Raw genomic sequence first — 72089 nt, forward strand, 5'->3', positions numbered from 1 at the left:
TATGAAAAAATGCTTATCATCTTTAATCATGAGAGAAATGCAAATCAAAACTACTTTGAGATATCATCTAACTCCAGTAAGATTAGCCCATATCACAAAATCCCAACACCAGAGATGTTAGCGTGGATGTGGAGAAAAGGGAACACTTATACACTGATGGTAGGAATGCAAATTAATGCATTCCTTTTGGAAAGATGTTTGGAGAACACTTAGAGATCTAAAAATAGACCTGTCATTCAATCCTATAATTCCTCTACTAGGCATATACCCAGAAGATCAAAAATCACATCATAACAAAGATATTTGTACCAGAATGTCTATTGCAGCCCAATTCATAATTGCTAAATCATGGAAAAAGCCCTAGTGCCCATTGATCCACAAATGGATTAATAAATTGTGGTATATGTACACCATGGAATATTAGGCAGCCTTAAAGAAAGATGGAGACTTTACCTCTTTCATGTTTACATGGATGGAGCTGGAACATATTCTTCTTAGTAAAGTATCTCAAGAATGGAAGAAAAAGTATCCAATGTACTCAGCCCTACTATGAAACTAACTATGGCTTTCACATGAAAGCTATAACCCAGTTATAACCTAAGAATAGGAGGAAGGGGGTAAGGAAGGGGATGGAGGGGAGAGGTGGGCGGAGGGAGGGTGATTGGTGGGATTACACCTGTGGTGCATCTTACAAGGGTATATGTGAAACTTAGTAAATGTAGAATGTAAATGTCTTAACACAATAACTAAGAAAGTGCCAGGAAAGCTATGTTAACTAGTGTGATGAAAATGTGTCAAACGGTCTATAAAACCGTTTGTTTTATAGTGTATGGTGCCTCATGATTGCATTAATGTACACAGCTATGATTTAATACAAAAAACAAAAAACAAAAAAAAAAACAAATGGCATTTGGCAAAGAGTAGGCACATGATAAGTATCTATTGGATAAATGAATTACAGTTAGTAGCATTTTCAGGTTTAACCACGTGCCTGCTTCAACTGGCAAATACAACTTAGTGAAGCACCCATAGAAAGCCTAGTTTGGAGAAAGGCTAACTTTGGTTTGTACCACGCACTATTCTAATAAGATTACTCATCATATGGATTTACTTATGCATTAGTACGAGGCTGGTCCTATGATCTAAATGCATTCCTCAAAATTTATATGTTGAAATTCAGTCACTAATAACTGCCTGAAGGGCCGGGACCTTCAGAAAGTGATTAAGTCGTGTGAGTAGTGACCTCATGAATAGGATTAGGCACCTTTATGAAAGAGCTCGATGGGGGAGAGTTTGCCCTCCTACACGTCCATCTGTAGGGGAGGATGTAGTCCTCCCCAGAGAATGCAGAAACAGGTGCCATCTCAAAGGCAGAGAGTGGTCCCCACCAGACACTGACTCTGCCTTGATCTTGGACTTCCCAGGCTCTAGAACTTTGATAAATAAATCTCTGTTCTTCATAAATTATCCAGTCTCAAGTGTGTTGTTACAGGAGTGCACATAGCACCTCTGAAGGATCATTATCTGTGTTTCCAAACACGTGATCTATTATGAGGGCCACTGTCCAAGGCTCCACATGCAGGCAACACCATTCACATCAGAGATTCTGTAATTTTGAAAATATTGTATATTTTATCATCACTTGCACTCTAAAGATGGACAAGTTATTACAACATAGGAGTGAGCTAAGTTCACTGTTGGTCAAACCCCTGGGACAGGTGCCTGCTGCTGTTTGTCAGGGGCCTGTAGCACTCTTCCCAGAGGTAAGGGGCCACTGTCTAGGTAGACTCCTTCTCCTTCAAAGTGAATCAAACTGCATCATCTTTGGGTAGAAGTGTCATGCTGCATACATCTAGTTTACTCCCTTGAGCACTATCAAAATATTATAAGACATAAAGGTGTGGGAGGCTTCAAGATGACCCCTCACAGGGCAGCACCTATAGCTCAGTGGGTAGGGTACCAGCCACACACACTGAGGCTGGCAGGTTCAAACCTGAGCCAGCTAAAACAGCGAGAACTGCAACAACAAAAAAATAGCCAGGTGTTGTGGTGGGTACCTGTAGTCCCAGCTACTTGGGAGGTTGAGGCAAGAGAATTGCTTGGGCCCAGGAGTTTGAGGTTGCTGTGAGCTGTGACACCACACAGAACTCTACCAAGGGTGACATAGTGAGACTCTGTCTCAAAAAAAAAAAAAATGACCCCTCACATTGTCCTCTAACACATCCTCTGACTGTGTGGTGTCATGCTTCTTCTGTGTGAGTATCAGTGACCAGCAGCCATGGTAGACTGTTGCCCAGACCCAAAGCCAGCCCTAGCAACAGAACCAAGGCACAAGGACCCGTGTCCTTGTAGTGTCTCCACACAAACCATAGTGATGGTTTATGCTGGAGCAGCTGTGTGTGAAGCACAATAAATTTTTAAAGATTATTCATCTAACTATGAAAAGAATCCGGGATACTATTTAAACAAATCTGTCCTAGGCAAGGTAGAAAATCTGGAAGCCATTTGAGAAAACAAATATCTGTTTCCTTTGAAGTTTTTCTGTAGGAAAAAAATCACTGTAAACATAATAAAACAAATAGACCTCTGACCCAGAAGTCTCACCTTGGAATCATGTCCTGTGGAAATAAAAACAGCGTACACTTGGACATGAGTACAAGGCGGGATATTGCAATATTGATTCTAGTGGCAAAAATGAACAGATGTTTAGCTTCACCAATAACAAGGATAATAAAGTGATACATTATTCACCTTCCACTTTACCTAAAATAAATACAAGCACAAAGATATATTGAGGCCAGAGTGTGGGGAAGTGGGACATGCACAGCTGATGGAAATGGAGACTGATGAAACCTTTTGGGAAGTAACCCAGCAATACTTCTTCAAATGAAAAAAATATACGTACCCTTTTACCCAATTATTCCTCTTTTGGAAATCTCTTCTACAGGAATAAAAGCAATAGAGTATTGATATATAAAATAATCTCTAGGCAGAGTTGGAGTTTTTGTTGTTTTGTTTCCTTTAACATAATGTATATTTATTTTTAACATTTAAACTATGAACAATTAAATAAAAATGGGAAATTTTATACAAAATACAACTCTCCCAGAAATAAAAACTATTAATATTTGATGAAATAACAGCCATATTTCTATGTAAGTAAATGCAGACAAGGTAGATTAATGTGTAGCTGCATAAATGCATAAAAAGAGAAAAATGCTTTTATAAAAGTGAGACCATACCATAGACACTTTTTTTTTTTTTTGTAGTTTTTGGCCTGAGCTAGTTTTGAACCCTCCACCTCCAGCATATGGGGCTGGCGCCCTACTCCTTTGAGCCACAGGCGCTGCCCGCATAGGCACTACTTTTAACATCAGAAGTAAATTTTATTTTAGTTTAATAAATACAAAACCAAAGTGAAAATGAAGAAAATTTTGAACTTCTAATAAATGATTTGAGATAACAATGATTTTTTTTCTGAAAGATTCCTCTAAAAGATATTCTGAACCATACTAAGAAGTCAGAGCGCTTATGCTTTCAAAAACTTTAATAGTGTGTATATTTGTTATATGGTGTATGACTGGGGCACCACAACCAGGAACAAGAGCCAAACACTTGTGTGGGTTAAAATTGTCCTTTATTAATTACCAAAGTGCAGAATCCTGCCTTGCTTTGAGAGAGCTTCACAGAGTTCTTACACCCTTCCCCAAGTTACTGTCTCCTGCTGAACATCAGCTACCCTCTGATCTCCTGCTGGAGGACTTGGTATTTGTTACTTTCCCCAGTTGCACATCTGGTGTTTTTTTCTCTTCAGCCCACGGTCATGACCACCTTTCCCAGCTTCAGAATCAGGGGAGGACTGGCTGATGTGACTGACTGATAACTAGTTAGATCATTAAGTAACTTTTATAGCAAAAGGGAGTTGAGGCTGTTTCTCTTCTTACAAGTATATTACATTTGTATATTGTAACGTATATTGACATTTACTATGAAAGATGCTATTAGAACTCACATCTCTAGCTATCTTCCTCCATCTACCCCTCATTTTTCTATTTATGTTGTTATTTTTATGTTATTTACATTGTTATTTTATATTTTTATATTATGTTATTTTCCAAGTCTATAAATTCTATATTCTGTTCTATAACTAAAACTAACATGGTCTTTAAATATTAGTTTTATGCTTGAATGTATTTAATATCATGCAGCATCACTTATGGTGGGCAAAATGCAAACTAACAAAAACAAATGTGTACAACTATTATGTACCCAAAATAATTAAAAATAAAATGCAAAAGTAAGTAAATAAAATTAAAAAACTGGAAACAACCACAATGGACCTCTTTAGGAAAATGAGTATAGTGTGTCACACCTGAAAGGAACAGGTGGACTCTATATCTACTGATCTCAAAGGAAAAGCCCATGAGATGTCTGGTGAGGAAATAAGACAACAAAGAGCTGCATGCACAGGATGGGCCTGTGTCCTATAGCCAAGCAGCACTTGTGCTGAGGTTGCCAGGGGTGTGTGGCTGACTCAGTGCTGGTTGGTGACCCTGGTGACCAGAAAGAGGAGGCTGGAGGAAGTGGGAGGGATCATTATTTTCTTCTTTTTGCATTGCTTCCCCAGTTGAAATGAGGATATGTTACTTTTGAAGCTTAAGAAAACAAACTTTAATTTTAAATAACAGAAAAATTGGTAATTATTTCTCATATAAAACATTGGCTTGAATATTCTGACATCAAATGTGTTTAACTGATACATAATTTGGGGAAACGTGTCCAGTAAGTTAATGTGTTTGTTTTGAGGGGAGACTAAAGAATTGACTATTTTGGAAAAAAAAAAAAAAAAAAAAAGAATTGACTATTTTGATCATTGCCTATGTCAATTGACATAGGCACAGAAGACAAATATTCCACTAGAAAACTGGACAAATAGACAGCTCAAAAATAAATATAAAAATCTAATAAACCTAAAATATTAATTTTTTGATAACCATATTTGGTTATCAAATTTAACGCAAATTGAAATGTCGAGGCAGCCAATTGTGTGTTAATAAGCAGGAAACTGCCCTGCTGAAGACCTGCTTCCCAGGGCTGGGGTAGGGGATGAGCCAGGAAGGTGACAGTGAGCAAGAGGGCCTGAGAAATGCACCCACTTGTCCAAAGGGAAAAGTAAACAGCTGGACACTTCCCAGGAGTCCAAAGTGAAGTGGACACCAGCCTATGGCCCTGAACTCCCTGGACACCATCTAAACACAGGGAATGACAAAGGCCAAATACAGCTGCCACATGTGATATAACCATGCTGTGGCAGGAAGGGCTGAGAAAGTGAAAGGAGTTATCAGGGATGGCCTGAGCTGGGGTATAACCAGGAGCACAGTCAGGCCACTGAACTCAAGGAGGCTACAGGATAGTAGGCAGGGTCCAGGCCAGGTGGGGTAATGGAGGTCTTTACAAGGACTATAAGTTTTGCCCTCAGTGCCTGCGAATTCTCTGGAGGCCTTCAGCAGGTGAAGGGCATGTGTGCCTTCTGTCTTGAGATGGGCTCTGAGGGTGTGCTGAATGTGGGCACTGCATTGAGGAGGGGCTAGGAGGATATCCTGGAGGTGTAACGAGCCAGGGAGGGAGAAGGAGATGCCCCAGGTGAGGCTCAGATTTCCTCCATTTCATAACCTGAAGAAGATCAGGGTTTGCCGGGGAGGGTAGCTGTCAGATATCCAGACCTTCTGGCCATTCTGTGTCTGCCGGAGCAGGAGTCAGTCTGTAGCCACCAAGAGATACCCAAATTCTTTTTTTGGTTCCCTTTTCCATCTTAGTGAAGAGCCTAAGTGATGACTAGATATTAGGAGTGAAAAATGAAGGGAAAAGTATGGACTTTGTTGGTGACTGTTTGTGGTCAGTGTTAATTTCAGGATGCCACAAAAAAAATCACATTTTTAAATATTGGTTAGATATAGTTCTCCTTTATTTTGTGATTTTTCTATAATAATTGATGGGAAAATCAATTATCTTACAGGACATAGTCCTATTGGCACTTCATTGCAGTACTGGGTTTCTGCCAGGGATCAATAATGACTGATGTTCCGTAGCCCTCCCAAAACAGTGGCTCGGTTTAATCTCCCTGCTTTTCTCCCGGCTGCTTGTGGGACTTTATCGCTGTTAGCTTCTGTGTGGCGAAGAGGAGACAAACTTGGGGATTTGCCCCTTCCTGGCTCACCTCCTGTTCTCATCACTAGAGATGTGAACCCAGGGACACACCTGCCTGCCCTACAGCAAGACCCCCTGCTGCGGGCAGGTTGCACAGGTGCTTTAGAGACATCCCAGCTAATGCCGGGTGGACTGGGTGCTGAGGTACAAGAGCACTAAGGCTTAACAGAGGCTTGTGGTGGTTTGAGGTGAAAGCATCTCTTCAGCTGTGATACAATATTTCACATTTAAGTTTTGTGATTCTCTATTTAAAAGGAGAATTGAAGGATGTCCTTCCCAAAATGCCTAAATTCTTAGCTAATCATGAAGCCTCAAGTCATTCAAGAATCTCTCACATAGGGGACTTTCCCATCTTTGATCAGGGCTGACATGCAGCTGCCATATTTGCTCTGATGAGCAGCGTGTCCACACAGTGGTCACTAATTTGTTGACTCACCTTGTGAACAAAATCTGTTGTATTTATTTAATAAATTTGGATCATTTCAACAGAAACAGCCCCTGCAGTAGACAAGGAAAGAAGGGGTGGGCATGCTGATGCACTCTTGCTGTGCCTTCTCTTAGGTTCATCTTGTGTTTCATGGAGTACCACCATATACAGGGTAGAGTGTGGATATTTTCTGAGTCCTCATATGCACAAAAGTATCTTAATTTTCCCCTCATGCCTAGTGAGTGGTGAGTATAGGGTTAGGTTAGAGTTAGGGTTCTGAAATATTTGCATCATAATGAAGATGACATGAAATGGTAATGGTGACTTTTAGAGCAATGAAAAATGTATATCAGGAAGAAAATGATTGATTTGGAATATCAAACTTAATTCCATACTTGTGGGATTATGCACAGGATGTGAGGGCCAGCATATAATGTGGATGTACTGGCCATGTGACCTGGGACAAGCTTCTGGGCTCTTTCAGCTTGTGAAAGCTTAGGGCCCACCTGTAGTGCTTAATGTGGATCTCTGGAGCCTTTGATAAAACTAATATAGTTTTCTTGTCACAACTTTAAGAAAATCTACACTGTCCTGGGTCAGAAAGTTTTGTTCACCAAAAAGCAGGGTGTGGTTATGGCAAAGCAGCTGTGGATTTACATCTGGCTCTACAAATGGATGTCCTCTACCATGTTATCCAGAGCCTCTGAATTATAGTTTCTTCCTTTTCAATTTTAAGAGGGACTTCACCTAACATATGCAAGCAGTGTAACCTGGTTCTTTGCACCTTCAATGATTCCCCAACAATAATAATTAAAAAATGCAAATACCTAGCCTAGAGGGCTATAGAGAGCATTTTATGCCCAGTCACATGTACAAGTTCCTAGAGAGTTGCCTGGTGCTTACTGACCATGTTTCTCTCCACTTCTCACACATTCAGAATGACGGTCAGTGGGGACACGTGGGATCATTGTCTGAAGTAAGAACTCTCTGCATCCTTGTTCTGGAAGGGGCTGTGTGAGAGAACATCTGCAATCCCTACACTCACAGTTCCATTAATCATGGGGAAGGTTGTGGCATAAACAGAATTGCCCCACAGTGTCCTCTCAGCACGTCAGTTGTTCAGTCCAAACCCCACTCACTGAAGCTTCAGAACACAGCATAACTGATAGAAGCAAAGCTTTTTCCTTGGTATTTTGTAGGATTAGGCAAGTTTCTGCAACCCTTTAGCCTTGTTTAGTATGACATTTCAGGAACTCTATATGACACATACGGGAGGCCACTTTCTTAATGAAGGTAAAGTTCATGAAGAAGTTGACATGGTGGGCCAAGACAAAAGGCCTTACATGAGTCACAGGGCTCAGACACCCCACACAAATGCCACAGGTCAGCAAGGTCCAGAGATATGTTAATGCCACCCCTCCAGTCTGCCTCATGCTGTAATCCGGGACACAAAGTTCAAACAGTGCTTCATACCCAAGGTCAGTCGTAGCCTCCTTTCATTTTTCTTATTATGACAATCAAGTGCCAGGTTTTTAAATTTTAAATAAGGTTTCCATTAGCTCTATTGGCAGGCTCTCTGTATATACAGATTTCACAAAGATGCTGTCTTCCTAAGAGGCAGGTAGTAATTACGGTTATAAAATTTTTATGTGCTAGGAAAGAGTGAAGGAAAAAATGTAGTTACAGTTTTTATTTTTGTTTTTTAACAATTTATATTATGATTTCCTTTTTAGCCAGTAGTTAATAAATATCTACAAGGAATACTGAGATAGAACTAAAGAAAAAGTAATAGGAATATTTAAAAGGTATATAAATATATAAAAGGTAAAACTAAAGTTTAGTAAAGGAACAATTAAATTCAAAAGGTTAGAAAAACATAGGAAAGCAAACTTCAAGACAACGTAAGTGAAGTCAGAATACAAAGCAGAAACTAATGATACAAAAAGCAAAGAAGATACAGATATTGGGGGAAAACTAAGAAAATTGCAAACCTATACAGGTAGCCCTCTAGACTAATAAAGAAGAGTGAGAAAAAAATAGGTCCAATATTAAATTTTTTTAAAAAAGCAATTCTTATAGATATTAGAACATATTTAAAGTTTAGTAACATAAGATATATAAAGGAAAACTATACAGACAGCAAGAAGATAATGGAGAGGAGATGTAAACTGTAGAAGTCTTCTTTTTTGATTTAGAAACAAATATGATATTTAACGATAAAAAAGACTTATGGCCTTAAATTAATCTGTTGAAAAGAAAACACAGGGCGGCGCCTGTGGCTCAGTCGGTAGGACGCCAGCCTAGGGTCCTATACCGAGGGTGGCGGGTTCAAACCCGGCCCCGGCCAAACTGCAACCAAAAAATAGCCGGGCGTTGTGGCGGGCGCATGTGGTCCCGGCTACTCGGGAGGCTGAGGCAAGAGAATCGCTTAGGCCCAGGAGTTGGAGGTTGCTGTGAGCTGTGTGATGCCACGGCACTCTACCGAGGGCCATAAAGTGAGACTCTGTCTCTACCAAAAAAAAAAAAAAAAAGAAAAGAAAACACAGATTTGATAATCACTAGCAGTGAAATAGAAAATGTAGTGTAAAGACCACCCATTTAAAATGGACACAAAAATAATAAGAGAAAAACCCTAGGAATTAATCTAGCAAAAACTATACATTTATTAAGAAAATTTGCAAACTACTGAAGAACACAAAAGATGACCTAATGCAGTGTGGAGATTTAATATGACAGTAGTAGGGAAGAATCAACTCTGAGGTGGTACCTCCTCCAATATTAATCTATAAATTTATTGCAGTTCAGTGTTGTCAATGTAACTTGAAGATAGCTCTTTTGAATTAACCCCATCAGTGAAAAATAAAGAACAAAGAATCCAAAGGAAAGAACAAATCCTATGAGTAATTATGTAAAAAAGTCAAATATAAGAGCCATAGGCATCCCTGAGAGTGAAGAAGAAAAAGAAAAAGGGCTAGAAAAACCATTTAAGGTAATAATTGGGAAAAACTTCCCTGGTCTTGCTAGAGATAAAGACATCAAGATACAAGAAGCTCAACAAACACCTGGGAAAATCATTACAAAGAAAAATCACTAAAACATACAGTTATCAGACTGGCCAAAGTCAACAAGAAGGAGGAATTCCTACAAACTGTGAGTTAAAAACATTATGTAACTTACAAAGGAAAACCCATCAGGCTAACCAAAGACATCTCAGCAGAGACCTTGCAAGTCAGAATGGATTAGGCACCATCTTTGGTCTTAAACGGAACAACTACTGGCCCAGAATTTTGTATCCTACAAAATTAATTTTCATATATGAACAAGCAAATAGTAAGAGAATTTGTCCAAAGCAGACCTGCCCTGCAGGAAATACTCATACATGGATTAGCACAAAGACACCTACTAGTATAAAATCACTCAAAAGCTAAAGCTATCAGATCTCATAAAATAATATCACAAGAGGAAAAAGAAATAAGGTACTACTGAACAGGATGAACAGTAGATTGTTCAACATATCAATTCTATCACTCAACATGAACTGTCTCAATGTCCCACTCAAAAAAAAAAAAAAAAGCGCCTGTGGCTCAAAAGAGAAGGGCGCTGGCCCCATATGGTGGAGGTGACAGGTTCAAACCCAGCCCCGGCCAAAAACTGCAAAAAAAATAAAAAATAAAAAATAAAGATACATAAGATTTTTGATAAAAGGCAAACCAAATATCTGCTATTTCCAGGAAACACTCCAACCCACAAAGACTGATATGGACTCAAGGTGAAGGGATGGAAAATAAAATATTCTACATAAATGAAGCTCAAAAGACAGCAGTTGTAAATTAGTCTCATATCGGATAAAATTTAACTTTCAATTAACGATAGTAAAGAAAGACAGAGATAGATGGTCATCACATAATGGCAAAGGGAACAATTCAACAAGACACCAAATCCTAAATATATATGCACCTAACACAGGAGCACCTAGATTAATAAAGCAAAGAGATATAAAATTCCACTAGCAAAAGAACAATTGTTTTCCTTTGTAAGGTTTCCAAACCTTTCCAAAGGTTTTCCTTTGTAAGTTACTTAATGTTTTTACCTCAGTTTGTAGGAATTCCTCCTTCTTGTTGACTTTGGCCAGTCTGATAACTATATGTTTTAGTGATTGTTCTTTGCAATATAAAATTCCACTAGCGAAGAGATAAATAGCATCAAATTGCCAGCGACTTCAATGCATCACTGAGGGAAATGGACAGATCATTGAACCAGAAAATAAATAAACACTGGACTTAAACCAGACTCTAGAACAAATGGGACTAAGAGACATTTACAGAGTATTCTACCCAACAAATACTGAATATACATTCTTCTCATCAGCATGTAAAACATTCTCTAAGGTTGATCATATCTTAGGCCATAAAACATGTCTCAACAAATTTTAAAAAATCAAAATCATTCAATTTATCTTCTCAGAACAAGAAATCAATTGCAACAGAAACTCAAACATACAGTCATGGAAATTGGACAACGTGCTGCTGAACAATTATTTGGTCAGTAATAAAATCAAGATGGAAAAAAAATTCTTCAAGTTGAGCAACAAAGGGACACAAGCTATCAAAATATATGTGACGTGGCAAAGGCAGTCCTAAGGGGAAAATTCATAGCTTTAAATTCTTACATTAAGAAGACAGGAAGATCACAAAGTATGAATATAATGACACATATCTCAAGGAACTAAAAAAGGAAGAACAAACAAACCCAAACATGGCAGAAAAAAAGAAATAACTAAAGTTAGAGCAGGACTAAATAAAATTGAAAACAAACAACTACAACAACAACAAAAACCAATAAAAAGGAAAAAAAAAGTTGGTTCTTTGAAAAGGTAAACAAAATTGATAGGCCTCTCGTTATATTATGCAGGAATAGAAGAGAAAGGACCCAAATAAGCTCAATCAGATATGAAAAAGGAGATGTTACAACTGGTATCACAGAAATATAAAATATCATCCATGAATACTACAAAAATCTCTACACATATAAACCAGAAAATGTAGAGGAAATGAACACATTCCTGGAAACACACAACCTCCCAAGACTCAATCAGAAAGACACAGAGCAATGACGAGCAGCAAGGTCAAAGCAATAATAAAACATCTTCCACTGAAGAAAAGACTCCAGACCAGATGGATTCACAGCCAAATTCTACCACACCTACAAAATAATAGCAGGTACCCAAACTGCAGAAATTATTCCATAACATCAAGCAGGAGGGAGGCTCACTTGAGGCCAGCAAGAGCAATATGATAAGACTTCGTCTATTCTTAGAACATAGCATGGCATCAAGTCTTCCTGTCCTTTAAGCTGTTGCTTGGCTAGATTTGGTGTGTGGTGGGGATCTAACTTTACCTCCTTCTAAATGTAGATCTGAAATATATCTGAAATTTCTGGGACCTCAAACAGTATCTTTGTGGAGTCCTAAACTGTCTTGAAAGTATGAATATATGTAATTTTTGACAATATATATTGGTGTATTCTGGGGTCAAGTTTGCAGTTCCAGCAGCTATGTTGTTCTGGGATATGCCATGACAGTTTTGTGAAGTATATGTAAAGTCATGGCATTTGTGTGCAACCCAGGCATTTTAGTCTGCTTGGGTTGCCATAATAATATATCATAGATCAGGTGGCTTAAGAAACATAAATTTATTACTTCTGACAGTACTGGATGCTGAGAAGTCCAAGATTAGGACACTGGCTGATTTGGTCCTGGGACGGTGTTCTCCTGTCTTACACATGGATGCCTATCGCTGTGTCTTCACATTGCCTCTCATTAGTGTGTACATGGAGGGAGAGTGAGAGAGTATGTTTCCTCTGTTTTTAAGCCTACTAATCCCATTTTGAGGACCCCACACTCCTATCCTAATTCAAACCTAATTACTTTTTCAAAGCTTCCAGTGCAAAATGCCATCACAATGGGAATTAGCATCACAACATGAATTCTGGAGGGACACAAAAATTCAGCACATAACGTTCTGCACCTTGCCTCCCAAAATTCCTAGCCTTCTTACTTGGAAAATATTCCTTCCATCCCAACAGCTCCAAATGGTTTAACTCATTCAGGCACCAACTCTAAAGTTTAAAGCCCAGACTTTATCTAAATAGATGTGGGTGAATGATGAGGTGTAATTCATCCTGAAGCAAAACTCCTTTTCAGCTATGAAACTGAAACTAAAATTATAGGCTTCCAAGATTCAATGTGGGACAGGCATAGGATAGACATTCTTATTTCAAAGGGAAGAAAGAGGCATGAATCAAAGAGTGACAGGTCCCAAGCAAGCCCAAAACCTAGAAAAGTGAGTTTCATCAGATCTTAAAGCTTGAGCACTGTCCCTTCATGGTTCTAGGTATAGGTTGGGTCTCCAAGGATCTGACCACCACATCCTTATAGCTCCTCAGGGCAATGCTAGCCCCAAGACTTGATCAGACGCCATATGGCTTGTTGGAACTGAAACAACGGCCCCAATGATCACTGAATCGCCTTCAGGGTCCTTCTCTTTTCTTGAAGAACAGCACGCACTCCAGACTGAATAGCTCCATGGTCTAGTCCTACTAGATTAAGAAGTCTGGCAGGATTCCTTTACTTCATCTTGTCTCTGTTTCCTTTAGTTCAAACTAGTAGTGTCTCTGCTCTTATAATTTCATAAGTGCTTTATCTATCAAGTGATAGTCCAACCATATCACTGTTCTTTTCTAAACATGCTTTATTTTTTTTTGCTATGGATAGGCTGAAAAATTTTCAAATCTTTTAAGTTCTGGTTCTTTTTTGCTTAACAATTTCTCCTTCAATTTATTTCTTATTTTTCATTTTACCTATAAGCAACAGGGGGAACCACGCTGATCCTTCAACACTTGGCTTAGAAATTTCTCTGGTTAAATATTCTACCTTCCACAAAGCACTAGAACACAGTTCAGCCAAGTTCCTTTAAAACGAGGATCACTGAGTCGGCACCCATAGCTCAGTGGTTAGGGCACCAGGGCTGAAGGGTTTAAACCCAGCCTGGGCCTGCTAAACAACAACGACAACTACAACATAAAATAGCTGGGCATTGTGGCGGGTGCCTGTAGTCCCAGCTACTTAGGAGGCTGAGGCAAGAGGATTGGCTGAACCCAAGAGTTTGAGGTTGCTGTGAACTAAGTAAGGTGCCACAGCACTCTATCAAGGGTGACAAAATGACGCTCTGTCTCAAAAACAAAACAAGGATCACATGTATTCCAGTTTCCTAGGACAAGCTCATTTCCACCTGAGACTATACCAGAATTGCCTTTAACATTCATATTTCTAGCATGTCTTAAACTCTCCCAAGCCTCTATTTAATACCAAATTCCAAAGCTATTTCCACATGTTTAGGTACTGTTACAGCAGTGCCCCACTCCCAGTAACACAATCTTAGTCTGCTCAGGATGCAGTAGCAAAATATCATAGAACAGCTGGATTAAACAGCAGAAGTTTATTTCTCATAGTTCTGGAAGTTGAAAAGTCCAAAATCAATGTGCTGGCCAATTTGATGCCTGGAAAGGGTTTTCTTCCTGGCTTGCAGATGGTCCTTCCCTGGTTCTTTCAAGTGATGTGTGGGTGGAGATCATCTTTTTCTTATAATCTCACTGATCTCACCATAAGGCCCACCCTCATGACCTGATCTAATCATAATCACCTCCCAAAGATCCTATCTTCAAATACTACCACAATAGTAGTTAGGGTGTCAACATATGGATTTGAGGTGGACACACAAGGGAAGGAAGTGGTTATATGGTCATAGTCAAAAACTCAGGACAAGATTTCATAGTGGAAAGCTGGAGTAAGGGAATAGGACTGACAGGTAAGCTATCTTCAAGGGGTTGAGAAAGGAGGCAGTTGCCTCCTGGGGAATGCAATAATCTCTATCAATTTTTAGAAAGGCACAGAGAATGGTAAGCTTTCCCAGATTTCTCTTCAGGCCTCAAAGCATAAGGTGAGGTTGTGGCAAAGAGCCAAGCATATACCAGGATCATGACCCACTTGTGTAATTTGTGTTTTAGTCTGTTTAGTATTGCTGTAAAGGAATACTTGAGGGTGGATTATCTATAAAGAAAACATGTTTACTTGGTTCATGGTTCTGTGAGCTATACCAGAAGCATAGAGCCAGCATCAGCTCAGCTTTTGCTGAAGGCTTCAGGCTCCTTCCACTCATCATAGAAGGCAAAGGGGAGCTAGCATGTGCAGATGTCACATGGCGATGGGGAATCAAGAGAGAGAGGGAGCTTCCAGACTCTTTAATAGCCAGATTTCATGGAAATTAATGAGACCCCACTCATCCCCTGAAAAGAGAGCACATTTATCTATTCACGAAGCATCTGCCCCATGACAAAAGCACCTCACATTAAACCCCACTTCCAACAATGGGGCTCAGATTTCAGTATGAGATTTGGAGGTGCCAAACAAATCGAACTACAGTAGAAGACATCAATGAACCTTTACTTGAAAATACTTTTTCAGCCAAGGGGCTGTGTGGGTTGTGTCATTGTGGGTCCTGTGCCCTGACAACTAGGTATAAAGTTAAGTTTTTAATATTGACTTGTATTTAGCATTTTGTAATGTTTAGCCATTCTGCAATTTATCTGTAGATTCTTTTAGATTTGCAAAGTATATAACTTCTTACACCCTTATCACCTATTTCATTGTCCAGAATTTCCAGTATTATAAATAGTATCTGAATATGGCAGAAATCCTTGAATTATTCCCAACATGAAATGCTTTAAACACTTCCATCAATAAATCTAATTTGCCTTCTAGTTCTAGTTTTTTATTAGATATTGAATTTTGTCAAAGGTCTTTTACTCATCAATTGAACTAATCACTGGTTTCTTTTTGGCTTTTATTATGCAACCAATAAAAGCTAAAAAGTTTCTTATAATTATGGGCTTAGATGAATTGCAACTTTTAAATGTGATGTATTTGCAGCCACTCAGTTCTATGTATTTTTAAAATTTCCACTTGGAATGTTATTCTTGATAGTGTTTCTTGAGAAACACAGTTTTGATTAACCCCATGTTATAGTTAGAGAAGTGAGACACTGAATTTTAGGACTTCAGTTGGTCCTGGACTAACTAGAGACCTTCTCCTCCTTGCCTATTCTTCCCCTCCATAAATAGTGCTCTCCAGAGCGACCCTCTCTCTAACCCACCATGTTAGAGGCCTACCTGGTGGGAACTGGTCAAGAAAAGGGACCTCTTTGTCGTTCACACATTGTATCTTGACACAGAAGGTGCAGACTGGACTCCTGTAGTTGGCCTTAGTTGGGTCAATGCTTTTTGGTGAATCTGAGGCATGTTTAGATACACAGTTTGAGTCCTAACAGTTGCCTTAGTTATACATTTTGAGTCCATGAGAGCACAAACTCACATAGCCTCAAATTGCATTTCTTTTTCTCAGTGTTACCACTAGGGACTACAACACAGAACTGACTGGTTTTGGATTCCAGTTCACTAATGCTGTTTTTAAAAAAATTTCCGGGAGTTTTCAGTTCAGTCCTATATGAAGGAATTGATGAAATCAACACAAGATCTATGTGTGAAGGTGGGCTCGTGATCCCCTGGTCTTGTTGTAAGAGGATCTCAGGCCTGTATCCCTTTGCCTAGAGACCCAGAATAGCCTCTCAGGTCCTAGGGCTGAGCAATCTAGGAACAAGGAGGTTAAGGAACCATTTGTCAAGTGCCTGGCAAGGTATAACTCTGGCCTACACAAGAGACAGAGTCAGGCCAAGGTTTCACCCAGTCTCAGGGGCTTGTGGGTTTTGGGTCTGACGCCTACCCCTCCACAGCATAGACTCAGCTGACATACACTGTACAAAAATAGTGCATTTATTTCCTGGAACCCCTTGGGATGAGGTTGAGGGTACAGTGTGTACTTGTGGCCTAAGAGGGAACCAGGCTGTGTTCGGTGGATGGCTCTACTTCTTTTTCCTCATGGACTCTTAGGGGCTTTGGACTGGCCTGTGGGAAATCAGGGTCCAGGGTGAGTGTGTCTACCAATCCCCATGTCCAGACCATCCCCTCCCACCCACCACCTTGGCTGTGTCCCCATCAGGAACACCCTTCCCCACAGACCATCCTCTAAGAACTCCCCATATCCCTTTTGCCCTTCTGCCCTCAGCCCCCTTTAGGAGCTATCTACTCCTTGCCCCTCAGTTCCAGGCTCATCACCTCTCTGGGGCCAGTCCCTTCTTCCTGAGTGCTTTGGATTTGGGCAAGGACCCGCACCCCGTGCTTTTCCAGCTCTTCCTTCAGTCTAGATGGTAGAGAATGGGACAGGGTGATGAGGGGAGAGGGGTAGTGGGACAAGTGGTTGTGAAGAGACACAGAGATAGAGACATCCTCAGCCATGTTCCCAGGGAGAGTTGAGGGGAACTTGAGCTTTATACCCACCTCTCCCGCTTCTGCTGCAGCTCCTGGCACCGGTGCTGCAGCTGCTGGTGGTGCTGGGAAGCTGCTGCTAAGAGTTCCTCAGCCTTCTTGTTCTCCTCCTGGAACAGCTGCCTGGGAGAGGTAGGAAGTGCTCAGCACCAGCCACTCCCTCCTCCCACCCCTTCCACTTCCACATCTTACGCTGCTGCTGCAGCCTCCTGACTGCGAAGGAAGAGCCCCTCAGTGATGACAGAGGGGCCTTTGGCCCCACACAGGGAGTATAGTTGATGCTTCACATCCTCCAGCTTTGCCTCGACCAGCTTCTCTGCAGCAGGAAGGGGTGGATGAGCAGGTGATAGCCGGTGAGGTCAGATAAGGGCCATCCACCCTCCCTGGTCTCACCTTCCTCGAGCAGCTGTTCCTTACTGTTCTCCAGGGCACACATCTCCCTTGCCAGCTGCTCTGGCTTCTGAGGGGGCAGAAACGAGGTCTGTCTGTATCTCTTGGCTTCCCCCCATGCCTCAAAGAAGCCTACCCGTCTTTTACTCACTCACCACACCTCACTTCCTACTGCTCTGCCCATACATGCCCAACAACCATAGTCCAATCTCGAGGCCTTTGTACTGGTCATTGCCTCCCCCTGGACCTCTGTCACCCAACATAACCCCTGTGCTGTGCTGGAGAGGCTCATGTAATTATTATTTACAAAAGAGAAACCTGAAAATACTACACATCTGGGCTGTTATCTGGAGAACTGGTTACCAGCATAACACTGCATCTCCTCCCTTCCTCTCTTTCCTGCTGGGGCCTCCTCAATGTTCCCTCCTGTCATTAAATCCCTGTCTATATCCTTGTTTAGTGCCTAGAACCCTCCTCCCAGGGCAAACAAGGGCTGCTTTGGAGCTCACTGTCCTGCATGCACAACGGTCTCAGACACACCCATGGACATCTCAATGAGGAACTTAACCTTGGTGTGATCAGGAACCCTCCTGACCACTGGACAGATGGCAGAGGGCAGCAGGGATGTGTGAGAAGGATCATCAGTGAGGACACTGGATACCCAAGGATGGTGACAGGGAATGGATTCAGGGTGATGCTGACCTTAACACCACCATGGCTTACACAGCAACTCAGTGTGGCTGGTGCAAGGAAGAAGACATGGGGATGACTGCAGTTTGGGCCTGGTGCTGCCAGGGAGGATGTAGAGATGGGAGGAGTGGCTTTGAGAGACTCACATGGAATTCCCAGAGGTCCTTGTGTTGGCCCATCAGATCTTCCAGCTGTTCCTCAAAATCCAACCTAGGGGCGCCAACCAACCACAGAAGCTTGAGGGGCTGTGGGTTGAGATCCCTACCTTCGTAGCCTGGACTAGGTCAGGGATCTTCAGGCATAGACTTTGGGGAAGCTTTGCCCAATCTGTCTGTTCCAGTGGGAGCACTGTCACTGCCTTGACCCTCCAAAGATCCCCTCATCCGGCCTCTCCTCTAACTCCCACCCCTGGTATTATCCCCACCTATAATTCATCCTATTCATCCCAAGGCATCAGGCACTGGTGTTTACCTCAGCCGCCTCTGTTTGTTCTTCTCCTCCTCAATCTGGGTGTTCAAGGTAGAAATCCTCTCCTTACATTCCTGCAACATAGTGTGCTTCCTAGGAAGCAGCAAGGCAGCCCTCAGCAAAGTTCTCCTAAGGACTGCCTGATGGAGGGGGTTGGGGCTTCTGCTTCCCTCTGTTAAGGGCTATTGTATCCCTCTACATTGAGGTCCTCCTTGGTAACGTGTGATGGGCAGGAGGTGGCATGACACTTGCCTCCTCAGGTTTGGAGAGAGTAGCATGGATGTGGTAAAGGGGCAAAGGCACACACATCTTCTTATCACCTGAGCTTCCCAAACCGTTCCCACTTCAGTGTGCCAGGATTTAGGGCTTCTGATAACAAAATAACTGAATAAGCATTAACCCTTTCTAATCCTATGTTGGACCTCATCTGACATAATAATTTTCCTATTCTGCTCTGATGTCGGAAGATATTCAACACGTCATAGTGCAAGGGAGTGTGCGTACCCAAGGGAGCAAGGTGAAGAATGTTAGTGAGTATACTGACAATAAATTCAAAGAACTTAAGGCAGCAAGAAGAAATGTGGCTATAGATGAGCGCAGAGGTTTCAAAGAAAGGATTCAATTTAAGTGCTATGAATTGAAGAAGTCTACAAACGGGGGTCTATGAATTTTTTGCCTGTGTGACTCAGAAAATGGTTATGTGTTTTCTTACAATCCCTGTTATGGCAAGACAACAACAGAAAGTCTTATCCACCCTGATTTTCCATTTATGTCTTAAATAGTGATTCATTTGGCTCAAGTTTTGCAAGCACATGAGTGGTTCAGGCTGTCACATCCACACTGACAGGTTCTACATAACCCCTCAACGTGCTCAGGAATTGCATAAGTAAAAATACTTAAAGCAGGAGCAGTTATGGTTTTCTAGGAAGGATTTTCCAGGTGGTCTGAAAAAGAAACTTCGGGAGTATAAATTCTGCACCTATCAATGTGATATGAAAATGATATGCCTTTCATTCCATGACAAGGGGTTAGTGACAACACTGAGTACATTCTTTGGCCCTCAAACACATTTCATTACTAGTTATAGGAAGAAACAGCCTGCTCAATGTGAAAAACTGTGTATTTTAGAATACACATAGTTTATGGGAAGAGTGGGTGTTACGGATTTACAAGGAAGTCCTACCTATGGTAGAAAAATTACTCTTCTGGCTGATGGAAGCTGCAGTTGTGAAAGCAACATCCAGTACTCATGAGGAAAGTGAAGAAAAAGTGTAGACACATCTTTCTGACAGGAGAAATCTCATTACTCAGCTGTGAGCAATGTGAGGAACAGAAATTCATGGAAGAGAGAAAGACCATCATTTTCTGGCACTGAGGAAGGGCTAAATAGGAAGATACATTTTATAATACAAAATGAAAAAAAAAATCAGCAAAGGACTGCATGGTTTGCAGCAGAAGGAATGAGAAAGGTGAAAGGAGAAAAAACATTTTCTACCACAAGACATGCAAGAGGAAGCCTGGACTTCATCCTGGAGATTGCTTCAAGAAGTATTATACTCAAAACATAATATAAACAAACAAACACATTTTAATTATTTTATGTAACCTAAAATAGATAATGAAATCATTAGGTGAGTTCATATTTATGTTTTTCTCTTTTAAAACTGTACGATAATTACAAGTTATCCAGCAACCTCTTTCCCACTCAAAATAAGTAAGAGTTGGGGAGCATGCAGGTGGCAGAAAAACTAGATTGGAAAGGGTTAAGGAGGTAGAGAGATGGACAGAAGGATAATGGATGGATGGAGAGAGAATGGACAGATGGTTGTCTCAATGCCTAAATGAACAGACAGATAAGTAAACAGACAGCCAACTTGCTGGATGATGAAGAGTAAAAGGCACATAATAAAAACCAACTGAAGAAGATTCACTGATAATGTAAAAAATAGTTATGCTGGTGACTGAGTGACCCTTAACACTACCACCTGCCATTGGAGCTGAGCGTGAAAGACGTTCTTTGGCCTTTCCATTGTAGAGGGAGAGAACAAGAGGCCGTGGGCCAAAGACACAATGCCCTTACTCTTTGCTGTGCCAAAATGAAGGGGTAGGGCAGAGCCAGGCCTAACTGGAAGCTCTTACCTCTGTGCCTCACTTTCCTTCTCCTGGCAGTGCAGCTGGAGGATCCTCAGGGTCTCTGCAGAGAGAGTGATAGGGCCCTTTGAGAGCCCATCAAGGCATCGAGTTTGAGCAGAGGGAACAGATCTGGGTCATGCCAGATCCATGGACACCTGGCTGTGCTTTGACATTTCTTGTGAGTCTGAGGAAAGCACAGGAGGGATCCAAGCTGAGGCAGGTTTCAAAGGGCTCCAGGTGCCATAGAGAGAGTGGGTTCCGCAGTGGTAAAGGCAATAGTTTGGAAACAGGGGAACTGCAAATACCTTGTTTTTTGTTCAAGATCTCCTTCAGTCGTACTTTCTCTCCACGCACTGGAAAACAGTGACATGTTAAGGCATCAGAGACTATCCCTTTGCACCTTCAGGGATACGACTTGCCCACAGTCACATGGGAGGTTAGGTACAGCCCTGCCTGCAACCCAAATGTAGCCCCCTTTAGGTGAGGGCCCCATCCCCTCCCCTCTGGTGCTCATAATACCTATAAGCATAAAAGGGCCTTGTGTTTACAGAGGGTTGCTGTGAAGACTCTGCAGGATTACCCATGCTTTTACATGGAGGTGAGAGAAAAAATTCACTCATGAAGTGACACAGGGCTGTAAAGAAATACATCAAACAGCAAGGGGCATGTGACTAGGTGAGGGCAGGATGCCATCTTAAGATGAGATGATGGGGTAAGGCCTGTCTGAGTAGGGGACTTTGGAGCTCAGAGCTGAATGGTGACAGGAGGCAAGAGGAACCTGTACTATCAGGGTGAGGGGGTGGGACACAAACATCTTGGGAAGGGCCCTGAGTTGGAGTGTGTTTGGAGGGTACTGAACACTCTGGCAAGCAGAGAGGAGAGGACATGAGGCTGGAAAGGGTACAGGGCCCTTGGCTGTGGCAAGCATGCCGAGTGTCTAGAATATAAGGTTTGAAGATGCTTAAGACAGTATAGGGATCTTTGGATGACCCGTGGTTTGCTTACGTGAGTCAAGTTCCTTCTGCAGGGCCTCCCAGATGGTCCGAGCTTCTCCTAGCTCTGCATTTGCTTTCTTCTTTGCTTCACCAAACAGCAGGACAGACATAGTGTGAGTGCAACCTCTAGCTACACTATTCCCTTGTAAACAATGATATTTTACATTTGCCTTCAAATTAGCCTAGTGGGCCTCAATTTTATGGAGCAGAGGCTTCCAGAGCCCAGGCCCTTTCTCAGCTGGCAGCAGGGCATGTGGGTATATGACTATGGCAGATGTATGCAAAAGCACCTTGTACTTAGCTCTGTTGTCATTAATAGGGAGTATTTTTGAAAGAAGGGGCCCAGAAAATCAAGTAGCTGGTTCAGGATGGCAGCCAAGGCCCCTGACCTCACCTTGCTGAACTTCATTAATCTGGTTAATCAGGACCTCAACACGGGGCTCTAGGTTTCCTGCTGCAGGGAGGAAAAGAGGTTGAGTTGATGACAAAGCAGTCAAGTGGGATGGCTGCCAGCCTGTGTCTCTGCTGCCTTCATTCAACACAGATATGTTGAGAACCTACTGCAAACAGTATGGAGCCCTCATGGGGCTCACATTCTGAAGGAATGACACAAAAAAACAGCAATAGAGAGACTGAGTCAGGCTGTGGTAACTGTGGTCAAGAGAAATAAAGTGGGGCAAGGGGTTAAAAAGCAAAGGAGTAGTTATTTCTCAGATTTGGGAAGATGTCATGAAGGCCCTAAGTCAAGCAAACAGGGCAGGCAGCTGGATGGGGGTGGGAGGTAGCCAGGGAAAAAGCCCACCCAGAGGTGGGAACATGACTGGCAGGAGTCTGGTGAGCAAGTAGGGAGCAGCAGGACGTGAGGTGGAAAAAAGGGAGGTGACAGTGACAGCTCTGGATCTAATGGAGCTAAATGGTTGACCAGAAAGGAGCTTGGGACAGGGTTTGGGGAAAATATTTTACCTTCTTACAACCTTATGTTTCTTTAATTTTGAATCACAGGGCCCAATTTTTAGTTCAAGGAATTAAATTTTAAAAGAGAAAGTGAAGGGGATAATTTCCCAAGTTTATAAATCGTAGGGCCTGGAATTAAACCCCATTTGCCTGACCCCAAACCTCAGGCTGAGCCTCAGATACAGAGGAGACACCTCAGACACAGAGGAGACATGTGACCTTTCTGCAGCTTTTTCACCATTTCCATCAAGTCTTCAATTTTCTGTGAGGACATGTCCTGCCCTGTAGAGACAAAACCAAACCTTTCAGAATGCATTCAAGTGAGAGGCCACAGAAAGGATCTGACAGTCCTGCTCTTTGTTTTGAGTTGGACAGTGCACAAGATGATATCACGGTCACCTTTTCCTGATAGGATTAAATGACAGCAGATATCCCCTTCATAAAACTCTAGGTGAGGGCAGGGTGAGCTGTCACTACTGAGGCTGTTCAAAGTAAGGTCAAAGCTCCTGATATAATAATGCAGGGGAAAAACAAGGGTATAAAAACTGAAGCATGGAGTCAAAAATCACCATACCTGGCATATGTCATAATCCATTAAAAAGTTCTGGAGACTCTTATACAAGACAACAAAGACTAGTAAGAAAGTGTAATAAGAAGTCTAGGTAACACATACATAAATACAAATAGTTTTCCTATATATAATCAATGCTGATTCTAATGTCTCCCTGTAAAATATTTCGTATTAATTTTTATAGTTACTGGAAACTTTTTAAACCACATAATTAGATCTAGAAAATTACTATTTATGGCATTAAAATCACAATAAAGATAACCACACATCATGAGCCACCTGACATAATGCTATTAGCACCTGTTAAGAACGCTTGCCAAGAAATGATGCTAATGCTTATGAAATTTATAGATGTAACTATAAACTCAGAGGAAATACAGGGACAGAGCAACATGTTACCTGGCACACAGAGATGCAATTATCAGTAACCAAACTGAGAAACTCCACAGGAAAAACAACCTGGTTTATTTAACAAATAAATTTTGACGGGAAAAAAAAGAAAAGAAGACCTTTACAGAATAACTTTAAGGAACACACGAACTGACCACCATGGTCTCTCATAGATCTTTTTATTTTGAGACAGTGTATTTCTCTGTTTCCTGGGTTAAACTGCAGGGGCATCTTCATAGCTCACTGTAGCCTCAAACCCTTGGGCCTTCTAAATAGCTGGGACTACAGGTGCACACTACCATGCCCAACTAACTTTTATATTTTTGTAGAGATGGGGTTTCACTCTTTTTTTTTTTTTAAATTTTAAGAGTTAATTGTGTATAAAAAAGAACTGAATTAGGAAAGACTTCTTGACATTTGAGATTTATTCAAGAGGGCCATGTGAATGTAAAGGAAATAATTTCCCCACATTTTTTAGGGCTACTTATTTTTTTTTTTTGCCTTTTTTTTTCTTTAAGGCTTCCTTAGTGCCTCTATAAAATTTTAAACTAATAAAAATTACACATGCTTATTGTGCACCACGTGACATTTTGAAATATCTACACATTTTGGAATGGCTTACTAAGTTAAATAACATATATATTACCACACATACTTATCATTATTATGGTTAGAACAGTTAACATTTACTCTCAGCAATTTTCAAGAATACAATACATTGCTGTTCCCCACAGTCCCCATGTTGTAATCTTGTGCAGTAGATCAAAAAAGCAAACAAAAAAACCCAAAATGAACAATTCCCAAATTGGAAGACTTTGAAATCTAAACATGTGGCCCAAAATACAGCAGTTATATTTAAGCTTATGGAAGGAAGTATTTTGACTTTTTTTTTTTACAATGGGCTGTCATGTATTCTTTTTAAAGGCAAATAGGGCTCTTTAAGCTGATTTGTCTATAGCTGTATTGGTTTAATTTCACCAAATCATGTTGATAAGGAGAAAAAGATTATTTTTGTGTTTTGTTTATATTTAGGGTTACCATTTCAGAAAAATCCACGTGATTTAAATTTCGATTTTGGGGTCTCACTCTTACTCAGGCTGGTCTCAAACTCCTGGCCTCAAGTGATCCTCCCACCTTGGCCTGCCAACCTGCTGGGATTACAGGCATGAGTCACTGCACCCAGCCTTATCATTATGTCTTTGTTTTGTAGAAACATTACAGAGCACCAGCCATCTACCAAGCTTGCACTGACGTAGGTAGGTCTAGAGGGAGTGACCAACACATGCTTATTGTAGTATTTTAACGGGGGGAAGACGACCAACTAGAGCAGAGGGTGACAAGCTGAGCGACAAGTGTGTGGGAGTTCATTGTACAGTTCTCTCAATTTCTGGATAAGTCTGAAAATCCCCCCAAAACACGCAGGAGCATGTCCTCCTTGAAGGGCATATGGCTAGAGGAGAATGTTTCACTTTTCTTCACTCTCTGGGATACCAGTCTCATCTGCAGGTCTAAACAAGCGCCCTGCCTGGCAGGAAGATGGAGACCAGGGGGAGCTCTGTCCCGGGGCCCCTGGCTGAGAACCACTTCCACGCGATAGGGACGCTGGGTACTTGCTAATGCTACAGCGAGAATCGTGGGGGATTAACAATTCTCTTAGGTTTGGTTGACACCAAGAGCTGCATTTGTAAATTGTTTGGCCCGAAGTGAAAGGGTGCCTTCTGACTAATGACCTAAACCAAAAATACATGGAGCATATATGGTAAGAATTCGACGTGTCAAATCTAAGTGGGAGGCATCTGTGTAATTAATCTCTCATCTTTGTACAACAGTCGAAACTTTTCGTCATAAAAGCCTCAAGTCATTTTGGCAAACTAAGGAAGCAGGTCCCGTCTCAGCTCGCGGGAGTTCAGACTCTGGCCTCAGCCTTCTCTCAAGCCCAGGCCCTGAGGGAGGCCCTCGCCCTCCTGGGGACTCCCATCACTACCTGCAGACTTCTGGGCCCGCTCTTGGGTTCCCGCAGCATCCGCCTCGGAAGCGCCAGCCCGGCCGGCCATCTCCTCTCAGCTCTCTCGGGTTGGCCTGGATGCTCTGCAGTGCGCCTGCGCAGTGCTCTCCCACGCATGCGCTCCTCCGCAGAGGGCCGGTGGGTAATGACCCGGCGCCACTGCCTGGATGTGGCTGCTTGTGCCTTAGATTTCTCAACTGAGCCACTGGCCTGCAAATTCGGTTTAGAGTTCAGGGCTGCGGGCAGCCTTCTGAGATTGCGATTGGTTGCGTGAGGAGTTGGGCCTGCGCATGTGCACAAAACTCCTGAGGCCTCGCCCCCGTGTTATGTGGCCACGTGCGGGTCAATACGTGTGTGCTGGCTGTCTCTTCCTGTGCTCTACGCTCCGCGGTTGAGCTTAGGCCCACAGCTGGCACCGGCTGCATGCGTCGCCAGGTAACCTTGCGGGAGTGGGTGAGATATATCCGAGTAAAGCAAAAGTAAAGTCGGCAGGAGTGCACACGATGGCAGCTCTTCTTGCAAGTGCAGAGGAGCACGTACCGGCCAGGCCCCGCGCCCTCAGCTTTCTCGTGGGGTCGCCTGGCTGGCCGCGGCCCCTCCCCGGTGAACCCAGGGCATGTGCAGTGCCAGACCCCTCCCGGGCACTTCTCCTGCCATGACCTGGGGTACCAGGAATGGAGGAAGCATCTTCCCGAGCTATCTGGTGCAGGTAAGTGAGCCTAATCCTCTACCTTGAGCTCTTAAACCAATTTTCTAATAGAAACTTGCTAAAACTGACCCCAAAGATGGTTAGGAATTATGAATTGAGGATTAAGGTTTAAAGCTCAAGGCTTAATCAATGTGATAAAGAGTTAAGAGTTTGGGTGTAGGGCTCTCTTAAAGATTGGGTGTAAGGAAAGGCTTAGAATAAGGGTGAGGGTCTGGATGAGATTCAGGGTTTATGGCTTAGGTGTTAGGGTTGTTAATGAACCTGCAAGGGGGTGGTTCTTGTTGCTCCCCACACAGAAAGCCAGTTACTGAGACGTGGAAGGTTGTCAAGGATTTATTGCAGAGGAGGCATCAGCTGGGAGGGGAAGGTATGGATTGTCTCAAATCTGCCTCTCCAGTCAAGAGGGTCAGGGTTGTTTCTGGAGGTGAAGTGAGTAATGTATGAGGGGTGTGAGCAACATTGTACATTTGGGGTGGAATGCAAGGAACAGTGAGAAGTCATGCTGACACATACATCCTGTGATCAAAAATATGGCAGGGATATCCTACCCAGGGCAGGGATTGTAGTAGTATAATGAGATAGGGGTTAATATTGGTCATTCTTTTAGCTTTGTGTCCAGGCAGGATATGGCAATTGGCTGTTCACTGGGTCCTGAGGCATAATTTGTGGTGGGGGGTTGCTTATTTTGTCTTCTCCAAACAGGTGGTGTGAGGTCCTGTAGTTGTCTCATGGCTCTAGGAAGTTTTTGCTGATTCTGGGAAAGAAATTCAAAAGGGAGTGCATCAATCCAACAGAAAGGTACAAAGTTCTGATCAGTTCATCTTACTGGCCGGGGAACTTGAAACAGAAGAGAATTTTAAAAACTATAAAAATGTTTTCTTGTGTGTGGAGCTGGTTAGGATGTTCCTCTTTTCTTTGTTTATTCCTCAATTTGGAGGAATAAAGGCATTGAAGAATCTGGCTATTTCTTGTTAAAGTGGGACATAGTTGGGGTCTGAGGAATGAAAGTGTTCAGCTTGTTGTTGAAAATACTCACCAATTATAGATGAATAATTGGATGTCTGTAGTAGTAGCATTTGAGGGCATTTGTCTTTTGTTTTAAAACAACATTTTAGTCCACATTTGATTAATATGTTTGTCAGGAGGTAAATCAAGAAAATAAGTAGTAAAAGGGAAAGGCTAAATTTTAAGATCTCAGAAAGAACAGAATAGATCATCCCTTTTAGTCTGTTGTAACAGTGAAGCTTGCCTTATTTTATGAATATGCATTTTCAGTTTTGCAGAGGTATTTATGTAAGTGCAGTATGAAGAATTAGTTATAACACAAATACCCCCTTGTTCTGTAGGGTTAGGGAGTTAGGGTTAGATAGTTAGAAGTTTTCTGTAGGGTTTGTAAAATGTGAAAGCCAAACTAGATTTCTCAATCAGACTAGGTTCTCCAAGGTCACCTCAAAGAGTGGAGCAGATGTCACACAACCTCAGGTCCTCAAGAGATTAATTAATGTCCACTCACATTGGGAAGGACCATTTGCTTTGCTGAGTCCACTGATTCAAATACTAATCTCACTGGGAAACACTTTTACAGACACACTTAGAAGTAATATTTAGTCAAATATCTGGGCACCTTATGATCCAGCCAAGGTAACACACAAAATTAATTTCACACCAGACTTCACTGTGGAGGATATAGATTAGACCATAGTTTCTTAAACTAGCTGTGGTAAAGGAGCCCCAGCCTATCAAGTGTGCACTGATACTTGTGTAAAATACAATAAAAATGAATCTAAAAAACTGACACACAAAACAAAGAAATACAAAATGTGAGCCTCAGTTTTTTATTATTGGATTCAATTACCTCATTACATTACAATAAAAAAATTCTGACATCTCACAGACAGTAACAAAAATGTAACAAAATTTTTTGTACGAAATGTATGGACATACACAGATCACACTTGGAGTAGCCTGACTTAGATAGGTCAACAGTATTCCCTGGTTATCTGTGGTTATTTTGGGGGTGTTCTTTTGACCTAAGCTCATCTCATATACCTGAACAGTGGGGCTTTAGTTGGGAATACTGGGACAATTATTTGTTTGTAAGGATATCTAGTGAAGGAATGCCATTTTAAAGAGAAAACCTGTTCTTTGACCATCTTTATCAAAGAATCAAGAGTTTATATCAGAAAATTGGAGAGGGTAGACATTCAGGGATACTTTGGTTAAGAGGCATACTGTGTCTGAGTATTTATGACCCAAGGTATCTGATATGTTCTAGAGATCACTTGGCAGTTAGAAATGTGGGGAATAGGGAAACCTCTCCACTGCCTTTGTATAGCTCTTGAACTGTGTAGGATTTAATGGTAAAACTGCATTATGAGGTCAAGGGCAGAGTCCCCAACTCACAGATGTTTATATCTCCTAGTTTCCAGAAACAAACATTAAATAAAAACTGAGGATGCATATCAAAGAGAGGAGGAAGTGGCAGCTCTTGGCAGATTTTACCTTTCAGTCAGGTTACCTGGTCCTACAAAGATGAAAGGAGAACCTACCAGGTTTGAAGGCTGCCTCACCCTTCAGAAGTGGTCAAGTAACAGTGCTGGCCTGTGCATGTCAAATAAAGTGTTGCACAGTTTAAGAAGGTATACGAAAAAGGGTGAGAGAATATTTGGACTATTTTAACTTGTCAAGAAAACCCTGAGTAAAATGTGATAGGTAGTTGATATTTGGACATTTGCATGGGTAATTATATAGAACGGATATTTTCAAGCCTTTTTTTTGGTACTTAGGCATACTTAGGAAAAGATTATGTTTAGATTAACATTAAAGATAAAAGATTATGATTATGGGATAATCAGGTGAGGCTGATCAAGACTAGATTCTGCCTTAAGGCTTTGACACTCCTAGGTCCCACCCTGCCATGAAGGACTGAGGGAGTGAATAGCTTAGTACACTGTGACCTGGGGGAGGTCACATACATATAGTGACATTGATGTAGAGGGCTGGGACCATAACCTGCTCCATAAACAAGAAAACATTTTTATGTTTCTTTTTTTGGTGGTTTTCTTATGTTTCAAGTTCCTAGGCCAGTGAGAATTGCTGGCCAGAACTTTGTAACTTTCTGTTGCACTGATGCACTCCCTTTTGAGTTTCTTTCCCAGAAATGGCAGAGCCTTCTTGCAGTCATGAAATAACTACAGGGCCTTACACTGCTCATTTGTCTAGAAAAGACAAGCCATATGCCACCACAGATTGTGCCCAAGGACCCATTGAGCCTCCACACAAGTCTGAAAGAATGACCAATATTAAGTCTCTGCTCACTATACTACCAGAATACCTGCCCTGGGAGGGACTTATCCACCATATTTTGATCATGGGATGTATGTAGTAGCATGATTTCTCACTGTTCTTGCAAGCCATGGACTCCACCCAAAACATATAATGATGCTCACTCCCCTCATGCCTTATTAATTTCATCTCCAGAAAACCCCTCTGATCCTAATTGGTCAGGAGGGCTGAGGTGGTCTGTGCTTCCTCCTCCCGGCAGACATACTGCTTCTGCAATAAATTGTTTTCTCCTTGACAATCCTTATTGTCTCAGTAATTGGCTTTCTGTGTGGAGAGCAACCTGAATCCCCTTTGTGGGTTTGTTAACAGTACTGTCTGTATTTTAGGTAGGGTTAGAAAAGGTGTGGACAATATAATGAATGAAATATGGAAACAAGAAATGATTTCTAGATTTTAAAATACTGGATTTATTTGTGAAAAGATGCGTGTGTGTGTGTGTGTATGGAGCATGTCCCAAAAAGTCTTTGAACCATTTAAGCTTCACTAACTTCAGAAAAATAAGTGCTATACATTTACCTCCAAAATCACTTGAAGTTTTAACTATGTATGTTTAATGTATACTTATTTTAGTTTTTTGGATGTTGGCTAATGAATTATTAGTTTTAATTATTTGAGTCAGATCCTCTGATTCAAAACAGTAAAGGCTGACTTTAAAACAAAAACGTTAACAATTTGACTTTCATAAAACTAAGTGTAAAAGAACTTTAGGTTTCATAACTGGGTTAGTGTGAGGTAAAAACATTCTGTAGATAATGTGGATTTGAGGATGTGTGTGATCCTGAGAGTATAAATGTCTAGACACAAGCAGAAATTTTAAGCATGGGCGCCCTTTGCACTCAGTTACTTCAGGCAGCCCTGCCATTTGTGTAATGGAGAATGTCCTCTTGTTTCTTAAACAGCCATCCTGAGCCATGGCTGAGCTTCAGCTCTACTGTTTTGGATATTCACCTAATTCACCTTTCAGTGTGGATTGAGGTTACTCTTTGTGTACCTGTGGTACCTGCTATTGAAATAAATATCAACTACCTGGGAAAATAGAGACATCAGAAAGGTAAGGAACATCCAAGAGAAAGTCTTTGCTGTTGTTTTTATTTCCTATTCCCACATGTCTAAATGAGTCTTGTTGGTTTAGAGATTGGTAGAACATCTCTCTTCTAGGGAAGAGGTTGGGCAGGGCTAGGGGCTAAGGAGGACTAAAGTTCCACCTCAGGCTTATAGGCTGCCAATCTGGGTGTGGTGGAAGGTTCTAGGATAAAACTCCAAACAGTAATTTCATGGTCCTCGATTGGCATATTTAGAAAGCATGGGTGTCTCTGAAGGAGAACAGTCTCTCTTGACACTTGATCTCAAGTAGCATTCCTGTTGGATGTCATTCAACCAAGCTTTCATGTTGAGCAGATCAGGAGAGCAATGTTGAGAGCCTCTGAGCTCTGCTCCCAGGATATGTGGTCCTTTAAGGGAGCAGGCATGACTATTGGCTTCTGATTCTGTGTCTCCTGTGAGCACACGACTTCTGAGAACATCATATGGGGATTTTAGAAATGAAATCTTCCTTTGAGTTTTTCAAAGGAAAGAGGAATTAGAGAAGTGAGTCATGGCCTGTTACTTTTTACTTTTTGTTCTTGCTCTCAGAGCCAAGAGAAGAGAAGGTGGAAGGAACATTGAAAGGTAAAGTTCTGCCTATTTGACCTGAGCTCTCCAGTGGTGAGGTTTCCCGTTCTTTCCATGAGGTCCCAGGTACATGATTTCTGAGGATGTCTTTTACTAGGTATAGCACTCAGAGGAGACACTCATGGAATGACAAAGGGACCCGAGATACTTAGAGTCCCTGTTTTGCCCATATGTGAGCATGAAGGGGTGATGGACCTGGGCAATGGGTGTTGTCTAATAGATGGTCATGTGAGATGTTGAGGAAGGACTACCAATTGCTTTGGAATTAGAACCTCTGTCTCCTGACTTTGTATAAGTATTTTGACTTCCTGGGTGCTCGGATTCCACTTTGCAGTAACCACTGTTATCTGTGTTTCACGTGGTAGTTTTCAGTATCATGTGGAATAATGTATGTGAAAGTACATTATAGATGAGGCCACACGTACATGTGAATGTTGTCAATATTATTTTTGACCATTTGGCCTTGTCTGCTGATTTTGGGTGCTATCAGAGTTTATATCCCAAGGGACTTCTGTATAATCCCTGTGCTTCTTACCTTCCTTACATATAACCTACTCTCCTGGTTTTCTAGGTCAGAGATTTTGCCAGAGAAGCAGAGGAAGAAAGGAAGCTGCTTTCTTTTCTGATAAGGTGATTAATCTTTCCTCTCCTTTCCTGTTTTCCTTCTAAACATGTTTAATGCATCTCAGGGATTTAGTTCACCCTACTGTAGTGATGGGAGAGGGTATGTGAATGGGTGTGTGAATGTAGGGGCAAGGTGAGGGGGTTCGCAGGCTTCAGTCTACCCCAGCTAGGCTATCAGACTCTCTTTTCCTTTTTCTGGTCCTGGCAGAAGCTTAGTACCTCCTGTCTTCTGCAGGACAGAAGTGGAGATCATGATACTTTGAGGTTTTGTCAGCTGTTATGTCCAGACACACACACACACCCCCCCGTGATGTGTGTAATAGCACAACTGCTGAGGTCACAGAATTGCTCTTCCCACTGTCCCTAGAAGATGCTACTCTCTCTGTGAGAAGGGACACTGAGAAAGGGGTTTCAAGGAGGGTGGGAGGAAAACCTGTCCTGCTCAACCAGGAAGTCTGGAAAGGCCATAAGAATGTGGGTATGAGGTAACCTAGGTAAGCAATGACCAATAGAAAGAGATAGTCAATGACCAGTGTAAAGGGGCAATACTGCCTGGAGGTGCAGAGAGGCCAATGAAAGACTTGGGACCAATTTCAAACCGAGAGAAAGGGTATCTATGTCCCTGCAGGCCTTTGCCTCACCTGCATTTCTCTCACCTCTGCTCCTTTATGAGAGGGACTTACTTCCAATTTTCTTCGGAAGTGCTCTAAACTTTCTTTGTTCTTCCTAAATAAAATCTCACTTTGTTACACTGAAACTTATGTGGTTACATTTGCTTTCTATTCACACCTCCTGTGCTGACTCCAGTTTTATTTCCAGTTTCCATTCACCTTTGCTTTTGATTACCACTGTGCCTCAGTTGAACTTTCTAGCTCAGCTGAATAATTGAACCAGGTCAACTGTCAACTGGGTTCAGGGAACCAGGACCCCCGACCCCCAACACTCTGTATCACTTTTAGCTTCTCCCAATTTCTGTGTCAGAGTCATCAATGAAGTTTTTCCTCTACCCTGTCAGTAATTCTTCAGGTGAATTAGTACCAGCCCCTCTGCATGAGCCTTCTCCACCTCCTTCCGCCAGTCTCTCACCTGACCTGGTGACCCCTTATCTGACTTACTTTTACTCTCTCCACTGGATGACTGTCTGCCACCAAAGCCTATTCCTCCTTTTGATTTCAAATTCCCAGTCACCATGCCTTACCCCAGCCACTTGTCTTTGCCCCTCTCCCACCACATCACATTCAGGGGGCAGATCCTCTTTTCTAACTGTAGGCCACTTTGTCTATAAAGACCTTTTTTTTTTTTTGAGATAGAGTCTCAAGCTGTCGCCCTGGTTAGAGTGCTTTTGATTACCACTGTGCCTCAGTTGAACTTTCTAGCTCAGCTGCTGTGGTGTCATAGCTCACAGCAGCCTCCAGCTCAGGCTCAAGTGATCCTATTGCCTCAGTTTTTCTATTTTTAGTAGAGACATGGTCTCACTTTTGTTCAGGCTGTTCTTGAACTTGTGAGCTCAAGCAATCCACCTGCCTTGGCCTCCCGGAGTGTTAGGATTACAGGTATGAGCCACTGCTTCCAGCCTATAAAGACCATTATTTCACAAGATGTTGACCCTTTACCCCAAGCAGTGGTTTGCACAAATTCCCATGCTTCCCATCACACACTGCCAACCCCTGCTTCACCACCACCAGATGGCACTTAAACTGTGACTCATTCTGAATCCATTTCCATTGTACCAAAGCCTGCCCTAGAGATATCTTCTCCAGATAATAAGAGGTATTGGCCCTTCAATCCTTACTTGAGAATTCTCCTGCTGGTAGCCTTATGCCAAGGACTTGTTCCCCTCCAAATTGACACAATGTGATTTTAAGCAAGAGATTCTTGCTCCCAACTCTTCTGAGTTCTCTTTCATAGGAGACCCTGCAGCCAACAAGCAAACCTGGTACCTTCTCTTTTTTTAATCCTGATATTCTGAAACTCTTGGAGAGACAGGTTAAAAGAGGATTGATTTCCTGATGTGGAAGGAAAAGAAGACAAGATCATTTAAAAAGCAATTTAAGTTAGACTACCAACTAAATTCTTCAGCAAAACTGCTGATAAGCATGATTCAGCTTCCATTTTGGACCAGAAAAGTCAAATGCACATTTATCACCGTTTTCTAAGACCTTTGAGGACAATCTAGAGAAAAATATATCCAGCTCTTCTTTGGTCTTCTACCTCTGCATAGTGAGCTCCCACCGTCTACTGTCTTCATCCCTGGTAGATGTTATTCCTCAGTAGAATTTCAAATAGCTCCGTAGCCCTAGAATCCCCAGTACTTCATTCCCAACATCTGTCCTTGCATGAGGCTCAACTTCAAATTTTGCCTCAAATCCTGCCTCTATCTCAGTCCACATCCCTCATTCAGGACCAGTCCTAGTCCCAACTTCATTCCTTACTCCAAGTTCTATCATCTGAGCCTCCTAAACAGAAGTACACCATATGAAATTCACCATGTAGAATGGAATGTGTTGCAGAAAAAACAGAAAATTGTATAGCGTTTACCCTCTGTGATCAAGAAATCTCAGGATGACTTTTGTCTTCCAGCTCCCAACCTTACATTGGTGAGCCAGTCCTCCAAGGCTTATGTTCCAATCTCTGTCCTTCCTGGAGATTTTCATCCCAGTGGTGAGCTTCAGAAGAAAATAGAGCATCACCTTTGAAAGAGGCTTATTGAACACCAGCCTGCCCCATAGGATTCATGAGTCTTTGTCACTGCTATATCTTCTGAGAGAAATTCCTCAGACATTTGAGTCAAAGTGCCATTATGAACTCTTGTGGATCTCTTTCTTTAAAAGTCAGAACAGAAGATCTTTAGAATTCAGGATTGAGTCAATCTGGAAGCTTCCATGAGAGATGTTCAAAAATTCTTTTACTAAAGAAGGATGTGAAGAAGGGTCAGAGATATAGCCTGGAGAATGGCCCAAAAGATCATCTGTTGAGTGATCCAGAGAGGTCTTTAGGTAAGAGTCTAGGGTCTAACTCGTGAAAGACTTAGAAAGTCACATGGTGAGTCTTCCAGAGGATAATGCAAGGCCCTCAAGGTGTGAGCCTAGGTCTGAAAAAATCTGAAAATTCCCTGATCAAGAAATATGAAGAAATCAGTGAGGGTCAGACTTCTGGGACTTTGTATAATTCATGGCATTTTGTCAAGCACACAGTACCTCTTTCTGAGAAATCCTATGGCTAAATAAAACAGAATGTTGGCACCATTAGTGGGTGGAGATCACTGCCTGAATACTGCCTAGGATGTTTCCGTCCTTGGTTCCAGTAAGAAAGAGATGATGGGCTTGGTGCCCATAGCTCAGTGAGTAGGGCTCCAGCCACATACACCACCAAAGGTGGTAGATTTGAGCCCAGCCCGGGCCTGCTAAACAACAATGACAACTGCAACCAAAAAATAGCTAGGGTGTGGCAGGCTCTTGTAGTTCCAGCTACTCAGAGGCTAAGGCAAGAAAATCGCTTAAGCCCAAGAATTTGAGGTTGCTGTGAGCTGTGATGCCGTGGCACTCTACTGAGGGTGACATAGCCTCACTATGTCAAAAAAAAAAAAATCCCACATTAGACATTTTCATAAGAGGATTATGTGGGGTCTTCCCCTCAAGGTCCTTGAATTCATACAAATTTTTAACTTGAAAAAAGGACTAAGGCAAGTCTTTCTTTATAACTTTTTCTCTTCAACCAACCTTATTTCTGGGGTGGACTCCGAAGATGGAGTCTCTGGGCTCCTTAGAAGAAGCTCTAAATCCCTTCCTTCCTTCCTCCCTTCCCCTCCCTTCCCCTTCCCTTCCCTTCCCTCCCCTTCCCCTTCCCTTCCTCCTTTCTTTCCTCCTTTCTTTCCCTCCTTCCTTCATCCATCCATCCATCCATTAATTCATTCATCCATCCATCCCTCCCTCCCTTCCTTCCTTTGCTGGCCAGGAATGCAGAAGACATGATCAGGATGGGCCAGGGGGGCTGGTCAGTCACAGCGAAGGAGAGGACTGCCCCCTTCACTCCACTTCTTGGAGTTCTCCAGGTGTGACAGGACTCAGCCCGAGGGCAGGAGGAAACAAGAAGCAGGAGGTGAGCCCAATGGCAATATCCATGGTCCCAAGTTACTCTCGCAGTGGCTTTGAATGGATCTAGGCACACGGCATTGGGAGCCACAGGGCAGAGCCTGTCAAGTCCTGCAGCAGCAGAGCCATCAGGATGGACACAACTATTTGGTGAGACCACAGACTGGAGCCACTCGCAGCCCAAGGTCACAAAGTCAAAATTGCTGCACCCAGCTCTAAAGCTTTTCATGAAGAAAAGGTGGAAACAACAAAATCATTTCCTAGCCTGGATTCTCTTCTCCCTGCTAATTCCCCTGTGGGCAAAAGAGGATAGGGAGCCCTAAGACAATCACCATCTGATACCAACCATGAGCTTACAGAGAACAACCAGACAATTGAGGATGGCAGGCAGCCTTTTCTTTGCCTCCCACCCCAGCAGCATAGTTATAAGCTGACTATACTGGCCAAAAGATATAGCCAAAGATATCCACAAAGTAAGCTGGGGGTGGACATGACACTGTAGATGAGAACGTAAGTTCCGGGGATGGATTAGAAAGTCTTCATGGCAAAAGGATGAAGAAATCAGAACATTTTTCCATACTCAACAGGTCCAGGGAGATATTCAAGACAGAGTAAGACCTCCTTGCTCTTCAATAACAATCTAGTAACAACTTGTCATCCAGTGAGTCAGAAAGCTCCTAGTAATTAATCTCTGATCTCTGTTATTTTTTGCTTTCTGATGGTTTTTGGTTTGGTTTTCTCTTCCTTTTCTAATTCCTTAAGATATGACGTTGTTAATTTGTAGTTTTTCCTGACTTTTTGATGTGGGCATTTAAGGCTATGAATTTCCCCTTAGGAATGCTTTTGCTGAAGCCTATAGATGTTGATAGCATGCATCTCCTTTGCTCTTCAAGTCAAAGAAACTTTTGATTTCCTTCTTAATATCATTATTGACTGAAAGATTCAGCAGCAGACTGTTCAATTTCTATGACTTTATGTAGAATTAGATGTTTCTCTTGGAATTGATTTCTAGTTTTATTCCACTATGGTCTGAGAAGATACATGGTATAATTTTGATTTTTTTCTGAAATTTGTTGAGACTTGTTTTTGTGGCCTAAGATACCACTTTTGGAGAATGTCCTGTGTGCTGATGAGAAGAATGTGTATTCTGTGGTTTTGGGGTAGAATGTTCTCTAAAGGTCTGTTAGGTCCATTTGTATTAGGGTCCAATGTTTATTTATTTTCTTCTTTGATGATCTTTCTAGCTCTGACAGTAGAATGTTGAAGTTCCTAGCAATTAAAATGCTACTATTTATTTCCTTGCTTAGCTGTAGTGGAATTTGTTTTATGTATCTGGGAGCACCTGTGTTTGGTGCATATATATATATATATATATATATGATTGTTACATCTTGTTGCATTGTTTCCTTTATGATTATTTAATGACCATCTTTGTCTTTACCATTGCAGGTTTAAAGTCAATTTTGTTTGATATGAGAATGGCTATACCTACTTCTTTTGGTTTCCATTTGTGTGGAATATTTTTTCCATCCTTTCATGTTGAGTCTATAGTGTGAGACCCTATGGTTTAGATGTGTTTCCTGGAGATAGCAGATACTTGGATTGTGGTTTTTCATCCATTTGGACAGCCTGTGCCTTTTGAGCGGCACATTTGAACCATTCACATTGAGCAATAGACTGGATATGTGAGATGCTGTTATGTTCATCATATTGGGTAGTACCTTATTGCTTTGTTTTCCCTCCAGTGCTAGTTTTTTTTATCAAGTTGTGATCTTTAACTTTTTTGGGTCATTTTACAGTGGTGAGGATTTTGCCGATTCATATATAATATAGTTCTGAGTATTTCCTGTGGGGCAGGACTGGTCATGACAAATTCCTTCAGTGTTTTTTCATATACTTTTTATTATTTTTATTTTATCTTTTTTTATGATCTGTTTTATTCTTTGTCAGTCAGTATTCTATTTATGGGACAGAGCCTCACTCTGAGGCCTGTGCTGGGGTACCACAGCATTGGCCTGGCTCAAGGAGACCTTGATCCCCTGGTCTAGGGGGTCCTTCTAGCTTTGGCCTTTGGAAGGATGCTCTTGGTCGGTCACCACTGAAACATACTGCTGTTTGTTTTTTTCTTTGGTGGAGGTGGGGGTCATACTTTTGCTTAGCCTAGTAAAGAGCTCCTGACCGCAAGGGACCCACCCATCCTGGCCCCCCACAGACCCGGAATTGCAGGCATTCATCAAAGCATCCTATTGAACACTGCTATTACTCCTGTCTCCCCCCTTTCTGTTCCTCTCTTCTTTTTGTCAATCTTTCCTTCCCCCCCCCTTTTATTTTTATTTTCTCTTTTACTATCTTTTCTCCCTTCTTGCTCTTCACTCTTCTCTTCTTTTTGGTCTTATATCAAAAGGACACTTCCAACATCTAAGCACAGAGACAAGATAATTTAAAGAGGAGGAGGCAGTGAAAGGAAAAAGTAGGTGAAGGAAGCAATTAAGAAGAAAAAACTCACAAGGAGGAGCCTATAGAAAAATCCTGACAATATGAAAAAACAGTACAGAGCAACCCCTGCCCCCTAGGGATCATGAGGTAGCTACCGCAGAGGATTCCACATATAAAGAAAAGATAGAAATGACAGATAATTTAAAATATGGATGATAAAAACAGTGAAAGAAATAGCTGAGAATGTGGGAAATAATCAAAAGGAAATCCAAAAATAGAACCAAATAAGGGATAAATGATGAAAAATATAGAAAGGATATAGCAGAGCTTGAGAAATTGAAGGAGTCAATCAGAGAACTTAAAGAAAAATGCAGTAAGAAGTATTAATACAGATTGGACCATGAGGAAGAAATAATCTCTGAGCTAGAGCATAAAAATCTTGAGCTAACACAGGCAGTTAAAGAGGCATAAAAGAAGAGCTAGAAAGCAGAATGTTCACTCATAGAATTATGGGACTTCTGAAGCATTCAAACATACAAATTATTGGTATCCCAAAAAGGGAAGAATCATGCCCCAGAGTAATGAAAGCCCTACTTGAGAATATCATTTGAGTGAAAATTTCTCAAGTGTCACCAAAGATTCTGACATACTCCATTCAGAGGGATATTGAACTCCATGTAATCTCATCTCAAACAGAGTTTATCCAAGACACATTGTCATGAACCTGTCCAAAGTCTAGATGAAAGAGAAAATTCTGGAAGCAGCCAGGAGTAAGCACCAATTAATTGACAGGGCTTCCCTTCTCAACTTAAACTTTTTAAGCCAGAAGAGAATTGTCATCTACCATTAATTTAAACACAACAATTTTTAGCCCAGAATTCTATATCCTGCCAAGCTAAACTTTAAAATTGATGGGAAAATCAAATATTTTACTAATGTGGAAATATTGAGGATATTTGTTACAACAAGACAAGCTCTTTTCATATACATTTCATATATATTTAAAGCAACTAAAGTAAAAAAAGCAAAGATGGACCCTGCATACTGGTCAAGGGAATGATACAACAAGAAGACATTTCAATTCTAAATATATACGCACCCAACTTGGACACTCCCAGATTTATGAAACAGTCCTTAATTGGTTTGAGCAATATGATATTGTATAACACTACAATATCAGGGGATTTTAACACCCCTCTTTCAGAGCTGGACAGATCCTCTATAGAGAAAAGGTGCATTTAAGGCCCTTGTAAAGATACAAGGGACTTAAATATACCCCTAGAACAAATGGACTTAATAGACATGTACAGAACACATCATTCCAAAGCTAAGGAATATATGTTCTTCTCATCAGCACATGGAACAGTCTCCAAAATAGATCATATTTTAGGATATAAATTAAACCTCAACAAAATTAAAAGAATCAAAATTATACCTTACATCTTCTCAGACCACAAGGCAGAAAAGGTGGATCTCAACTCCCAAGAAAAATTTCATCTCCACACAAAGGTTTGGAAAATAACGTTATGCTGAATGACATTTGAGTCAAGGAAGAGATAAAGAAACAGATAATTAACTTCCTTGAACATGGGCAGCACCTGTGGCTTAGTGAGTGGGGTGCTGGTCCCATATACTGAGGGTGGCAGGTTTGAACCTGGCCTCAGCCAAACTGCAATAAAAAAATAGCTGGGCCTTGTGTCAGGCTTCTGTAGTCCCAGCTACTTGGGGGGCTGTGGCAAGAGAATTGGCTAAGCCCAAGAGCTGGAGGTTGCTGTGAGCTGTGATGCCACGGCACCCTACCAAGTGTGACAAAATGAGACTCTGTCTCTAAAATAAATAAATAAGTAACTTCCATGAACATAACAACAAAGAGGACATAAGCCACTCAAATCTGTGGGACACTGCAAAAGCAGTCCTGAGGGGGAAAGTTATTACATTAGATGCCTATATCCAAAAAACAGCATGTCAACAACCGAATGAATCATCTGAAAGAAATGGAAAGGGAAGAGCAATCCAATCCGAAACCTAGCTGAAGAAAAGAAATAGCGAAAATCAAATCATAAATAAATGAAATTGAAAACAAAAAAATTATTCAGAAAATGAAAGAAAAAGTTGGTTCTTCAAAAAGAAATACAATTGAGAAACCATTGGCCAGATTAACTAGAAACAGAAAAATAAAATCTCTAATAACCTCAATTATAAATGAAATGGAGGAAATAACAGCTGATACCACAGAGATATAAGACATTGTGTCTGACTACTAGAAAAAATTCTATGCCCAGAAATTTGACAATGTGGAGGAAATGGACCAATACCTGGAATCACAGCATCTCCCTAGACCTATCCAGGAAGAAATTGATCTCTTGAACAGACCAATATCAAACACTAAGATTGAAGAACAATAAAAGAACTCCCAACAACAACAAAAAGCCCCAGATCAGATGGCTTCACACCAGAATTCTATCAAACCTTCAAAGATGAGCTTGTACCTATACTTAAGAACCTATTCCAAAACGTTGAGCATGAAGGAACCTTCCCCAACACTTTCTGTGAATCTGTGAAGCAAACATCACTCTGATTCCAAAACCAGGAAAGAACCCAACTAAAAAGGTGAACTATAGAGCAGTTTCACTAATGAATATCAATGCAAAAATACTCAAGAAATTTTTAGCAAATAGATTGCAGCTACACATTAAAAAAATTATACATCATGGGCGTTGCCTGTGGCTCAAAGGAGTAGAGAACCAGCCCGATATATATATAATATAATCATACATTGTGATCAAGTAGGCTTCATCTCAGGGATGCAAGCCTGGTTTAACACATACAAATCCATAAATGTAATTCAATGTATCAATAGAAGCAAAAACAAAGACATGTGATCCTCTCAGTAGATGCAGAAAAAAGCATTTGATAAGTTTTGAGTATCCTTTTCTAACAAGAACACTTATGAAAATAGGCATAGGTGGCCCATTTCCTAAGTTGTTTGAAGCCATCTATGACAAACCCACAGCTAATATCATACTGAATGGAGCAAAATTGAAGACTTTCTACCTAGAACTGGAACCAGAGAAGGATGTCCTCTATCACCACTACTATTCAACATAGTTCTGGAAGTTATAGCCAATGCAGTTAGGCTAGAGAAGATACAAAGGGCATTCAAATGGGGGAAGAGGAAGTCAAACTGTCACTCTTTGCTGATGATATGATCTTCTACTTAGAAAACCCAAGAGATTCAACCACAAAACTGGAAAGGATGAAGAAATACAGTAGCATCTCAGAGTATAAAATCAATGTCCAAAATCAGTAGGCTTTGTATACATATACCAATAGCAGCCAAGTTGAGAAGCAAATCAAGGACACAATTCCCATCATAATAGCTTCAAAGGAAATGAAATAGGAATATACTTGACAAAAGCTATGAAGGATCTTTACAACGAGAATTATGAAACCCTAAGAAAAGAAATAGTAGAAGACATGAACAAATGGAAGAACATACCATGCTCTTGGCTGGGAAGAATCAACATTGTTAAAATGTCTATTGTACCCAAAGCAATTTACATATTCAATGCAATCCTTATTAAAATACCAAGATTATACTTTGGAGAACTGGAAAAAATCGTTCTTCACTTTGCATGGAACCAGAAAAAAACCCTGTATAGCCAAGGCTATTCTTTTTTTTCTCGAGATAGCCTCACTTTGTCGCCCTCAATAGAGTGCCATGGTGTCACAGCTCACAGCAACCTCCAGCTCTTGGGCTTAGGTGATTCTCTTGCCACAGCCTCCTGAGTAGCTGGGACTACAGGCACCTGGCACAACACCCGGCTATTTTTTTGTTGCAGTTTGGCTGGGGCTGGGTTTGAACCCGCCACCCTCGGTATATGGGGCTGGCGCCCTACTCACTGAGCCATAGGCACCAACCAGCTAAGGCTATTCTTCGTAATAGAAATTTGGAAACATCACTCTACCAGATTTGAGGTTATATTACAAGTCTGCAGTGATCAAAACAAAAAAGTCATACAAATGATACTTAAAAATGAGTTCTTTAAGTTCCTTAAAGTCTTTTGTAAACTTTAAAAAATGTTCCTTTAAGAACATTTTTATTGTGGGCTGCCAGTATCTTGCAGCTAAAGCCAGATAGGCGGCTATGCTTCTTTCTACTGTGAAACCTGCTGTGTCTTTTCTGTGCTCTCTTACATTTTTTTCCATAGTCCCTTTCTAGCTGTCCTGTCAGTCAGAAGAAGTCTCCACACATCCTGAAAACTTTGTTCATGGAAGCATTTATCTGTGATACATAGGGCAATGTCATTTCTTTTTCTTTCATAAATCGCCTGTGGATGGAGCAGTGAAATTCTATTTAGTAGTATAAATTTAAGCCACCTTAGCTGTTCTCTTCAGAAAGAAAAAAAAAAAAGACAACTATTTTACTATTGGTTCTCCAGTCACATAAGTTTGGGAATCATCCCCAAAAACATTTGATAAAGAGATTATTTCCAGAGGCTAAATATTGCACACATGGGATGCAAAATATCTGTTCATTGTATGGAGCCAGCAACAACATGGTAAATATATTTGACTCCTAATAATAACCAAAACAAGTTCCAAAGACTGCTTGTATAAGATGTGACTTGAAGACAAAAAAAATCATCAGGAGAAACATACTTCACCTTCTATATAATGTGGAACTAACTGAAATATCAGGAAGAAAGGGACAAATGGACATTGACAGGAAGCAGAGCAGGAGCTTACAGTTGCAGGGCAATGATCAGACAGCAGTATCATCCATGGACTCAGAGCGGATCTGAGACATGAAAAAGCAAGGCTCAGGAAGGACTCCCAGAGCCAGGAAATGTGTGCAGGGAAGAGCTAGGTCTGAGGCAGGAGAAACAAGATGCTGCATCATGGCATCCCCACACCTGATTTCTAAGTGTGTGAGTTGTCAAGACCAAAGGTTCATAATGAGGCTGCTGCAGCCTAGACCACACCCTTTTTTGTTGTGTGAACTGCCTGTGAGTAGCAGGTCCAGGAAGATTTCACTTTACACCAAGATAAGATTAGAAATTAGCAGGGACAGTATATAAAAAACACCATCAAGAGGGAGAATGAGGAAAAGAGGCAGAAAAAGAAATGTAAGCAAGTATCACTTACCGGAAAAGAGTAGCTATAAAACAGAAGAAAACTGGTGTCAAGCATTTTGCTACAGATTCCAGAAGCTTGATGATGTATCAGCCAACCATACAAAAGGCAGACAGTAGAGATGTAAAGAGAAAAAAAGGTGAAGTAAGAGACTGGCTGAAAAAGGACACTTGTGAAACTAAAGAGGAGAAGAGAAGTAGCACCAACTATCTCCTAAATCTAGTACCTTCAATTGCACTGTAAGCAAAGTGTCATATTTTGAATAGACACAGCTCTATTTGGCAGTTTAATCATAAATGGACCTCATTGGGAACTTAGGTAGGAATTTTTTGGAGTTTATATATAAACTTCCAAACTGGAAGTATATGTGTGTGTGTGTGTGTGTGTGTGTGTATATATATATATATGTATATAAGTTTATATATATATTTAAATTTCAGATTAATGTGGGGGTACAGATTTCATAGTTTGTATTTGTAAAGTTAAAGTCCAATTTGTGGATGTGTCCCACACCCAGAAAATGTGCCATATATTCATGCAATGTACCCATTCAGTGGGAATTTATTCAATCCCTTCCCCCCCTGCCATGCTATAATTTTATTGAGTTTTTCTTTCATATGGTTGTGTAGGCGTTAATCTACTGGTTGCAGTTTAGTACTCACTACATGTGGCATTTGTTTTTCCATTCTTGTGATATTGCACTTAGGAGAATCATCTCCAATTCCATCTAGGTTTATGCAAAAGATAATCTCCATCTTTTTATGGCTGAATAATATTCCAGGGAATACATATGCCACAATTTATTATTCATTCCTGTGGTGAAGGGCAGTTTGTTTGTTTCCACACCTTTGTGATTGTGTATTGTTCTGCTGTAAACCTTTGGATGCAAGTGTCTTTATGGTAGAATACCTTTTCTTTTCCTTTGGGTAAATGCCTAGGAGCAAGATTGCAGGATCAAATGGTAGGTCTACTTTAGCTCTTTGAGGAGTCTCCATACTGCCTCCCACAGAGGCTGCACCACTTTGCAGTCTGACCAACAGTGTGTAAGTGTTCCTTTGTCTCTGCATCCATGCCAGCATCTTTTGCTTTGGGACTTCGTGATATGTTTCAGTGCGAGGCATCTGTGATTCTGAAAAAAGAACCTGTAGCTTTTCCACCTTGAAAATTGACCCTCAGTCATGTGCTGTTGAGAACATAGTGTGGCCACATAATCTCACAGGCCCCACATTCCAGGGAACTGAGCTATTTTTCATGGGCAGCCCCTCTTACACTAAGTGATGCAGGCTCACCAGAGAGACCAAGTCCCTAGCATCACATCTCTGTCTAGTATCATCTGTGACAGACTCAGAATACCCCATTCCTCTGAGTGAAGGGCATGATCATATCAGTTTACCCCTGACATGGGACAGACACTCTTGATCAGCCTGTGATGACTTTCTTACTGCTCATAGAGGAAGAATGAGTTTGGAAGAGGGAGGAAGAGAAACCAAGTGAGATGGCCTGATGGTGTCCATGTTGCATGGGATTCAGGTTGAAAGAGGCTCTCTCTCCTCTAGGGGTGCTGGGATTTGCAGGATATCTCCCCCTTTACAACCACAGCAGCACAACATACAAGGGCTGGTGTTGGTTCTCATTTTTGTTCAGTTGAAACAAACTTCAGAGGGAGTTTAAAATATTCCACCCTCAAATATGCCACTCTTGGCATATTGACTACTTTGAGTTAAAGACACTTTAAGCTGCCAGTGCCAGCAGATAATCATGGCCTTCATTTAATTTCTTAAAAGCAAGATATGAAACTCCTCTGTGAGACATGTCCTCCCTGTGAGGACTCCCATGCCACATAAAACTTATATCAAATAAATTGTATGCCTTTCTCCTGTTAATCTGTCTTATGTTAGTTTAATTTTCAGACCCTGCCAGAACCATAAAAGGATGCGTCTCATACTGCTTATTTGTATTTTGATGCAGAAATTTCTATTTGAAAATTGCCTCCAAAGTCCCAGGAAATTCAAAGATATTATGGGGAGAAAATGTCCTTCAATCAAACACAATGCAACTCATGGTTAAGAGCACTAAATTTGGTAAGAAATCTGGGTGTGTGAACAAAAGTTTTCTAAAAAGGAATTTGGAGGAAGGAGACTTCATTTTAGTTTGCAAACCATGGAGACAAAGCCTTCAGTGAAAGAGGTGGGTTGCAAGGAACAAAGGAAGGCTTGCATTTTATAGCAAAAATTCCCACCTAAGTTCCCAATGAGGTCCATTTATGCAAATAAAATACCAAAACTTGCTTAGTTCTGATTAGTTTCAGATTAATGTGGAGGTACAGATTTCATAGTTTATGCAGCTGAGTTATGATTGGTCAATACAGCTAAGCCCTAATTGGCTGATGCAGATGAGCTCTGATTGATTGGCTCCGGTGAGCTCTGAAAACACTAAAGTTAAAAAGGTAGAACTCGGGCGGCGCCTGTGGCTCAGCCCATAGGGCGCCAGCCCCATATACCGAGGGTGGCGGGTTCAAACCCGGCCCCTGCCAAACTGCAACCAAAAAAAAAAAATAGCCGGGCGTTGTGGCCGGCGCCTGTAGTCCCAGCTGCTTGGGAGGCTGAGGCAAGAGAATCGCTTAAGCCCAGGAGTTGGAGGTTGCTGTGAGCTGTGTGAGGCCACGGCACTCTACCGAGGGCCATAAAGTGAGACTCTGTCTCTACCAAAAAAAAAAAAAAAAAAAAAAGGTAGAACTCAAGAGTACCTGTGTGACCTTTAATCAGCAAATGACCACTTGGTTCTATTTTAGCCATTTAGGGTCCATCTTGGAGGATTGGTTCTTTCAGGTTCACATTTGTTCACAAGGGTTTTATGCATAAACAGTGCCAGCCTGATCACTTGCCTTTAAGCTGATAAATTGAGACCATATCTATTAGGTATAACAGGACCCACTTCATGGGTAGTTAGATGATATATGGCAATATCAGCAGTTATCTTTAGGGTTACTACTTAGGTCTGAAAGCCATGGAAGATTAATGTTCCACAAAACATAATGTACATCTCAAGTGAATTTTATCTGTGCCTGTTACACTGCAGGGCCTTTGGATAAACCTCTTGTCATTACTTCTAGAGAAAGGTCTGCCTCCTCCAATTGTGAACAGGTCCATTTCCAGGACTGCTGAGCAAAGATCTTAACCTTCAGAAATGGTGCTGTGAGGGGCAAGGTTCAGGCTCCTGTCTCCTTTGCACAGCAGCAAAGTCCAAGGAAGATGAAGGCCCTTTGCCACTGAAGGACTTTCATTAGACAGAGCTTTTGACCCATGGTCCTCAAATACTTATGAAGGATTGCTTATCTCCAATTGCAAAATACTCCCAGTTATGAATTTTTTTCATAAAGATGGAATCCATACATTTCATGAAAACCTCAAAAATATCCTTAACTAACCAAAAGTAGAATTCAGAAATAAATTTGCCAGTTTCAAGCAATTTACCTCATCCCTTGAGGGTTCTGTTCATCAAACTCAGGCTTCCTTTGGGAACCACCTCTTTTTCTCTTTATTGCTTTTCCAGTTCATATAAGTCTTCAGATAAAAATAGAACAGACTCAGATAGGTCCCAGTGACATACATGTTCTTAGTGCTCCAGGGAATTCACACATCATAAACCTCATCATACTTTCTCACCATTTGCTTCATGGCAGTCTTTTTCAACAGAATATAAGATTAACAAGGCAGTTTTCTGGTTTATTGTTTTATCTCTATTGCCAAACATAATATTAACAAATAGTAATTAGTGAGTACATATTTGATGAGTTATTTCAGTAAACGAATTGATAGTCATTCCAACATATCAAAAGGATCCTTGGAAAGATTCTGACTTAAGCTCCCTTCTCTGTCCCAATTCTTCAAGACATACTATTAACCCCCTTGAGAATGTTTACATGTGGATCCCGGCTTATGTCAGTTTTTCTACCCACATTATTTTATTTTCCTTTCAAACTTCTCATTTCCCAATTCCTTCCCCAAACTCTTCACCTGTGCATTTAGGAGCTCATGCTCTAAAATAATAAACCACTCACATCACATTTCAATCTCCTTCTCCAAACATTCTCTCTAAATCATTGTATTAGTGGAAAACCTAGATATCTTAGGACAGTATAACTTAAGCTCAACTAATCAGAAACAGCCAACAAACTTATAATTCTATAACTAGGGACATTCCAGGGAGAAAGACTAGATAAGGCAACTTTATCAAGTTAGTAACCAAATATTTTCTTTGTGTTACTTGCACATTCACTCTATAAAAAAGCCTATCTGGTTTGGTGCATCCTGATTCATGAATCACTGTTTGCACAATTAAAATCTTTAAAACTTTATTAAGTCTCAATATATCCTTTTTTATTTTCAAATGATCCTTTATTGAAATATTTTCCTTTATACTTGTTAACTAGCTGAGCCTTCCACTGCACTGCTATTGATGTCATCTATGATGTCATGAGCATTGTCATCACATTGTCCCACAATCTCATCAGCATTGTCCCACAGATTGGGCAATCTATTTTTAGTAGAGATAGGGTCGCACTCTTTCTTGGGCTGGTCTCAAGTCCCCAAGCTCAAGCAATCCACTAGCCTCGACTTCCAAGAGTGCTAGGATTACAGGTGTGAGCCACTGTGCCTGGCCCCAAAGTGATATTTCTGTTGAATTTAATGTTTTCTGTATCTTTCTATCTCAGTGGTTCCTTGAGGTCTTTGGGGATCAGGGCAGAGGCAGAGGTACCATTTCAATCTGTTCCTGTCCTGAATAGTCAGTTTCACTGTAATCCTTAAAGGCTTCCAATCACCAGTTGTCTTGGTGATACCATCACCAACGTTTTTTGGAAAAAGGCCTGGGGAATGAACTTGGGGGCCAAGGCAGACATAGTCCTGACTGTGGCACTGGTGCACATCAGGTAGGTTGCCCCGGCCCACGGGGAATTCAACAGGGACCTGGGAAACAAAGGGGTCAGTCGAATGAGGGGACAAGAGACACAAAAGAATGAGAGCAAGTCAAGAGTCTGATCAAGCTCCGAAGAGTTTATTTTTCAGCTGGACTTATAAGCACACAAACGAGGAAGTAACTAAGGGCTATTCCTAACAGGGCGGGGAGGGGGCTAGTTTCTGGAAAATTACTAGGAGAAAGACCCTAAGGCGGGGGGTACATTTTTGAAGAGATACGCAAGGGGAAAGTATCCTTGCTATTTATGGTTGAATTCCTGAGAATAGTTTGCTCGTAAAATCAAGATAGCAAGGGGTATTTTTGTGATATGTTTTGGCTCCGGCAGTAGGTGACTTTGAGCTCATCAGGATCACACTTAGGCAGCATGGTGGAGGTGGTTGGTGTCAGAAGAACCCAGGGACAACTGAAGAAAGATTCATCTTGGCCTCCTCAGCCACCCCCACCCCCAAGGCCAGCTTATCCTTTTAATACACAGAAAAGCAACTTACCACCTCATCTTCAAAATGAATAAATCCATCAGGGAAGGTAACTTGAAGGTCACAGGTCAAGTTAAAATCAAGAGAAGGTCTGTGCTGTTGCTGCTGGTCTCCTGGCTGCAACAGATGCCTCTCCCTACTCTGCTACGCATGCCAGATTACTCTCACCTTAAGCTAGCAATTCAGCGGATTTAGATTCTCAAGGTGTTCAAGTCCCGGGTCACAGGAAGGTCACTTGAAGATCAAGGAAAGGTCAGTTGAAGGTGTGATCAAAAATTGATCTCAGCTATGGCTACGTGTCTCAGGGCTGCAACAGACACCAGTTTATCATTCGTCTGTGACCCATTCCAGGTTCCCCTCATTTTTGGCTAGCATGTCAATGGATTTAGATGCTTAAGGGGGTCTGAGTCCTGGTCATGTCACTTAAAAATCATGGAAAGGTCACTTTTAGGTCATGGGTAGGTCATGTGATGGTCACGTGAAGCTCATTATGTTCAAGTGGAGGCCATGGAAAAGTCAGGTGAAGATCACATGAAGGTCATGTAAACATGAGATGATCATGTGAAGGTCACAGCCACATCATGGTTATGTGAAGGTCACATGATGGTCACATGGATGTCACATGAAGGTTATGGGATCGTCACGTGAGAAATCACATGAGTCACAAGAATGTCATAAAAGGGTCACATGCCTATCATGATAGTCATGTGAATGTCATGTGACAATGTGAACATCAAGTGAAGGGCATATGACCACTTGAAAGTCACATGACAATCATGTGATGTTAGCATCAAGGTTATTTGATGATCACGTGAAGGTCATGAGAACATCACACAATGATAAAGTAAAAGTCATGTGATAATCATGTGCAAAGTCACATGTTCATCACATGAATGTCAAATGATGGTCATGTGATGATCATGTGAAGGCCACATAAAATGAATGTCACATAATTGTCGCATGAAGGCCACATGTGATGACATGAACATCACGTGGAGGTCATGTAATAGTCATGTAGTGATCATGTGAGGATTGAGTGCACATCACAAAAGGATCATATGGTCATGTGAATGTCATGTTAACATCACATGAAAGTAACATGAAGGGCATGTGATGATCACATGAATGTCACATGATGATCACATGACTTTCATGTGATCATAACATTAAGGGTCTGTGAACTTCATGTCTAGGTTACATAAACATGTAAAGTGTGATGGTTACCACCACATGTGATGGTCAGTGAAGGTTACATGAATGTCACATGCCCATTAGATGAAGTTCATGTGTTTATCACATTTGTTACAGAACAACATGGGATGACCAGGAGATGGTTGTGTGTATTTCACTTGATCATGTGATGATTATGTGAAGGTCATGCAAAAGTCATCTGATGATGATGTGAATGTCCAAGGTCACATAATGGCCATGTGGAGGTCATGTGAAAGTCACATTACATGTCATGTGACCAACACATGTCTATCACATGGTTATCATGCCACTGTCAGTGACTTTTCAGGTCATCATGTGATCATCACATGGCCATAATGTTAATATCACATCACTATCACAGCCAGCACCTGGTCATCACATGACTGTCAGGTGATCAGCATGTGATAATCAGTAAGGGTTAGAGGGCTATTTGATATGCATTATTTAATGTGGTACAAATCCCAGGTAGGGAGGTTACTTCTAGGCAGGTAGGTAGGCAGGCAGGCTGGCCAGGGGAGAAGCTAGGCAGGCAGGTCAGGGGTGGAGCTAAGCAGAAAGTGGTGAGGAGCCTAAGAAAATTAGCAAAGGCTAAAGGTCTAGAGAACTGGAGGGGCCCTAATATGAATATTTAATTAGGTTCACAACTCAGGAAGGGTACCTAGTGCTAGGTAGGTGGGCAGGGATGCTAGGGGAGGAACTAGGCAGGCAGGATAGGGGTGGAGCTTAGCAGAAAAGGGGGAAAAGCTTAAAAATTGGGGAGGTCTAGAGCACTAGAGGGCCATAATATGACTATTTAATTATGTTCAAATCCTGGAAGGGAGGCCAATGCTAGGTAGGCAGGCAGGCTTGGTAGGAGCTGGGCAGGCAGGGTAGGGTGGCACTAAGCGGAACAGGGGAAGGAGCTTAAAAATTGGGCAAGGGCTAGAGGGCTCCATGAATATTGAGGAACAACTGTATACCGGCATCTTCTCACCTTTCTGCCCTCCTGCCTCTCTCTTACAAGAACCCTTGAGATTACATTGGGCCCATCTGGGGTAATTCTGGTTAATCTCCTGTGTCAAAATCCTTAAATTAATCACATACACAAAATTCTTCTCACCAGGTACAGTAATATCCATAGGGTCTGGGGACTGGGACAGGGCTAGGGATGGCATTAGGCTGGGGACAGGCATGAATGAAAAGGTACTGAGGTCTCAGGACTCAGGGGCATTGAAGGGAAGAGGGCTGGAGAGAACACATTTTCTCTCCTTGGGATGGAGCCGGAGGCTGCAGCTGGGGTAGTCATGGGAGGAGAATCCAGGTGGGTTTGGACACGGAGCTGACTCAGCAGGAAATCTGGCCGTAGCACCTACCACCTCAAGAAAGCTGCAGGAGGGGAGCAGGGACCCCGGCCGCCTTTGGCCAGCTAGTACCCATGGGCTGTTTCCAGAGGCTTTCCAGGGTCCCAGCGGTGCGCCTCTGAAGCTGGGACAGCTGCTCTTGGGCTGACCCCGTGGAAATGGAGTCTGGCCCAAATAGGGGAGGCCCAGCCTCCTCACAGGCCTTGTGACTGCCTGGTACTGTTTTCAGGGCTGAGACTTGTCCCCCAGAAAGTCTGGCTGGATCTTCAGGACAGTAGCTCTTCTGTCCCTCTGACGATTCCACTGTGGTGTAGCTCCTGCATTCAGAATAAAGTCAATAAAATCAGGAAAAAGGGGGTCGGTCTTCATCGCAACTGGCTAGTAACTTTCCAGGCCTACTACTTCAAGAAGCAGACATTTCTTTTCTAATCCTGGAGCAACACCTCGTGTCTCCACCAAAAAATGTTTTTATTGGTCTTTTACTAAGGCTAGAGTGCCATCTGGTGTTTATTTACACACAAACACACACACACACACTTTTTTGAGAGTCTCACTGTGTTGCCCTCGGGTAGAGTACTGTGGCATCATCATAGCTCACAGGAACCTCAAACTCTTGGGTTCTCTCAAGAGACCCTCCTGCCTCAGCTTCCTGAGTAGCTGGAACTTCAGGCATCCACCACAACACCTGGGTAGTTTTCCTATTTTTAGCAGAGACTGGGTTTTGAACATGCTCAGGCTGGTCTCTAACTCCAAGCAATCACCTGTATCAGCCTCCTAGACTGCTAGGATTATAGGCATGAGCCACTGTGCCTGGCCTATGTTTTTTAATATTACAATTCCTTTCTTTTTTCTTTATTACTTGTCTGCTCACTGCAGTCCACGCTCTGTCTCCCAAATATTCATACCTATTCCTTATACATAATATATTCGTTCCAAGATCTTCTGGAGCCTCAACCCATTATAGCAACTCTAACCTCAACTCTAAAAAAATCCCACCTAAATCTCATCAACTCAAAAGATCCAAATCTTATCAATCTAAATTATTTAAATTAGGTATGGTTGAGACTGTACCTATCTGAGACTGAGCCCTCCTGAGGGAAAATTCCTCTCCATTGGTGAACCTTCAAAACTAGAAAACAAGTTATCAGCACTCAAAGCACAATGGTGGAACAGGTCTTGGGCACTGGTCAAAGAGATTCCTGTTAACAAAGAGAGACATGTGGAAGGGAAACAAAGGAGTCTCTGGTCCCAAGTAATTTCAAAATACAGCAAGGCAAACTCCATTAGATTTCAGGATGGCAGGCAGGGTAGGGGTAGAGACAAGAACAGATAGACAAGGAAAAAGAAACTTCAAAAATAAAATTACACCGAACAATTTCTTACTAAGACATAACCATAAATGGCAAAATTTAAAAAATATGTATTTTAATTTGTCGAATAATGTCCATTCAATTAAAAATACAAACTATTAATAATATAATCCAAAACAGAACTCAAAGGAAAAAATAACACTAAACTACAAACACTATGATTTTTTTTTTTTTTAAGACAGAGTTTCATTTTATTGCCCTTGGTAGAGTGCTGTGGTGTCACAGCTCATAGCAACTTCCTACTCTTGGGCTTAGGCGATTCTCTTGCCTCAGCCTCCCGAGTAGCTGGGACTACAGGTGCCCGCCACAAGGCCAGGCTATTTTTTTTTTCTGTGGTTTGCAGTTTGGCCTGGCCAGGTTCGAACCCGCCACCTTCAGTATATGGGGCCGGCACCCTACCCACTGAGCCTGTGAGGCGCCACCCAAACACCATGGTTCTAACACAATAGCCACGTTTGAAGGGTGTCCTCCTTTCAGCTCTCCTATTACTATATATATTACTACATACAAAACGTGCCTACTTTACTGTCTCTCTCCTCACTATTAATTTTCAAACAAAATACATGGTTATCCAAAAATTAATACTCTAAATCATAGCCATTATTTCTATGTCAAGAAAACCAAAAATCCATAAATATAAACCTATGAACAATAAAAATCAAACATGATAATGGCCACTGTTATCCTAAGTAACTATTACATATAAGTTACTACTAGACAAGCCCTGACTAAACCAAATAAGCCTGCGTGCCATCATCTGTACATTATTTATTCACTTCCAAACCCTACTGTCATAGGTATTAAGAGATTACACTCCATAATAACAAAGACCCAGGACACTCTATACACTCAGTAAAATATTAACTAACTATAAATTTAAATATATAACTATAAATAAAAATATTTCAAAAATATAATCACTTTAAAAACAAAAAAACACCATTTTAACCTTATTATCTATAGAGAGGGAGATCTATTTAATATATACTATGCTAATTAATAACATCATTAAAATTTACTATACAAAGATAAAAGTAACCAAAAAAACAAAAACAAAAACAAAGACCAAAAACAAAAAAAGTAGAACAGCTCCTTAAAGAGATATCCTCACTGTTCTCTGAATTTACTGACTTTTCTATAAGTAAAAATGAAATTATTAACCTCTCATCCACTTCTCTGTTAATTAACTTAAATGACAGATGAACAACAGCCACACTTACAGAGGCAAATGAAAAAGAGGAAATAGGTGCAGGGTGAGCTGCACTGACAAGCTTGAGCTGCAGGTGTGCTTGACTTGCACGGTCCTGACTTGCCACAGGTGGTGAAGTGGGCCTGTGGATTGGACTGTCAGGTAGGAACTGGGTATTTCCCGATTTGGGGGTTAATGGTCACCACCTGGGAGAATGTCCCCTCTTTGGGTCAAACACTTGGGAGTACTTGGTGTGCAGTGGCAAATCTGACCCAGCAATCAGTGACCACTGGGCAGGATAGTACAGTAGGATGAAGAGTACATTGTGCTGTTACTGCAAGTTCCCTAAAAGTATAAAATTATTGGAAGTAAACGACTGTTATAAACAACCCTGTCAACACCCTGTCAGTAAAGCAGAGAAAAAAATCAAACTTGATTGCAAAGGCTGAGTTCAACCCAAATCCAGCTCAGCACAGCTGTGGAAACAAGCACCCAGATAATCGTCTGATGTCACTTTAGTGTGAAGCCACTAAATGGACATCACACCAGTGGCCACTGCAACCCATGTGTGGAGGACCCGGTGTGGTCGGAACTGTGGGCTCTTCATTTCAAATTTTCCACACAGAGCCCCCCTCTCTGATCTCTGAATGCCAGCTGCCCCTCAGAAGGCGGGGCTGGGACAGGAAGGTCACACTTGTAGTTGGAGACTTTGAGTCCCGAGGGCATTGTGCTGAGGGGGCGGTGCTGAGGAAGAGATTCAGCATTCTCTAAAGCTGCGGGCGGAACTGAGGCGGCGGCTACCTAGTCTCACACCAGCGCCCACGCCACGAGCAGGACAAACCATTCTCCCCCTGCTTCAGGATATAAAATCAATGTCCACAAGTTAGTAGCCTTTGTATACGCCAATAACAGTCAAGATGAGAAGCTAATTAAGGACACAACTCCCTTCACCATAGTTTCAAAGAAAATGAAATACCTAGGAATATACCTAACGAAGGAGGTGAAGGACCTCTATAAAGAAAATTATGAAATTCTCAGAAAGGAAATAGCAGAGGATATTAACAAATGGAAGAACATACCATGCTCATGGCTGGGAAAAATCAACATTGTTAAAATGTCTATACTTCCAAATCAATCTACCTATTCAGTGCCATTCCTATTAAAATACCAACATCATACTTTCAAGATTTGGAAAAAATGATTCTGTGTTTTGTATGGAACCAGAAAAAAAACCCGTATAGCTAAGGCAGTTCTTGGTAATAAAAATAAAGCCCGGGCATCCCCATACCAGATTTTAGGCTGAACTACAAAGCCATAGTGGTCAAGACAGCATGGTACTGGCACAAAAATAGAGACATAGACACTTGGAATTGAATAGAAAACCAGGAAATGAAACTAACATCTTACAACCACCTAATCTTTGATAAACCAAACAAGAACATACCTTGGGGGAAGGACTTCCTATTCAATAAATGGTGTTGGGAGAACTGGATATCCACATGCAAAAGACTGAAACTGGATCCATACCTTTCCCCACTCACAAAAATTGATTCACGATGGATAAAGGACTTAAATTTAAGGCATAAAACAATAAAAATCCTCAAAGAAAGCATAGGAAAAACACTGGAAGATATTGGCCTGGGGAAAGACTTCATGAAAAAGACCACCATGGCAATTGCAACAACAACAAAAATAAACAAATGGGACTTCATTAAACTGAAAATCTTCTGTACAGCTAAGACAACAACCAATGCAAATAGACAACCTACAGAATGGGAAATGATATTTGCATATTTTGAATCAGACAAAAGCTTGATAACTAGGATCTATGGAGAACTCAAATTACTCCACATGAAAAAAGCCAACAATCCCATATATCAATGGGCAAGAGACATGAATAGAACCTTCTCTAAAGAAGACAGAATGGCCAACAAACATGTGAAAAAGTGTTCATCATCCCTATCTATTAGAGAAATGCAAATGAAAACCACCCTGAGATGCTATCTAACCCCAGTGAGAATGGCCCACATCACAAAATCCCCAAACTGCAGATGCTGGCATGGATGTGGAAAGAAGGGAACACTTTTACACTGCTGGTGGGACTGCAAACTAATTCAACCTTTTTGGAAGGAAGCATGGAGAAACCTCAAAGCACTCAACCTAGACCTCTCATTTGATCCTGCAATCCCATTACTGGGCATCTACCCAGAAGGAAAAAAAATCCTTTTATCATAAGGACACTTGTATTAGACTGTTTATTGCAGCTCAATTTAGAATCGCCAAAATGTGGAAACAGTCTAAATGCCCACCAACCCAGGAATGGATTAACAAGACATTATTCTTAGTAAAGCATCACAAGAATGGAGAAGCATGAATCCTATGTACTCAATTTTGATATGAGGACAATTAATGACAATTAAGGTCATGGTGGGGGTGGAGGAAGGGGAGAGCAGAGAGAGAAAGAAGGAGGGAGGGGTGGGGAAAGGAAGAGCAGAGAGAGGGAAGGAGGGAGGTGGGTGAGGCCTTGGTGTGTGCCACACCTTTTGGGGGCAAGATACGATTGCAAGAGGGACTTTACCTAATAAATGCAATCAGTGTAACCTGGCTTATTGTACCCTCAATGAATCCCCAACAATAAAAAAAAAGAAAAGAAAAAAACCCTCACATCTGGCAGGTAAACGTGCTCATTGCATCTTGGCCCTCATAGTTGACAGTGTAAAGAAATATATGTGTGTATTCTAAACTACACACACCTAATTATAAAGATTTCTGTTTGGAAATGTTTGTGCCTATATTAAGCTAAACATGAGTTTGTAGTGACATATCCACCTCTGTTCTATTATTACAGGGATCATCCTAGCTTTCTCTATTTACTAATAATCTTTAACCTCCTACTTCAATAGTGAGAAACCTGGCTCTCACCATCTGTCACTTATGTAAGTCATTGTTTTATTTCTGACATAGTAGTTTTAGAATCATTAACTATTACCCCCACTGGAACTTTATAAAATAGAATACAATGTTGAAGTACAGTTAATTTGCCTCTAGCCTAGCGATTCCACTCATTTCCAAAGTTAATTATGTTAGCCCCAATTTTCCTGACACCTTAAGTGTGTTTTCTTCATACTTTTGTCTCTTAGTCCATTTTGTAAGACTGTTGCAGAATACCCGAATCTGGGTAATTTAGAAACAAAAGAGGTTTATTTCACATGATTATTGTGGCCGGAATGTCTGAAATTGGGCAAATGCATCTCTGATAGCTCAGGGGGTTTTACCTCATGGTAGAAAGTGGAAAGGGAGTGGGTATGTGGAGAGATCACATGACAAGGGCAAAAACCAGAGAGAAACCAAGGAAGGCAGGCTCTTTACAACTTGCTCTTGGGTATCTAATATATTCCTGTGATAGTGATAATTTGCTCACCTCCTGCCATGGGAGAGCATCAATCTACTAATGAGGGATCCACCCCCACAACCCAGAGACCTCCCACTAGGCCCCACCTTCCTAAACTGCCACACTGGGGTTCAGATTTCAACATGAGATTTGGTGGGGATAAACCACATTCAAACCATAGAAATTTGTAACACAGTTTAATTCTATGTCACATATGCATTCTGTGCTGGGATATTCCACATCCTGAATAATTTAATTTGAATTAAATTAAATTAATAAATTTGATTTATTCTTTGGGTTCTAAAATTCTGTGTATTTTGACAAATTCATAGTGGCAGGTATATATCATTAAGATATCATATGGAATACTTTAAACTCTATACAGCCACTGGTTTACCATATGTGTTGTTTTGCCTTTTCCAGAATGTCACTAAGTGTGGTTATACAGCATATATGCTTCTCAAACTGTCTTTTTCCACAATGAGTAATAGATAGGTAAGATTTACTCATGACAATTCGTCTTTTTCTAGGGCTGGATAGTGTTTCATTCATGAATATGGCCCAATTTTCTTAAGCAATTTTGGAAGAAAATCTTTCCTCTGCTAAATTTCTTCAGGGATGAGAGGCCTGCAAATTAACTCACAATAGACAGAATAATAGGAAGAATAATATCTGGCTTCTTGATCCATAAGTATCACTGTGGGACTGGGACAAATCTATCAGAAAGCAGTATCTAGTCAAAAATATCTCAAATATTTCAGACACTAGACTGAACTAGAATCTGATCACCCATGAGGGTTATACTTTTTGTTAGAAACATAAAATGTTTTTCTATAGTAACCCTCATTTTTGATCACAGATACTAAAAGTAACATTATTCTTGTTTTCAAAGCAAATTCAGTTTTGTTAGACTGACTATAAGTGCAAGCCAGAATGGTGCTGACCACATAGGTTTTTAAAAGTTTACTTTGCTGTAACTTTTCATAAGGAAGCTCAGATTGGACTATTAAAAGCCCTGTTGTGGTGAGAACCCAAGCCAAGACCTGAATATCAGATTTCAACTGCAGTACCTCTAGATTTTGGTGAATTTCCTTTTCTTGAAGTCTCCCAAATATCCCAAGATTCCCAGTCCTGCCAAGAAATGGGTTTCCTTACTCACCATTTAACTTAAGAATCAGGCTGGTTTTTGTCAGAGGGATTTGTAAGCATTGGCTGCATAAAGTCACAATTAGCTCCTTAAAATTGCATAACTTGTATTTCTCAGAGAATAAATTTTTATCGTTATAATATCCATGTTATTATTTTCTCTATTGTTGCTAATACTGTGGTGTTAGCCACGATAGATAAAACCATCCTGAACCACCCTGCACAGTGGTTCACACTTGTAATCATAGCATTCTGGGAGGCTGAGGCAGATGGATTGCTTGAACTCAGGGGTTCAAGATTAGTCTGAGGAAAAGCTAGAACCCTGTCTCTACTAAAAACAAAGAAAACTAAAAAAAAAAAATTAGAAAAAATTAAGTGGGTGTTGTAGCAGGTGCCTGTATCCCAACTACTTGGGAGGCTGAGGCAGGAGGATTGTTGTGAGGTAGGCTGATGTATGTGGAGGTGATTGAGAACTCTACCCAGGACATCAGAGTGAAACACTGTTTTAAAAGCAAAAACAAAAACAAAACTCATCATGAAACACAAGTTCACTGAGCTTCTCTTCTGCATTTTCTTCTAGAATCTTTATATAATAGTTTTACATGTTAGATCTGAGGATGATTTTGAGTGAAATTTTGTGTAAGTTTTAAAGTTTATGTCTACACTTATTTTATTTCCTGTGTTTTGCACTAATTGTTCTTTCCATCACCATTTTTCTAAAAGGCATGGGACAGTGAGAACATATCAGTTTCGATTTCCAAAATCTTGGAACTGAATTTCTTTTCTTTCTTTCTTTTTTTATTTTTTATTTTTTTTGAGACAGAGCCTCAAGCTGTCACCCTGGGTAGAGGGCTGTGGCTTCACAGCTCACAGCAACCTCCAACTCCTGGGCTCAAGTGATTCTCCTGCCTCAGCCTCCCAAGTAGCTGGAACTACAGGTGCCTGCCACAACGCCTGGCTATTTTTTGGTTGTAGTCATCATTGTTGTTTGGCAGGCTCGGCTGGATTCAAACCTGCCAGCTCAGGTGTGTGTGGCTGGCACCTTAGCTGCTTGAGCCATAGGTGCAAGAGCTGGAACTGAATTTCTAAACTGTGAATTTAACTGGTTCTTCTATGTGGCCAGCATAGAAGGTGTGCACCTGGCCCCATGAGTGCCTAGGGCTCCAGTGCCTGCAGGGACTGCAGGGGGTGGAGCCCAATAACACAGGGTGGAAGGCCTAAAGTGCCCATGATGTCTGCACAGGGGAGGGGCAACGTGGATCTCCCCATGATGTCCTACCCTTGCAGCCTCAGCACATCCTGCAATCGTCACCTCTCTAGGTAAGCCCTGACATGAATGAAACCTTCTTGTCCACACACTTGAGGGTTTCACCATGCTAGGGAGGGCTGAGGCCCTCATTGAGATCTTCATGACCCAGACTGGAGGGTGCCAACTAAATTGGAGGGACAGGAGGTTGAGTGAGACGGTCCTCTCCACAGAACAAAGGGTGCAACCTCTTGTGGGTGAAGCTTTAGGGTTATGGTTTAGGGTTTGAGGGTAAGAGTCAAATTTCAGGCTCAGGTTCATGGTCAGTGTCAGGGTTTAGGGTCAGGGTTAAGGTCACTGTCAGGGGTTAGGGTTAGGGTCAAGGTCAGTGTCAGGGGTTAGGGTTAGGATTAGGGTTAGGGGTTAGGGTTAAGGGTTAACGGTTAGGTTTAGGGGTTAGGGGCTGGGTTTAGGGTTTAGGGTTATGTTTAGGGTCAGATTTCGGGTTAGATGAACTCATTTTCCTATTGATACAAAATGTTTATCAATAACTAAAGTATAAGGCAAATATTGTAATAAAGAAATGTGAAAAATGCTATGGGTGTACAGAAGAGTAGTAACTTTTCCCTTGGGGATGGAGAAAGCTTAGGCAAATCAGAAAATCTTCACCATCATGAACGGATTCATGGCTTGGTGCCTGTAGCTCATTTGGATACAGTAATCTGTGGATCGCCACTGAAGTTATTTGGGATTGGAGCTTCAGTGAAAATTCTGGTTGAAAGTTGGACTAGAGGAGCAATCCTTAGGAATTTGAGGGGAAGAAGTGGAGATAATGAATGTAGACCCTAGGAGGCACCATGTGGAAAAGGAAGAGATGAAATAGGGTAGAGCCTCATTCTTTCTCCTGTTGTTTTAAATATGATAGTGACTTTATTGTTTTTTGGAATGAGTAGCAAATTCTAGTTGTATTAGATTCCTAATACCGTAACAAATTACCACTAACAGTGGCTTAAAACCCACAAGGAGTCTAAAGTCCAGGCACTGGCTGCGCTGCCCGACTTCTACAGTGTCAGGGGCAGTCTCTCTCTCCTCTCCCTCTCACGCAGGCTTCTGCTTGTAGCCACCTCCAGGTCGGCAACAGAGCGTCCTGTCCCTGTGGCCTCCCGCTTCTCTCTTGCAAGGACCCTTGAGAATTGGGCTCTCCCAGGATAATCTTGTATCATCTGCAATCTCAAAATCGTTACATTAATCACATAGCCGAGTTCCTCTGAACAGGTGCAGGAACATTCACAGGGTTTGGGGATTAGGATAGGGACAGCTCCAGGAGCCGGGTGTGGTGGGATAGGAACTGGAGCTGAGTTCTCACCCCATTCTCGGAGGCACGGAGAGCCGCGAGGCTGCAGTGCCCGCCGTGGCCAGCAGGGGGCAAACAGCCTGTCCTGCCCGCTGCGTGAGACGACGTGGCACCGCCTCCTCCGCGCGGCCGGCGTGAGAGAACGCGCGGCCCTGCGGTGCAAGGGACTGAGAGAACTCCGGACTGCTCACCGCCGCCCTGCCTGAGGGGATGAAGCCGGGCCGGCATTAGCGCGACGACCTCAGGACGCCAGGACTCCAACCGTGACTGCGAATTTCCTGTCCCCGCTCTGCCTGCTGAGGGGCAGCTGGTGTTCAGAGACCAGGGGAGGGCTCCGTGTGAGAAGTGGAGAGCCCACTGTGTCCACCGCGCCAAGGTCCTCCACACACGAGTTGCTTTGGCCCCTGGTGTGAAGTCCACTTAGTGGCTTCTCCACGCGAAAGTGATATCAGACTTACCTGGGCGCTTGGTTCCACAGCTGTGGTGAGCTGGATTTGGGTCGTCTCTGCTTTACTGACAGGGCGTTGACAGGGTTGTTTATTAAAGTGTTTACTTCTGCGGGGCGGGAGGGGGCGCCTGTGGTCCCAGCTGCTCCGGGGGTTGTGGCAGGAGGACCGCTTGAGCCCCGAGGTTGAGGTTGCAGTGAGCTCTCACTCCAAGGCACTCTACCCAGGGCGACCGAGGGAGACTGTCTTAAAAAGTCATTTACTTCCCAAAATTTTATACTTCTAGGGAACTCGCAACAGCCGTACAACAAATAGTGCTCTTTTCCCCCTCGGATTCCCCAGTGATGACTGATTGATGTATCAGATTTACCACTGCACGCAAAGTACTCACAGGTATTTGACCCAAAGCAGGGACATTGTCTTAGCTGGTGCCCATTAAACCCCAGATCGGTAAATACCCAGTTCCTACCTGACACTTCAATCTACTGGCCACCTCACTTCACCACCTGTGACTGCTCCAAAACGTGCAAGTCGCAGCAGTCTGCAGACCCCTGCGGCTCAGACTTGTCAGTGCAGCTCGCCCTGCACCTTCGTGCTTTTCCTCCGAATGTGGCTGTTGTTGGACTAATGAGTGTCATTTAAGTTAATTGACGGAGAAGTGGATGAGAGATTAAGAATTTCATTTTTATTTATAAAAAAGTCAGTAATTGCAAAGAGGGAGGATATCTTTTTATTTTTTTGAGACAGAGCCTCAAGCTGTCACCCTGGGTAGAGTGCAGTGGCATCACAGCTCACAGCAACCTCCAACTCCTGGGCTCAAGCGATTCTCCTGCCTCTGCCTCCCAAGTAGCTGGGACTACAGGCGCCCGTCACAACGCCGGGCTATTTTTTGGTTGCAGCCATCATTGTTGTTTGGTGGGCCCGGGCTGGATTCGAACCCACCAGCTCAGGTGTATGTGGCTGGCGCCTTAGCTGCTTGAGCCACAGGTGCCAAGAGCCATGAGGATATCTTTTTAAAGAGCTGTTCTGTTTTGGGGGGGTTGGGAGGGTTACATGTATATGTATATGTGTATGTGTGTGTATTTTTTTTTTGTTTGTTTTTATTGAAAGCAGTCCCTGTTTATTAACTGACCAGATTACAAAATAGTCAGGGTAGATGGCTAAGTTCATTCTTCTAATGAGCCTGTTGATCTGGTCTTCCCTATTGATTCTGCTGTCACCACTCTTGTAATACCTCATTGACTGACTTCAGGTCTGGGTACCCCCATGTAAGTATGGTTCTACAATCCTCTGCTTGTTAATTGAAGCCATGTTGACCTTAACAAAGTTTCCACTGAGGATCTAGCAAAGGTGAAGAAGGTTCAACAGCTTTTGGACATCGGGGCTGACAGCATTGATCCCTGTGATCCTGATGACGAATGTCAGTTTGGGTTCTGCAGGCCACAAAAGATTGTGCCCAAGGACCCACAGAGCCTGGGCACAAGGCTGAAAGAATGACTAATATTAACCTGTAGCTCTTGATAGTTGCCAGCTTCTGTTGCCATCCTAGCTAGTAAATCTGGGTTCTGCATGTCTGCCTATATACTTTTATATTTTTATAGTAAAAGTGTAAGTAATATTAATTAGCATAGTAAATATTAAAAAGATCTTCCTGTCTATAGATTATAAAGTTATCATTTCTTTTTGTTTTTAAAGTGGCTGTATTTTTAAAGTATTTTTATTTGGTCTAAATTTATAGTTAATTATCGCCGGGGCCACCACGTGAAAGAACCAGACTGGACATAGATTGAAATGCTAGATTGCAAGAAGCGGGCTAACCAGAGGTGCCAGAGAGCCCTGAACCACCTCCAGAATGGGTATTTATTAAGGTTATATACAACAGGTGTGGAGAGTTAAGGGCAGTACTTACACAATAGGTGTGGAGAGTTAAGGTAATTACATAGGAGGGCTGCATGCCTAAGGATTGTCAGGTGCTGTTTCTTCACCTGTTCTTTCCCCAAAACCCCCCATGAAGGAGCACCAAGCATCAATGTTTAACACCTGCTTACTAACCAGTGACCAATCATATCTCATTCTGGACCACTGAATTACTTGGGGGATTGCCCCTAAGTCACAAAACATCTCTAGGCTTGCCAGGAAACTGTCCTGTTCTCTGTGTTTCCTTTTCATGTGATAAGAATCAGTAACTGTCTTTTTAAGCATGGTGTTAATATTTTATTGAGTGTATAGAGTGTCCTGGTTCTTTGGTATTATGAAGTCTAGTCTCTTATCTATGACAGTAGGGTTTGAAAGTGAGTAAATAATTTGTAGACATTGGCATATAGGCATATTTGGTTTCATCAGAGCTTGTGTAAGTGTCTAGTATGTAGTGGTTATTTAGGATAACAGTGGCTATAGTTATTTTTTACTTTTGTTTGCAGCTTTATATTTATGGATTTTAATTTTTGGACATGGTAATGGCTGTGATGTAAAGTATTAATTTTGAGATCATAGGTATTTTAGTTGAAAATTGATACAGTGAGTAAAGAGACAGGAAGGTAGGCATGTTTTGTGTATAGTAGTATAGATAGTAATTGAACTAACAGGGGTATCCCCCCACCAACATGGCTATTGTTGTGTTAGGAACATAGTGTTTGTATTTTAGTGTTAAAGAATTTGTTCCTTTGAGGTATGTTTTGGATTTTATTAATAGTTTGTATTTTTTAATTGATTGGGAATAATGTGACAAAATAATACATATCTTTGAAATTTTGGCATTTGTGGTTATATCTTAGTGAGACATTGCATAGTGCAGTTTAATTTTTTTGTTTTTGTACTTTGTCTTAATTTTTTAGTAATAGTGTTTCTAGCTTAAGAAGTAGTATTTAAGGCTTTTGTTATAGTACAGGTCAAGTGGGCAATCTGAATATTAAGACTAATAGTCATGGGCGGCGCCTGTGGCTCAGTGAGTAGGGCGCCGGCCCCATATGCCGAGGGTGGCGGGTTCAAGCCCAGCCCCGGCCAAACTGCAACCAAAAAATAGCCGGGCGTTGTGGCGGGCGCCTGTAGTCCCAGCTACTCGGGAGGCTGAGGCAGGAGAATCGCGTAAGCCCAAGAGTTAGAGGTTGCTGTGAGCCGTGTGACGCCACGGCACTCTACCCGAGGGCGGTACAGTGAGACTCTGTCTCTACAAAAAAAAAAAAAAAAAAAGACTAATAGTCATATTAGCCATTATGAAAATGGATAGGAGATAGATTTGGTAGGACTGAATAGGTGTCTTCACTATGGCAGATGTTGGGGAAATGTAGTTTTTTAGTGTATTAGGTGTGTCTAACGAGTGTTGTATGTTTTGTATATGCTGTAAGAAAGGTGTAAGATGTCTAATAGTGTAGGGCCCACAACTGTTAAATAAAATTTGATATATTTATTATAGTGTGAATTAAAGAAGTTTACATATTTTTATCTTGATGGAAAGGTAGAATGTCTATATTTTGAGAAATTATTATAGTCTAAGTTGATCAAGAAGATGGAGGGATGTATTTTTTTTTTTTTTTTTTGGAAACAGAGTTTTTGTTGCCCTGGGTAGAATGCCATGGCATCATAACTCACAGCAACCTCAAATTCTTGGGCTCAAGCGATTCTCTTGCCTCAGTCTCCTGAGTAGCTGGGACTACAGGCGCCTGCCACAATGCCCAGCTATTTTTAATTTAATTAATTAATTAGTTTAATTTTTAGAGACAGTGTCAAACTGTCACCCTGGGTAGAGTGCTGTGGCATCATAGCTCACAGCAACATCAACCTCTTGGGCTCAAGCAATTCTCTTGCCTCCAGCCTCCTGAGTAGCTGGGATTACAGGTGCCTGCCACAATGCCAGGACATTTTTTGAGATGGAGTTTGGGTCTTGCTCTGCTGGTCTGGAACCTGTGAGCTCAAGCAGTCCACCTGCTTCGGCCTCCCAAAGTGCTGGGATTATAGGGGTGAGCCATTGTGCCTGGCTGGGATATATTGTTTTCACTGGAGTCTGGTGGTTTTTTCTCTGTTCTGGCCTATGAATCCCAGTGAGGTTTTTGAGGGTAGTTTATTTAGGAATATTGTTATTTTAATTGCGTGTTTTAAAGACTTTTTATTGTAGCCTAACTATTTGGTTAGTTTGGGGGACCTTTTTGACATGTTATTTTGGGAGGAGGAGTCTTCTCCCTATGGTCTTAATTAGGCTGTTTTTTATATTATTTTAGTATGACATATGATATTTGCCTGTCTATGTCAGACAGTGTTTGGGATTAGTTTTTATTTTAAGGAAATTTTCTTGTAAGGTCTTGATTAGTTCCATTTTTATGTTAATTTAATATGACAATTTAGTATGATAACTTAGGGTTGTCTGACTTAAGTTAATTTAAAATAGTTAAAATACTTTAATTGTATTTGTTACCTATCATGGTCATATCTTATTAACTGTCTAATATTTTTTCTTTGATTTGTAAAATACAGTTCATTGGGAAATGGGTCATTAACTGTTTTAACCATTTTTCGTTGAAAGTAGTGGGCTTTATAATCAGCTATCAGGGTGGAATTGGATGCAGGGGTCCTCAAACTACAGCCTGCGGGCCACATGCAGTGGTGTGATTGTATTTGTTCCTGTTTTTTTTTTTTAACTTCAAAATAAGATATGTGCAGTGCCCACAGAAATTTGTTCATAGTTTTTTTTTTCATTGTTGGGGATTCATTGAGGGTACAATAAGCCAGGTTACACTGATAGCATTTGTTAGGTAAAGTCTCTCTTGCAATCATGTCTTGCCCCCAGAAGGTGTGGCACACACCAGGGCCCCACCACTCTCCCTCCTTCCCTCTCTCTGCTTTTCCTCACCCCCTCATGGCCTTAATTGTCATTAATTGTCCTCATATCAAAATTGAGTACATAGGATTCATGCTTCTCCATTCTTGTGATGCTTTACTAAGAATAATGTCTTCCACTTCCATCCAGGTTAATACAAAGGATGTAAAGTCTCCATTTTTTTTTAATGGCTGAATAGTATTCCATGGTATACATATACCACAGCTTGTTAATCCATTCCTAGGTTGGTGGGCATTTAGGCTGTTTCCACATTTTGGCTAACAAACATATGAAAAAATGTTCATCATCCCTATATATTAGAGAAATGCAAATTAAAACCACCCTGAGATATCATCTAACCCCAGTGAGAATGGCCCACATCACAAAATCTCAAAACTGCATAGTTTTTTTTTTTTTTTTTTAACTATAGTCTGGCCCTCCAATGGTCTGAGGGAACTGGCCCCTGTTTAAAAAGTTTGAGGACCCCTGCATTGTTTTCAACCTTTTTAATCTTATGGCACACTTGAACCTATAGTTAAACTTCCATAGCACATTTAAATTATGTTGATAAAAAAAAGAGTGAATAAAATGCTTACTGTGCTTTGAACTTCTTTTGAGAAGAATTAAATGATCATTAAAAAATTTTGTGGCACACCATTTGAAAATCACTTTTCTAGAGGTTGTTTTTATATAGGCAGATGTTTGGTTGTTGTTATAAATGTTGCTATCTGGTGGTAACTACTATTTGTAAATGAATAGTCTCTAAGTGGGAAGAAATGAAATTTGCTATGTAGTTGAAAATACAGGGTTTTAAAATTAGAATTGGTTAATCTTCCGTGTGTGTATGTGTGTGTGTGTGTTTACTACCTTTTAGTATAAATGGAAAAGAAGAAATGAAGTCCTGGAATGTAATGTAAATTAAAAGAAGTCATTTGTTAAGAATATGCCCAGCTATTGTAAGAGTCAGGCACAGTAGTGTTAATTAGGAAAGGAAAGATAAGTAGCTAAAGAAGACCCCCGCCTTTTGTTTTTAGTTTTAAATGAGCAGTTGATCTTGGGTCTTTTGTTAAGCATTCATATTTTATTTTGAGGGCCTTTGTAATATAGCAACCACAGCTTTTAGCAGGTAAAAAGAGCTTAACAAATTTTGTATTTTAATTTTATAGTGGCACATTAACTCGTTGAGTTTTGAACTTTTGATGTATTTATTCGTTTAATATGTGTATAAGAAAAGAAATTTATGATGCTTTAAATATGACTTGTAACCTGAGAGCAAAAAACTTTGTTGTTTAGTTTTTTATTGTAGTTAACTTATCACATATAAAATTTTAAAAACATTTTATGAACTTTCATGAATTATATAAACGATTTTTGACATGTTTAAGTCCTGTTTCTGTCTTAAAATTTTTTTTAAATTATTAGTTATTTAGGATAAAAAGTTTTTATGTAGGAGATTTGTTACATAAAATTTTTTATTAAAAGTATATCTTTTGTAAAGTGGACTTCACCAGTGGCAGTGCCTGTGGCTCAAAGGAGTAGGGTACCAGCTCCATATGCCAGTGGTGGTAGGTTCAAGCCCAGCCCCAGCCAAAAACTGCAAAAAAAAAAAAAAAAAAAAGATAAAGTGGACTTCACCAAAATTTATTTATTTGTTTTTGTATTTTTATTTATTTTCATTTCAGATTAATATGAGGGTACAAGTGATTAGATTATATTGGTTGTGTTTCTTTCTTTTTTTTTCTTTTGTAGAGACAGAGTCTCACTTTATTGCCCTCGGTAGAGTGCTGTGGCGTCACAGTTCACAGCAATCTCCAACTCCTGGGCGTAGGCGATTCTCTTGCCTCAGCCTCCCATGTAGCTGGGACTACAGGTGCCTGCCACAACGCCTGTCTATTTTTTTGTTGCAGTTTGGCCAGGGCTGAGTTTGAACCCACTGCCCTCAGTATATGGGGCCGGCACCCTACCCACTGAGCCACAGGTGCCACCCATTGGTTGTGTTTCTAAAGTAAAGTTCAAGTTGTAGTTGAGCCCTTCATGCAGGGTTATGCACATTGTATACATTGTGCACATTAGGTGAGAAAAGTATGTATTTATGTCCTTTTATATCTTTCTCCTTTTTATTGGCTTTTTAAAATTTTAATTCTAAGCTTATAAAAAGGCAAAAAGAAAGTTGTATATAAAGTTTTAGTTTTTTCAAGAATCTTTGAAGGGAAGTTTAGAATGTTAAAGGAGTTAGGTGTTCAATTTCACTTTAAGATTTCATTTAAACAGTGGAGTAGGGCAATTTTATTTGATTTCCCAGTTAGTGGAGAAGTTGTGGAATATACAGGGGGTTGCATTTTATTTTTTTATTTTAAAGATGGAGATAGAGGAAAACAGTGGTTTAAAAAATTTAAAGAGAGAGGTGGCCAGGCACAGTGGCTAATTCTTGTAGTGTTAGCATTCTGGGAGGCTGAGGTGGGTAGACTTCTTGGACTCAGGAGATCAAGACCAGCCTGAGCAAGAGTGAGACCCCCATCTCTATTAAAAGTAGAAAAATTAGGCAAGTGTTGTGGTGAGCAACTGTAGTCTCAGCTCCTCGGGAGGCCGAGGCAGGAGGATTGCATGAATCCAAGAGCTTGAGGTTGCTGTGAGGTATGACACCATGGCACTCTACCCAGGGCTTCAAAGTGAGACTGTCTCAAGAAAAAAAAAAATTAAAATAGAAATTTAGAGTAGAGGAAGTGGCCCTGATGTTAAAAATCAGTTTGCTTATTTGTAATAAAAAAAGTTATCTGAGGCCTAGCTATCCTGGTGTGACAAAGTTGAGTTTATTCTGATGCTAGGGTCTGTTCATTTTATTGAAGTAGTTTTGGAGGGTCTGTGGGTGTGGAGGATGCTGGCTCAGGGGGTCTCTGTTAGTTTGGGGCATGAGCTCTGCTTCCTGGGGCATTTTCATCTAGAGATCCAGCTGGATGCAGAAGAAGTAGTGTTTACTCCCCCCCCCCCCCAGGGAGGAGTATTTTTGGCATATTTTTGATGTCATCTTGTCTGAGTTTTTAGGGTATCTCTGTCTCTGAAAAAAATTTATTAATAGTATTAGTACCATTTGAAAAGCTTTTCTGTTCTCCAGGCCTGCTGTTGGCTTCATCTCTTTTCTCTCTTCTCTTTATCTCTATCCAGTTATCAAATGACTTTTGAAGGCCATGTCTGGAAGTTTACTTGTAGTGTCTGAGGCTCTTTTACAAGTTTTTTGAGTTTATGTCAAATATTAGGAACTGACTGGAAGATGAAGTGTTGTGACTTTTGTGTAAAATCAGAGGCAACACTAACCCTTGTGTACAATTAGATTGGGACTCTAACCCCTGTGCTTCCCTTGTGTTGAACAGAAGTGAAAAGTATTTTGTTATAAACGTGAGATGATAACGAGAGAAGGAGGACCCCACACCAGCCTGTTCCCAGAAAAAAAGTATTCCAGAGGTGCTGCAAGGAGTGGCAGGGAGGCACTTTTTTGGTCTCACCTGTCTAGGCAGATCAGCAGAGTCTTAGGTGAGTCTTTATTTACTAAGCTGTCCAGCCAATGGTCCTGTTGTAGTCACCAAAATATGTTGCCAGACCAATGAGTCTTTCCACTTGTCACCTAAGCCTATCAATGGAGGGGTGGATGAGAGGTTAATAATTTGATTTTTATTGCCGGGCGCGGTGGCTCACGCCTGTAATCCCAGCATTGTGGGAGGCTGAGGAGGGAGAATCGCTTGAGCTCAGGAGTTCGAGACTCGCCTGAGCGACAGTGAGACCCCGACTCGTGAAAAAAATGGAAAAACCCAGCCAGGCGCCGCGGCGAGCGCCTGTAATCCCAGCGGCTTCCGGAGGCTGAGGCAGCGGGGTCCCCGCAGCCCGAGGCTGAGGTTGTGGTGAGCTACCACGCCCACTGCACTCTGCTCAGGGGCATAGGGTGGGACCCTGTCTCAAAAAAAAAAAAAAAAAGTAAAAAAATAAAAAATAAGCAACGAAATAAAATAAAAAAGCCAAAAAAAAATAAAATAATTTGATTTTTATTTAGAGAAAAGCCAGCAATTCCAGAGAATAGTGAGGATATCTCTTTAAAGAGCTGTTCTGTTTTCTTGTGTGTGCTTTTTTTATTTTTATACCCTTACAGTAAAAGTATATATATTAGATAGATCCCCCTATATTACAAAGCTAAAAATCTCTTGTTCTTAAAGTGGCTATATATTTAAAGTATTTTATTTAGAGTAAATTTGTAGTTAGTCAATATTTTACTGGGTGCACAGAGTTCCCTGGTTCCTTGACTGATACTGTGGAATCCAGTCTTTTTTTTTTTTTTTTTTGCAGTTTCTGGCCGGGGCTGGGTTTGAGCCCACCACCTCTGGCATATGGGGCCGGCGCCCTACTCCTTTGAGTCACAGGCACCGCCCTGGAATCCAGTCTTTTAACTTATCTGTGACAACAGGCCTTGGAAGTGAATAAAAAATTTCTAGATTTTTCTGGGACTTGATGCCTGTAGCTCAACGGCTAGGGCACCTACCACATACACCAGGGCTGGCAGGTTCGAACCCAGCCGCGGCCTGGCAACAATGATAACAACAACAACAACAACAAAAATAGCCGGGCGTTGTGGTGGATGCCTATAGTCCCAGCTACTTGGGAGGCTGAGGTAAGAGAATTGCTTAAGCCCATGAGTTTGAGGTTGCTGTGAGGTGTGATGCCACTGGGAGAGGGTGACATAGTGAGACTCTGTCTCAAAAAAAAAAAAATTTCTAGATGTTGGCATGTAGGGTCATTTGGCCTCTCCAGGGGCTATCTAGCAGTAGACAATGGTTATTAGGATAACAGTTGCCATCATTGCTGCCAGATAAGGGCAATGGGCTTATGTGGGCCATACTATGTAAAAATTTGACCTTAATTATAGGCAAGGTTCACCAGAAAGGTTGTCAAATATTTTGTTCAACCATCCTTTTATATTTTGATAAGACATTAATGTGAAAATGTGGGACTCAGCTGCATAAATTACATTTTAAAATTTAAATATGGCACATTTCTGATAATAACTTAAAGCTACAAGTACCATGAATTACTGCAAATAGCCCTTGGAGTTAGCAGCTATCATCATGACCATTTTACAGAGGAGAAAGTTGCGGCAGAAGTGTCGACTCATCTTCAGTTCATCCATGTATTTATTCAAGGAGCACACACCACCAGACAGTGCTATGGCCAAGGAATGTAGAAGAGTCCTGGCTGTTGTGGTCTTCCATTCTGGTGAGAAGCAGACAAACAGGTACACAGATAAGTGGATAATGCAATTTCAGAGTATGCTGAGCAGCATGGAGAACACAAAGCACAGAAAGGGGATGTGTGCAGGTGCCCTCTCCAGCAGCAGCATCTGAGTGGGCTCCCTAGGGGAGGTGGTGTGTGAGTGGTACAGTGCTGGGGACCCCCACACAGAGGAGCCTCTC

The 72089-nt window shown here is 41.4% G+C and overlaps 1 protein-coding gene and 1 long non-coding RNA gene across 6 annotated transcripts; one reads left to right on the forward strand and one right to left on the reverse strand.

The window, feature by feature from the left end:
- Positions 1-16509: 16509 nt before the first annotated feature.
- Positions 16510-25891, reverse strand: SYCE1 (synaptonemal complex central element protein 1). 2 transcript variants are annotated; one of them, XM_053585538.1, is made up of 13 exons: positions 25647-25891; positions 22921-22983; positions 22142-22198; positions 21758-21832; positions 21058-21105; positions 20759-20813; positions 18623-18712; positions 18298-18361; positions 17465-17531; positions 17264-17387; positions 17084-17194; positions 16862-16946; positions 16510-16651 (listed from the first exon to the last, which is right to left on the reverse strand). In XM_053585538.1, exons 1-13 carry the CDS (start codon positions 25714-25716, stop codon positions 16574-16576), a joined length of 987 nt encoding a protein of 328 aa, XP_053441513.1. In that variant the 5' UTR covers positions 25717-25891; the 3' UTR covers positions 16510-16573. The 2 variants fall into 2 exon arrangements, with proteins under 2 accessions (XP_053441513.1, XP_053441512.1); XM_053585537.1 differs by having other exon boundaries at positions 22142-22201; positions 25647-25890.
- Positions 25892-26054: 163 nt separating this feature from the next.
- Positions 26055-36669, forward strand: LOC128582035 (uncharacterized). 4 transcript variants are annotated; one of them, XR_008378972.1, is made up of 5 exons: positions 26055-26376; positions 30621-30772; positions 31354-31389; positions 31964-32022; positions 35971-36669. It is a non-coding gene; the product is annotated as an uncharacterized LOC128582035 (long non-coding RNA). The 4 variants fall into 4 exon arrangements; XR_008378971.1 differs by having other exon boundaries at positions 31354-32022; XR_008378969.1 differs by having other exon boundaries at positions 30621-32022.
- The last annotated feature ends 35420 nt before the right edge of the window (positions 36670-72089 follow it).

The sequence above is a fragment of the Nycticebus coucang genome, chromosome 3, assembly GCF_027406575.1.
Source record: "Nycticebus coucang isolate mNycCou1 chromosome 3, mNycCou1.pri, whole genome shotgun sequence".
Classification (NCBI taxonomy): Eukaryota; Metazoa; Chordata; class Mammalia; order Primates; family Lorisidae; genus Nycticebus; species Nycticebus coucang.

Excerpts from the sequence above, each read along its gene's own strand:
- SYCE1 (XM_053585537.1), bottom strand. The coding sequence starts at position 25,716 with ATGGCCGGCCGGGCTGGCGCTTCCGAGGCGGATGCTGCGGGAACCCAA. Across the intron at positions 21,833-22,141 it reads GATTAATGAAGTTCAGCAAG|CAAAGAAGAAAGCAAATGCA; the intron begins GTGAGGTCAGGG and ends TGTTTGGTGAAG. Across the intron at positions 17,532-18,297 it reads AGGACCTCTGGGAATTCCAT|AAGCCAGAGCAGCTGGCAAG; the intron begins GTGAGTCTCTCA and ends CTGCCCCCTCAG.